The 67,774-nt window shown below is 48.2% G+C and overlaps 9 protein-coding genes, 2 non-coding genes and 1 pseudogene across 14 annotated transcripts in view; 7 read left to right on the plus strand and 5 right to left on the minus strand.

The window, feature by feature from the left end:
* Positions 1 to 5,599: 5,599 nt before the first annotated feature.
* Positions 5,600 to 6,448, plus strand: LOC120653755 (fucosyltransferase 6-like). Its single transcript, XM_039931431.1, has one exon. The coding sequence runs from the start codon at positions 5,651 to 5,653 to the stop codon at positions 6,446 to 6,448; it is 798 nt and encodes a 265-aa protein (XP_039787365.1). The 5' UTR covers positions 5,600 to 5,650.
* Positions 6,449 to 9,967: 3,519 nt separating this feature from the next.
* Positions 9,968 to 21,575, plus strand: LOC120653851 (galactoside 2-alpha-L-fucosyltransferase-like). 4 transcript variants are annotated; one of them, XM_039931536.1, is made up of 3 exons: positions 12,613 to 18,960; positions 19,059 to 19,158; positions 19,846 to 21,575. In XM_039931536.1, the coding sequence occupies exon 3, from the start codon at positions 19,848 to 19,850 to the stop codon at positions 21,360 to 21,362; it is 1,515 nt and encodes a 504-aa protein (XP_039787470.1). In that variant the 5' UTR covers positions 12,613 to 18,960; positions 19,059 to 19,158; positions 19,846 to 19,847; the 3' UTR covers positions 21,363 to 21,575. The 4 variants fall into 4 exon arrangements, with proteins under 4 accessions (XP_039787468.1, XP_039787471.1, XP_039787470.1 ...); XM_039931534.1 differs by lacking the exons at positions 12,613 to 18,960; positions 19,059 to 19,158 and adding an exon at positions 9,968 to 10,801; XM_039931537.1 differs by lacking the exons at positions 12,613 to 18,960; positions 19,059 to 19,158 and adding an exon at positions 12,082 to 12,589.
* Positions 21,576 to 22,693: 1,118 nt separating this feature from the next.
* Positions 22,694 to 24,940, plus strand: LOC120653853 (fucosyltransferase 2-like). The gene is made up of 2 exons (XM_039931538.1): positions 22,694 to 23,061; positions 23,233 to 24,940. Exons 1-2 carry the CDS (start codon positions 22,770 to 22,772, stop codon positions 24,717 to 24,719), a joined length of 1,779 nt encoding a protein of 592 aa, XP_039787472.1. The 5' UTR covers positions 22,694 to 22,769; the 3' UTR covers positions 24,720 to 24,940.
* Positions 24,941 to 26,956: 2,016 nt separating this feature from the next.
* On the plus strand, positions 26,957 to 29,856 carry LOC120653854 (galactoside 2-alpha-L-fucosyltransferase-like). The gene is made up of 2 exons (XM_039931539.1): positions 26,957 to 27,290; positions 27,991 to 29,856. Exons 1-2 carry the CDS (start codon positions 27,020 to 27,022, stop codon positions 29,445 to 29,447), a joined length of 1,728 nt encoding a protein of 575 aa, XP_039787473.1. The 5' UTR covers positions 26,957 to 27,019; the 3' UTR covers positions 29,448 to 29,856.
* LOC120653855 (photosystem I chlorophyll a/b-binding protein 5, chloroplastic-like) lies at positions 29,702 to 31,898 on the minus strand. The gene is made up of 6 exons (XM_039931540.1): positions 31,514 to 31,898; positions 31,290 to 31,422; positions 30,523 to 30,635; positions 30,255 to 30,359; positions 30,087 to 30,175; positions 29,702 to 29,989 (listed from the first exon to the last, which is right to left on the minus strand). Exons 1-6 carry the CDS (start codon positions 31,726 to 31,728, stop codon positions 29,856 to 29,858), a joined length of 789 nt encoding a protein of 262 aa, XP_039787474.1. The 5' UTR covers positions 31,729 to 31,898; the 3' UTR covers positions 29,702 to 29,855.
* LOC120657798 lies at positions 30,935 to 31,076 on the plus strand. The gene has a single exon (XR_005668334.1). It is a non-coding gene; the product is annotated as a U4 spliceosomal RNA (small nuclear RNA).
* Positions 31,899 to 33,184: 1,286 nt separating the features above from the next.
* Positions 33,185 to 34,308, minus strand: LOC120653856 (ethylene-responsive transcription factor ERF109-like). Its single transcript, XM_039931542.1, has one exon. The coding sequence runs from the start codon at positions 34,152 to 34,154 to the stop codon at positions 33,363 to 33,365; it is 792 nt and encodes a 263-aa protein (XP_039787476.1). The 5' UTR covers positions 34,155 to 34,308; the 3' UTR covers positions 33,185 to 33,362.
* A 2,238-nt stretch (positions 34,309 to 36,546) lies between these two features.
* LOC120653857 (alpha-amylase-like) lies at positions 36,547 to 38,867 on the minus strand. The gene is made up of 4 exons (XM_039931543.1): positions 38,198 to 38,867; positions 37,979 to 38,111; positions 37,090 to 37,901; positions 36,547 to 37,002 (listed from the first exon to the last, which is right to left on the minus strand). The coding sequence occupies exons 1-4, from the start codon at positions 38,282 to 38,284 to the stop codon at positions 36,751 to 36,753; spliced, it is 1,284 nt and encodes a 427-aa protein (XP_039787477.1). The 5' UTR covers positions 38,285 to 38,867; the 3' UTR covers positions 36,547 to 36,750.
* A 593-nt stretch (positions 38,868 to 39,460) lies between these two features.
* On the minus strand, positions 39,461 to 39,533 carry TRNAA-CGC. The gene has a single exon. It is a non-coding gene; the product is annotated as a tRNA-Ala (tRNA).
* Positions 39,534 to 42,770: 3,237 nt separating this feature from the next.
* Positions 42,771 to 44,159, plus strand: LOC120653858 (annotated as a pseudogene).
* A 1,124-nt stretch (positions 44,160 to 45,283) lies between these two features.
* Positions 45,284 to 48,019, plus strand: LOC120653756 (protein FAR1-RELATED SEQUENCE 5-like). Its single transcript, XM_039931432.1, has 6 exons — positions 45,284 to 45,538; positions 45,593 to 46,496; positions 46,835 to 46,983; positions 47,077 to 47,392; positions 47,462 to 47,677; positions 47,775 to 48,019. The coding sequence occupies exons 1-6, from the start codon at positions 45,284 to 45,286 to the stop codon at positions 48,017 to 48,019; spliced, it is 2,085 nt and encodes a 694-aa protein (XP_039787366.1).
* Positions 48,020 to 63,506: 15,487 nt separating this feature from the next.
* The window catches only part of LOC120653859 (ferredoxin--nitrite reductase, chloroplastic-like), a 4,535-nt gene continuing 267 nt past the window's right edge, over positions 63,507 to 67,774 (minus strand). The window contains exons 1-3 of the mRNA XM_039931544.1: positions 67,545 to 67,774; positions 64,936 to 65,290; positions 63,507 to 64,830 (exon numbers count right to left, since the gene is read on the minus strand). The exon at positions 67,545 to 67,774 is cut by the window's right edge and continues 267 nt beyond it. Coding sequence (XP_039787478.1) covers positions 63,825 to 64,830; positions 64,936 to 65,290; positions 67,545 to 67,774 — 1,591 coding nt within the window. The 3' untranslated portion in view covers positions 63,507 to 63,824. The remainder of the gene's footprint in view (positions 64,831 to 64,935; positions 65,291 to 67,544) is intronic.

Raw genomic sequence — 67,774 nt, forward strand, 5'->3', positions numbered from 1 at the left:
TTGTATTGTAATCTCTAGACTCACCTTCGAGTGAGGTATGTTGTTTCGATCCGAAATCCAGTGGTGTTATCGGGATTTTACCCGACAGACTGTCAAATTACTCCGTTGAAGTGCGTGTAGATGATGGTTAGGGCACTTTAACTGGATTAATTTTGGCGGTTCTGCCACATCCTCCCTTCTCCTCTCTTCCCAGGCGGGCTCAACACGGCGGCGTGCTGGACGGCGGCAGGTGCGACGAGTTGGAGTGGCGAGGCGGGGCAGGACGGTGCGAGGCCGGCCTTGGCAGGACCACGCGCACGCAAGGCCGCCGCCGCTCCTGCCGGCCGCCACTCCTCGCGACCGCCACCCTCAAGCTCCGTCGTCCCTCCTAGAGCTGCGTGTCGTTTCGCGCGGCGCCGGCGAGGCGGTCCATGGTGGCGCGGGCGGAGCGGAGCTGATAGAGGTTCTTACCGTTGAAACCAAAGATGGCATGCATAGATGAGCCTGATTCCTGCTCAACCTTGAAATGATAATCTAGTGACATCTTTTGTATCCTCGTCATTAGGCAAACATCATAGTTCACTGCAAAATTTCCCTGGAAAGGCCACATCAGGAACATCCTGGAAGCAGAATGAACAACACTTCTCACTTCAAATTATCGAGTATCGACACAACCACATTACCGGTTGGCAGAGGAAATTGCGTCCAAATATTAGCACTAATCAAACTCCCACCGTGTTTGTACCAGAGCAATCTACGGGTTATGCACGAGAAGCGGTACAGTTCTTAAAAGGAAGTCAGGTTCAGGTTGGAATCTGCATCAAAAATTGCAACAAAATCACACTCCTGGGCATAGCTATGTTCCATGCTCTTCATCAGGGCTCCTGCTTTGTATCCTTTCCTACTCTCTCGAATTTCATATTTTATATTGATTTTCTTGCTGGCCCAATCCTTGCATTCAAGCTCCACAAGTTCCTGCACTTGATAAAAAAATGATAAAAACAAATAAAGCGGTCAATTCAGCACAAACAAATGGAGCTTAAAATAAGCTAAAGAATGAAAAATGGAGCTCTCTGGAGTTTCTTGGGAATATGAAATTATTTGGTAGAGTCATCTTGTAAATTGATTTTGATCCGCATCTACTAATTGTTTGACCATGCCTGTCAATCAAGCCCTACTTGATTGGAATAACAATATCTTGCACTTGAATTGAACTATGTGAAGTTTCTCCATAAAAATGATTGGCTTTTCAGATAGCAGCCTTTACTATTAAAAGTCATACTAGAAAATTGTTACACTTTCTGATAGCATGACACAATGGCACGCACACTCTTGTAATTCAAGCCACTAAGGCTACCACCAAGCAGTCCAAGCTATACTCTGCAGCTGGCTATACAAAATTTGTTAGCTCAATTAAAAACTGATAGAGATGGACCATATTTTAATTGATCATAATTTCCTCAATGCCAGGTGCAGGGGAAATGGTTTGATGCAGAATTAGATGCACAATCACATGTGTTCGAGAAAAAGATGAACAATCACAATTTGGTTTCGTAGCGTGCAACAGAACAAAACCAAATGATTAAGCAGTGCTCAGCATATTTTTTAATCTCGTGTTCTTCTGAAGCTGATTCGGTGTAAATTTATCATGAGAACTGCTTGCTAGGTACTACCTGTTTGACATGGGCATCACATAAACCGAAGAACTACATCTTGATCCAAAAACTCTTCATATGGTCATGCAAAGATAAAAAATAAACATCTTATCTTGCAGAAGAATAGGTTACCTTAATGAACGGATCGGTGGAATCATCCAAGACTTGGATTATAATACGGTCTGGTGGCCATGTGAGGGCACATGCTGCTCCGATAGAGAGCTTGTAGACCTGCAAAAGAATGGTGTACGCTCCACGTTCATTGTCACATGTTGTAAATGACCAAGCACACCACCTGAGTATAAAATTTGGCACGAAACATAGCTACTTAACGTTCTGAATTCCACCAATTAGACAGATTTGTGGATTAAAAAAAAGACAGAATGGGTGACCTGTCAGATGTTGATCGTTAGCTGCAGCTTAAGATATTGTCCGGGCTTACCTGGGGCACGGCTGAAAAGCAAACGATTAAGACAATGTGCTCTGCATTTTGTGACGCTAGCGATGTGGTATTGTGGTCCCCAAATCATGTACCAACTAGCAGCAAGCATATTGTTGATTGAATTCTACATCTAACAAAACCCCAAGTTCGTACTAACCTACAAATTTAGCGTGCTATAAACACGAGTCATCAGAGACCGACCCACTCCCCAGTTTTCCCCACCAGGAGAAAAACAAACAACACAAAACAGCTTACTCGGAGAACTCTAATGGTAAAAGCAATTGAACCTATACTACATACTATTTACCCGCAAGAGTAGGAAAATTAAGAGCTAGAATCGAAGCAATGCGCTGCTTAGTGTCGCATTTGAAAGTGAAACCTCCTAACGCAAGCCGGTGATTTTTTTCCCGAGCAATATCGGGGGGAGATCCCCACCTACCATTAACTTGAAACATTCATAGTTACAAAAAGGTTCCTGGCATCCCAGGAAGAGAGTTACATGAGAGGGAATTAGGAGACAGAGGGTACAGGAGAGGAAACTTCAAAACAGAATTACAAACTGGTCTAGCCACGTTCGCCACTCACGGATACATGGCAGGGTTTTCTTGTATCTGCTCATCCAACTGTCTATGTCCCTAACGACGCGGTTGATAACATCCTGAGAACTCGAGTCCGCTTGATCGAAGATAGCAGCGTTCCTGGACTTCCACAAGTGCTAGAGGATCAAGAGGACGATGTCAAGCCGCACATTGTTAGGAAGAGGAGTACTGACTCCTATATCCCAAGGGCGTTGCACAAGGCTACCAGGCACAGAGAAACCCAGTCTAGCCCAAACATCGCGCGCCCTGTGGCATTCAGAGAAGATGTGAGCATCGGTTTCCATCACACAGCTGCGTCGAGTCGTCGGCGTAAAAATCTCATCCATTGCCTTGAGCATGACGGGCAAACTTTCCTGGCCCATGACGCCAAAAGCTTAATCCTCCATGATTTCTACAAAGACCTGCTGGGCCGCTCCTGCTCGGTGGAATGGCGTTTCTGCCTATCTGAACTTTATCCGGCAACAGCCGTTGCCGGTATGGATCTCTCGCGTCCTTTCACCTCTGATGAGATTTCTTCTGCTCTGTTCTCCATGGACATGAACGCTAGTCCGGGGCCTGATGGCTTCGGTCCGTCATTCTATAGGCACTTCTGGCCGGCCCTACGGAATGATCTCACCCAACTGTTCACTCAATTTTATGATGGCTGCATTGACCTAGATGGTCTGAATAGGGCATACTTGGTGCTCATACCAAAGAAAGCCGGAGTCCGCACTGCTGACGCGTTCAGACCGATCTCTCTCCAAAATTGCCCGATGAAGCTCTTCACCAAAGTCATGGCGAACCGGCTTCGTGCTGCCATCCCTGCCATTGTTGACGCTGATCAGACAGGTTTTGTCCATGGCCATAGCATTGCCGAGAACTTCATATATGCTGCAGACCTTCTGAGCTGCTGCCATAAGCGAGGGGGTCCCTACTGCAGTGATCAAGCTCGACTTCAAAAAGGCTTTCGACTCGGTGAACTGGAGCAGCCTTGACGCCATCTTGCTGGCTAGGGGGTTTGATGCTCGGTGGCGTGGCTAGATAGCCAATGTTCTCTCCTCTGGGAAGACAGCTGTCATGCTTAATGGTGTGCCTGGACGCTGGATTACTTGCCGGAGAGGCCTACGACAGGGAGATCCCATTAGCCCTTACTTATTCATCATCGTCGCTGATGTTCTGCAAAGATTGATCAGACGAGCTTCAGTTCGTGGCAATCTCTGCCACCCTGTTGTTCCCTCTCTCACATGTCCGGTGCTCCAATACGCCGACGACACTCTTATTGTCACCAAAGGAGACGTGGCCTCAATGCGTACCCTTAGGTCGATTCTTGAAGACTTCTCTGCTGCTACCGGCCTCACCATCAACTTTCACAAATCAACCTTTGTCCCGATGCATGTGGCTCCGGACGTTGCCATGGACATGGCCACCACTTTGGGTTGCACAGCGTCTACTTTCCCCCAGACCTACCTTGGCTTGCCACTTTCTCCCCACAAACTCAGAGTGGCCGATTATAAACCATTACTTGACAGCTTTGACCGCTATCTCAGTGGTTGGAAAGCCAAACTCCTGAGCACCGGTGGGAGGCTTGTTCTTGTTAATGCAGTTCTTGGGGGGCTTACTGTCTACTTCATGTCGTCCCATCTTCTGCCAAAAACGGTGATCGATAGACTGGACGCTCGTCGTCAGGCCTTTCTCTGGACTGGTGATGACAAATGCAATGGTTCACAGTGCCTCCTGAAATGGGAGGATGTCTGCACTAGCAAAGACTGGCGGCTTGGGTGTCACGAATCTTGAGGACCAAAACCATTGTCTTCTCATGAAGTTCGTTCACAAGCTTCACGACCCTACTCCGCTCCCCTGGAAGACATGGTTCCTTCACCACACCGCGAGCATGGATGACTCGTTCTTATGCAGGCTGATCAATGCTGAACTGCATCGCTACCGCTCTCTCACCTCTGTGCGAATTGGGGACGGGCAGCTTACCTCATTTTGGCAGGACAAATGGATTCTCGGCACTACGCTGGCCCAAGCTTTCCCGGCCCTCTACTCGCACAGCACCCGTACCTCAGACACGGTTGGAGCTGTGCTCACCAGGGGCCTCGTCCCTTACCTCAGACCTCGGTTGACGCGGGTGGCTCGTGAAGAGCTCAACATTCTTCAGAACTGCGTTCAGGTTTCTCCCCTCTCGGACAGGACCGATCAACGTTTCTTGGACGATCTTGCCCACTCCCCTTTCACTACACAAGGAGCTTACCGATCACTACATGTCAATGATGAACAACACCCGGATGCTGCTAGGATCTGGGCCACGAGACTACCTGGTAAAGTTAAATTTTTTGGTTGGTTGCTTCTGCTTGGGCGCCTAAACACCAGGGCAAACCTTCTCCACAAAAACATTCGCCGTCGCGACGAGACAAACTGTGAGCTTTGCCAAGGAGTCCTAGAAACGGATGAACACATCTTCGTCCATTGCAGCCGGGCCGCTGCGGTTTGGTCTAGGTTGGGGATCAGTCTCACGCCGAGCGCGCATAAAACGCCTTGGTTCATTGGCTGTTCTTTGCCGCTCCTTGATCCAGCTCGCGCAGGCGCTGCGCTCGTCCTCCTCTGGTAGCTTTGGAAGGCTCGGAACGCAAAAATCTTTGACCAACTGGACCTCCCACCTGCCGAAATCATTCGCAGAGCTGCGAAGGACCTTGATGTCTGGTGTTTCCGCTACAAACGCACATCTCATCATGTCCGTGCTTAGAGGGATTACTTCTTATCACGCTGCTAAGTTGTTACCCCTTTCTCTCCTCCCTCTGTAAATCCCCTCCGGTATGCCGGGGAAGTATGTTGTAAACATCCTTCGATCAATGGAAGCAGGTGGGGAATTTCCCCCCGATTTTGTTCCAAAAAAAATCCAGTCCTTCACCGACGCCGCCTTCTGCGAGGCCGACCAGCGCGTGCTCGCCAAGTTCAACTGGGTGGTGGTCAAGTCCGACGTGTACTTCGCCACCATGTTCTTCCTCATGCCGGCCTACGAGCGCGAGCTCGCGCGGATGTTCCCGGAGAAGGAGGCCGTGTTCCACCACCTCGCCCGCTACCTCTTCCACCCGTCCGACGACGTGTGGGGCATCGTGCGCAGGTACTACGGGGCCTACCTCGCCAGGGCCGACGAGCGCGTCGGCCTCCAGGTGCGCGTGTTCCCGGAGATGCCCGTGCCGTTCGAGAACATGTACGGCCAGATCCTCCGGTGCTCGGAGCAGGAGGCCGGCTTGCTGCCGAAGGTTGCGTGCAAGGACGGCGCGGCGGCGAACCACTCCTCGGCCGTGGCGTCGTCGGGGAGCAAGAAGAACAAGCTCACCTCTATTCTGGTTACGTCGCTCTTCCCCGACTACTACGAGCGCATCCGCGGCGTGTACTACGCGAACCCGACGGAGACCGGAGAGTTCGTGGAGGTCCACCAGCCGAGCCACGAGAGGGAGCAGCGCACGGAGGCGCGCGCTCACAACCAGAGGGCGCTGGCGGAGATGTACCTGCTGAGCTTCTGCGATCGCATCGTGACCACCGCGGTGTCGACGTTCGGGTACATCGCGCACGGGCTCGCCGGCGTGCGGCCCTGGGTGCTGCTCCGGCCACCGTCGCCCGAAGCGCCTGTTGATCCGGCGTGTGTCCGATCGAGGACGGTGGAGCCCTGTCTTCAGGCGCTGCCGCGACGAATGTGCGGTGTGGCGGAGGGGTCGGACATTGGAGCTCTGGTGCCTTACGCCCGGCACTGTGAGGACGAGCAAAAAGGTCTCAAGTTGTTCCCTTAGCGTTTAAGTCAGCTTGTGTATATAACTGCATAATTGATCGAAATACGGCCGTGTTTAGTTGGTCCTGAAAATTTTTTATGAAAACTTTTTGACTATTTGACCACTAATTAGGGGTATTAAATAAAGTCTAATTAAAAAACTACCTCCATAATTATGGTATTGTAGCAGTTACTATAACTAATGAGGCATTTTGACCGTCTGATTAGGGAATGATTAGTTGTGGTTATTGTAGCATCACTGTAGCCAATTATGGTGGGATTTGGCCCATTAGATTCGTCTCGAAAAATTACACACATTCGTAAATAAGTTTCGTAAATAAACTTTGTTTAGTACTCCATGTATACATTCATCTTTTTTAAAAAAAATCACACGGCCATCCAAACACAGCGTATGTGTTGTGCACATGCAGACATGATGAATTGATCAGTGTCTGGTTTCAGGGAAACGATGATATTTGGTCTGGACCTTTGCTTTCTAGAAAACATCGCAGACGTCGCCACCACCAATTCACCATGCGCGCGCGCGCACGGACGCGTCCGTGAGACTGTAGCATGGAATAATTAGCTGCGATAAAAATATTCAAAAAAACGTTGCCGTAATATATCTCAATCTTGCCTCGAGTGGAAATATCCCCAAGAGAATCTAAAGGTTCCAAATCACTCTATAAGCCCAGTTTTTTTTTTTGAAAAAGTCCAAGCCCTGCTTTTATAGAAAGCATATAAAATTTCCCGATACAGCGAAACCAGTATAGAAAAAGGCTGGGGTTTACCAGCTACAATGCCGAACACAACTAAAGAGGAAAACAAGAGCCCCCAACCTGCCAGCTAAACGTGGGAGAAGCAAAAACAAGACAGCTAAACGATGAGAATCAAAGCAGCCTAGGAACACCCAATTGTGAAATGGATCGTTTAACCCCATAGGCACTCTCTCCCAACCCAGAATTTCTTTGGAGCATGTCCACGTAAAACGGGCTGGCAAGCAGCGGAAAAGAATATGGTCAACCGTTTCCAAACCCCCACAGATGTGACAGTGCGGATCACGCCACTTCTTCCGCTTGAGTACGCAGTCAGTTTGCAGTCTTTCTTGAATAGTCAGCCAAAGGAAAATTTTGAGCTTCATAGGTATAATCCAAGTTCCTAACAAGGAGGATTTTGGTATGTTTGGTATGGTGCTGGATCGAAGACATCAATTCAGATGTGAATGCTTTGGCACAAAGAGTCTAACAAATGGACATACACAGATCCAAGTAGTATATCTATGGCCATGTGCTGAAAGGAAGATTGGTAATCCTTTTCTAAAAAAAAATGTGCTGAATGGAAGACATAAATCCAGATGCGAATGCTTTGGCACAAAGAATCTAACTAATGAATCTACAATCGGCGCTGCTAGCGCCCGGACGTCCGATGGGGAAATTTTCTATCGGACGGAAATTTTCTATCGGACGCTCCGTCGGTGCGTCGCAACATCGAAAAATAATATTTGAAATATAGAAATAAGCATTTGCAACATAGCTAATCACCATTTGCAACATCAAAAAATATATTGAAAAATTTTATTAGCCATCAGTTGGGGATGAGGAAAAAACATGCCGCAACATATGTTTCATATTGTATGAAATATTCAAATCTCTCGTTGAAGATGCAACATCCAAATAAAATATTTGCAACATATGTGTAAACTATATGCAACATCACAATACCTAGATCTGTTTTTACAACATCCACATAAAATACTTGCAACATTCTTTTTGAACATTCGAAACACTTGAAACATACACTTGCAACATGCACGCCGTCAAGTTACTCCGTGTCGTCTTCTACCTCTGGACCTCCGTGCCCACACTTGCACCATGGTCGTTGCCTGCACGAGCTCCGCCCGCGAGAAATTTGCAATTTTGCCATTGTCGAAAATGGGCTTCGCTGGAATGCCATCAAACTTTTGAGTTTCGCTAGAATACCATTATGAAACGATGTAGGTTCGCCACAATGCCTTTTCCCTTGTTTCCAGTTCATTTTACGATTTCTCTCCTCTTTAGCCACGTGACCTGACCATTGTGCCCTTGAAGCACAAGTCTTATCCGCTCGGCCTCCACTCTCTCACGCTCGCACGCCATGGCCGACGGGCAAGCGCCACCGCACACGCAACACCACCATCCGCAAGCCTCGCGCGCCGCGCCGGCACCAGGAGATGCCTTTCTACCCCTGAGCTCCCGTACGTCTTCTCCTCAGTCTCCGTTCTCGCTGGCTTCTCCTTCTATGCCTCCGGCGGCCGCGAGCGCGGGCGGCCGCCGGACGCCAGCGACGGCGACGGGCGAGGTAGTGGGCCGGGGCTCCGGCGCGAGGAGGCCGGTGACAGCGCCTACGACCTGGCGATGTCGAACATCCGGCCGGAGCAGAGAGAAGGGGATGAGCAGCAGAGGGAAGAGAGGGAATAAAGAACGAGAGGGGATGAGCACCAAAGATTAAATGACACTGCATAATTTCTTGGTTGTTAGTTTGCTTTGCTTTGAAGGAGAAGAATTCATGTGTTGTCAATTAATCGAGGGACAACGGACGTGCGGCATGCGGATCAGTTGCCTCCACCTAGATTGTGCAGATCCTCAATCAAAATTGAAGCAGACCTCTGCAGCACCTGGAACGGGTTGCTGCAACTGCAAGGAGGCTTGGCTGCCAATTTTGGTCGGGATTAGGAGGGGGCAGCGTGCCCCTCACCATGGCGGCGGGCGACGGCGGCCTGCAGACGGAGGGAGAACGAGGTCCAAGGGTATATTGGTCAGATCATGTGGCCAAATTATTCATAAAACATGAAATGAATTGGTAAACGGTGAAAAGGCATTTCAGCGAGTGGACACGGTTTCATAATGACAAAACAGCGAAACTCAAATATATGATGCATTCTGGCGAAGCCTAATTTCGACAATGGCGAAATCGCAAATTTCTCTCCGCCCGCGCATGTGCCAGCCGCGCGTGCTCCAACGAGTCCAACCGCACCCCGCCGCGCCGCTCCCCACACGCTCCCGCTTGCGCGCCGGCGAGCTGCTGCCGCCGCAGCTCCTCCACCTTCACCTGCGCCGTCGCCTGGGGTAGAGGAGGACACTGGGATAAGCAGAGGGAGGAGCGAGGGGGGAGGAGCGCATGGAATGGGGAAGGATCGACGAGCGGAGCGGCATGGATGATCGATTTGTGCGGGATGGAGCATGGGCGCTGGGGGATGGAAGCAGGGCCGACGGAGGAAGCGGAGTCGCCACCCGTGTGTGAGTCCGAGGGAGTTCGAGGAAGGGAAGGGATCATGGCCTGATGGCAGATTCGGGAAATGATAGGATGGGCGGTGGGCCTGGTGCAGCGCAGGGATTGCATTATCGTTCGATAATCAACGATTATCGACTCATAATCGAAGCTGATTTTAGCGATAATCGCGATTATCATGATAATCGAAGCCAATATCAACGATAATCTGTATTGATTATCGCTACCGGGCTCCACTGATAAATACCTTACCGTTGGTAAGGTATTCCCTGGTGCAGCGTCCGATTGTCCGGACGGCCGGGGCCTAGCATTACCGATCTACAATTAGTTTAATTCCTAAAATGGATTTATACAAGTTAAAAGTATTTTAAATCTCTGTGGGATTTATACTTGAACTTGTAGCGGGGTTAAACAGTTCTTTTATTTTTCTGCTCATATCTAAGATATACTTATCGCATTTATGGAAAATACCTTCCAACATACAGGCATGCGATGCGAGTTGAAGATTTGTTTCCATGTTTGCCATGTGAACTCGATAATCCCGTGTTCGAAATCAAACTGGAGTACAATGCAATGGGACATGAACCCATCTTGGGCCCGTCCAGTCCGTTTGCAGGCCGTGCTGTGGAAGTCCTCCGAAGTCCAAACCTTCTCCCCACGCGGTGGCTGCCGTACTCCTTTGACCACTCCGCCACGAACACGAGAGAGCGAGAGCGAGCGAGCAGATAACCGCACAGCACACGGCCCCGGCCCGAGCGAGCGACATCGAAGAGAGACAGGGAGCATATATGAGACGTCTACGGTAGCTAGCTGCTGATGGTGATGGGGAGGCCGAGCCAAAGCCACGGGAGCGGGGGCGACGAGGAGCGGCTGCCCCTGCGCGGCGGGCTGGAGACGGAGCGGGCGCCGCCGCCCCACCACGCCGCGGAGCAGCTCAAGGAGGCGAGGCGCGGGGGCGGCAGGCTCTGGCGCGCGCCCGTGCGCGCCGGCCTGGTGCTCTGCCTGCTGACGGTGCCGGCCGTTCTGCTCCTGCTGCGGTGGCAGGCCGACTCCTCGCCGCAGTGGGTCTTTGACTTCGAGGCGCCCGAGGAAGACGACGACCGCCAAGGTATGTTCTTGCTTCGCTTCTACACATGAACTGTGGCCAATTCGTAATGAGTAATGACTAGTAATCTAGTGTGAGCTCGTACAAAATTTCGTGATCTTTGGCCGATTTCTTTGTCCACGGACCGGATGTGGAACGGCCGAACGGCCACGCAGAATTCGCAATCATGCGCTTTTGCGATTCCAAAGGGACGGCACGGCACTAGCAAGCACGATACGTCATCGTCTTCACCTGCCACCACCGATGAGCGGCCATGGACAGGAAACCGGAGCTGGAATGGTTCGAAGCTTTGAGGCTTTCTTGGGGGAATCGTCGGTTGCAGGGGTGTGTGCAGGGATTGGATCGGACCAGCAAAGCAGATTCCTTTGCCACCTCCGGCTACTCTATTTTATTCGGAGTAGTTTTTGTCCACCGGAGAGCTTGGTCCGTTGGTCGCATCCATTAGTCATTCATTCATAGTACTAGTTTATGGTAGTTGACAGAAAAATTAAAATTTTAGCTTTGAAATGATACGCAAAAGTAGAGATTATGATATTTTAGAAAAAAACAAATGCAGAGATTATGATTAGCCAATAGCCATCGGCCAGGCGAACCCAATGCGATGCCCACAGAAAATCCAAACAGGGACGGCCGGACCGGCCTGCATGCGGCAACCTCCATGCAGGAGTACTTGGCAGCAGGCCGGTGGATCATAGTGGGGTGGCGCCCACCGCCATGGAACGGAATGAGGCTCGTGGTGGATGCCAGATCAAACAAAACTGACGTTTTCTTTGCTTTCCTATCCTGAGTTCCTGACCTAGGCAAAAAGACGCCCGACCGAGGGGGTGACCAGAGAAAACCGGCCCATTGGTTCGGCTGCAAAATTCAGATGTTTCCTTTTTTTCAAAAAAATAAAACACTTGTTCTGCGTGGATGAAATATGTTTCGCTAAAATTTACCGTGTCAAAAGTAGCTCACCAATTCCTCTTTTAGTAGGTAATCAAGTTTTTTTTCAAAAAATGTACAGAGAGCAGAGGCGCGCTTTCCTTGTTCCTTCACCCTCGTGGCCTCGCCCTGGTGGCCTGGTCCAATGTGTTTTTGCAACTAGTTGCACTCTAGCAGCCATGCTCGTTTGGTTCACGTTAGTATTTTAGCATGTTATGAATAGTGATATTTTGACCGCTAATTATGGTGTTAAACAAAGACAGTTTACAAAACCAACTCCAGAACCTCCGCGCCAGTGACCTTGAAGAATCTAATAAGGTCTTTGACCGCGCAATTAGAGGATGATTACTGTAACATCACTGTAGCCAATCATCGATTAATTACCGTCATTAGATTTGTCGCGAAAAGTTACACCCATCCTTAAAAAAAAATTATAAATAAATTTTATTTAGTACTTTATACATACGAGATTCTCTTTTCGGAAAATGTACGCGCTATTTTTGTAGAATGTCAAACAAAGCCCATCCGCCGGTTCAACTTGCTCCCAAGCTGATGATGGCATGTCACAAAAAGCCAAAAAGCCTGAGCCGAGAGCGATGCTCGCCTGCCGGCACGCGGGCGCGCATAGGAAAAGAAGAGCCGCCGGCGAGCTCATGTGACTGAGGCAGGGGCGTGGCGATGGGGACGGGCCACGGGGAGACGAAGAGGGCGGCGGCGGAGGGGCTCTGGCACGCCGCGGCACGCGCCGCGCTGACGGTGTGCTTCCTCGGTTTCCTGCCCGTCATGCTCCTGCAGCGGTGGCCGGCCGGCGCCTCGCCGGAGTGGAGTGGCTCCGCCAGGTCGAGCGCCCCGCGGAAGACGACCAAGGTGTGTCGCGCGTGGTGCGTGTCGCCGTGTGCATCTGCCTGTTGGTGTGAACACAAAGGTGATCACAGTCTAAATTGTGAGCCACCATTTTTGACCCTCATTTAATGAGGGGCTTGATTGGAGCCCCTCCTAGAACACACCAGGGGAGTCCCCCCCAGTGTGTAGTGCTCAACAATATAAGGGGATGAAACCCCTGGGCAGAGACACGTCCTTGAGACTGCCCTAAGCCTCTGCCCCTAAGAAACCCAATCCACAGAGCACTAAAGCATTGGGAAGAGACTTCCTACAGCTCTAACCGGCTAGAAGAAGAAGGAGAACAAGAACAGAGGAAGAAGAAGAAGAAGATGGGAGTTCAAGATCAAAGTATTAACCCTAATCCGAGCCCCCTAATGTGGTTCTCTCTTAGGCTAGAAGATCCTATACATCTAACAATGGCACCAGAGCCATCTAGACCTAAGTTTGAACCCACTAAGTGAAGAATTTTATGTTAAAAGGCACGTGTTCATGTTTACTTTGCCTCTGTTAAGCCAAAATAAGCCCGAAATAATGTCAATTCGAGCTAGGGTTATCAATTAAGCATCAAGAAGAAGGGGAATTGAAGCAATTAAGTACTAATCCTAAGAAATTTCCCCAAATTCCCAAATCGGGAACCCTAGCTACAGTGAAAATCCCCAATTTTCCCCAATCCTAAGAACCCTAACCCTAGATCTAAAGGAAGAAGGGGCGGTGGACATACCTAAGGGCCGTCCTGGCCATTGCTGGCCTCGGTGTCGCCGCTGCCGGCGCCTCAGTGCGGGCGCACGCCCGGGACTTGGCCACGTGAGGTTCCCTTGTCCCCGCCGCAACGGCGTACTGCCGGCCTCCTCCGAGTGCCGTGCACCGCCGGAAGACCGGTCAGTGGCCGGATCTTGGCCCCCTCGCCGTCGCCGCCGCGGATCTGGGGATCTCGTGCGCGGGGGAGGTGGGGCCTTAGGGCACCGCGAGCCATGCTCGACGGAGCTGCGCGCCGGCCACGGCCGCGCGCACCTCCGGCGAGCAAAGCTCGGCGGCGCCGCTGCCTCTCTCCGCGCCGGCGAGCGCTCCGCGCCGCCGTCGCTCTCCGCTCGCCGCTGCCGCTGTCGGGTGAGGAGAGAGAGAGGGAGGAGAGAAATGAGGGTAGGGTTCGCGGGGGGCGCGGCCGACGCCGTTTTTATACGGCAGGAGCGATGCGAGGGCCGTCGGATCTGATCCGACGGCGCGCGCCTGTCGGCCGCTGCCCGGGCCGTGGCAGGCCGGCGGGGCGTGCCTCTTTCTGGCCCAGGCCCAGGTTGTTGGGCCTGGGTCCCGGGTGGAGAGGCGGTTCGGCCAAATGGGCCGGGCCGAAAGATAATGGGCCGAAAAAAAGAATAATGGGCCAAATTTATTTGTTATTTTCTGGAAAATTAAGATATGGGTATTGGGCTGCATAGTGCCGGGCCTAAAATACTTATGGGCTGAAATAATGTTGGTTTAAGTTATAAATATTGTTTTATCTTTAAGCATTACAATTATGGATATTATCTCATGTTTAAAGTTTAAAGATATATCTTTTGGCAAACAATAACAAGGATTATGATTAGACTTGTTAAGTAATGAAATTTTCTCATGATTATTTAAATTTTGTGATGATTACTTTATGGCTATTACTTGAAGTTATTATTTTATGTGTTACAAGTAATTCATTTTTAGTAAGGCCAAAATTAAATAAAATTATGGTAAATTTATGTATTTATGAATGATTGAGTTTTTTTGCCTAAATAATATTGTTTTGGGCCAAACCTTATGGAAATTTTTTCCATTAATGATTAAGTATTTTTCCTTATGTTTATGATTAAGTATTCTCATTATGTTTTAATGCTTCACTTTATTTCTAAGACATTTTATGTTTATGTTTTGCCTTAGTACAATTTATGCTACCACTGAAAATCATGAAATATTCTCCATTTAAATTGGAATTATTTTTTCAGTGAAGCTTTAAATTCAGTTTAAGTCTATTTGAAATATTTATGATCCAATTATGATGATGAATTATTTTCATTATGAAATTAAGTTATCTGCCACATACTTATGTGCCACTTGAATTGAGGCTTAATTATGAAGCATCGTATGACCCATAAATATTATCAATTATGTGAGCATATTATACTCACAAAATTGATATGCCCATAAGTGAATCATAAAGTTGACCCATTTTGGGAAAAAAAAAACTCAGTTAATGATATCTTTCAATGGCCAATTTTCTAAGAAATTAAATAACGGGCCATATTTGTTTGATGCCATTAACACTTTTGTTTACATTTGGAAAATGTGCATTCCATTAATGACACCACTAAGGAATTATTTATTATAATGATTGGAATGCACAAATTCCAATAATTAAGTGGCTTTAACTTATAATTGTCTCAGATTGGAATTAATCCAATGGGATATTTTGATTCAAGATCAGAATTTTAATGGTGATTCGTGGTTGTATTATAACCAAAGTTGTTTACAATCATGGATTATCATGATTTAATTCATTAATAAAGTATATTATTCATAAGCCATGGGTACTAAGTGAGTATAATTTTGGACATAAATCTTAATAGCTGGCTTTTGAATATTTTCTTAGTTGAGCCACAAATAACGTTGATAAGAATGTCAGGGAAATACTAAGTTTTCTCTGATAAGTGAGAATTTGCTCAAAAGAGTATTGGCATAACGTAACCAATTATATGACTTGTGACTACACATGTCATTCTTATCCTGAAGATTATGATTAATTTTGTGACTCATGACTATATTCTGACCAAAGTTGTTTATGGTCATGTGTCGCTAAGGTTGGTTGAGTAACTAAGTTGCCAGCTCTTGAGCAATATTGGGCATAATTATAAACTAAGTTTTATCAGATTAAGCTAATGCTGAATGATATGAATAATGAGAAATTATGTCAATGCATATGGGTCATTTTCAATAAAATTTCCGCTGCAAAAGAAATAATACTCTGATTAAGTGTAGCATACATTCATCATTCTAGCCAAAGCTGATTGATGAGTGTGTGACTACAAAATTTTGTTATTCCGGTTCATCTTCTGGCCAAAGCTGATTTTGAATCGGAGTAATGAAAAGAGTTCATATCTAAAACTAAGTGTGGCTTGTGATTATCATTCTGGCCAAAGCTGATTGATAAATACATGTCCACAATACTTTTGTTGATCTTAATCCACTTCTGGCCAAAGCTGATTTGGGTTATGATTCAACAAAAGAAGTTTTATGCACATAATATTAAGTGTGGCTTGTACCTATTCTTCTGGCCAAAGCTGATGAATAAGTACTAGTTCACAAAATTCTGTTGTTCTTTTCCATTTCTGGCCAAAGCTGAATTGGACTGGTTCAATAGAAGAAGTTTGTATTGATGCTTGCTAAACTATTCAATAAAGCATCACATGCCTCTAAAGATCAAAACTAATGAGTGGCACTAAGCAATTAAATGAGAGTAATCATGCCTCATGGAAAGTACATCCGTTTATGAATGCAAAATCAAACTTATGAATTATCCCTATTGATGATAAGTATTAATTAAGTCATAAGTTTCTAAGATTATTTGAGATACCACTATCAAATGTGAAGTGGTTTTATCTGCACCTCATTAGTTCTTAAGATCATAACTAAGATGGCACATACAAGTGTTATAAGAGGTGCAGTTCCCATTAGAAAAGTTCAATACCAAGGATATTGATGATAAATTAATGTTTTTATTGATCATCAATATCTAATGGGAAAATATTAAGATAAATCACTTATGGATAAATATAAGAATCAGGGGGAGTAATCCCCAAAATAAGTTATGTTAAAGAGCATATTTGACATTAATGGTGAGTTGTTTCCCTTATTATGTATCAATGAGGATAAGATAATATGATGTGCATCAAGCCATGTTTAAGCTCAAAGAAAATGAGACAAGAATAAGGGAATAAAGTGAGTCTCCAAGTAAGAAAAATTCTAAATTTTAAAGAATTGTATTTATGAAAAAAGAAAGATAATTAGATTCTATTAGTATGAAATTATGTTTATTTCCAATGTATACATTTATGTTACTCTTATATGTTGGAATAAGGATAAACAAACAAATAAATAAAGGTTCTTCGAAATATGGTACTATTGCATAGACCACATTTCGAGGGGGAGAGTGGAACCTTCATTAAGAAAATATTTTCCACCTCTTTATGTCAGGTAAGAATTAAATATTGAGAAAAATATTAAGATAAGTTTATCATGTGTCAGTTTCTTATGTGTCATTTAATTGACAATATTATTCTTATTATGAGCTATATGCTAGCCTTAGAACTAAATATTATTTCAGTATCATATCTCACCACTAATGTCACTAAGTTGAGAATTAGATGGGAGCTTTAAAGCAAGAAAAAATAATATTAAAGAAAATAAGCTAAGTTCTTTTATGAATACTTGCTTTAGCTCCTTGTGGTGCTTTTAAGCCCACATGAAGATCTTTGATCAATCCCACTTAAAGTGAAAGGAATATATATAAGGAAAAGGGATTGATTATGTTATATAAGATATAAAGAATTGATGATATTTGTTGCTCATCATTTGAAAAACTATTGAAGTCCATAAGTGATACATAAGTACAATGAGAAATAAGTTATTTAATTAAGTTTTAAACAATAGGGATATTGTGTACATAAAATCCAGATTTTCTTTTTATCTGGATACTAAGATTGTCTTGGTGATACTCTTAAGTTTTGAACAATAATGTTCACCAAGATAAAGGTCCAGGAAATGGGTTGATTCCCATTAAGGGCAATAAATTTGCTTATGTTATGGCAGACGTAAGCATTATGTGTTTCATTAAGTTTTGAGTTGCCCTAAATATTCTTAAAAGGACCGGGATATCTGGGAAATAAGTCCAGGACTGGACCCCTGGAAAATCATTTAGAACACTTCGCCTTACTGGCATAAGTGTAAAAGGTGTTATGTTACATGCCCACAAATAAGGAGTCTAATATTTTGGACAATTATGTTACAAGAAGTGTTGATACTGAGAAATTCCACATAAAGTATTATCAACACTCTTGTGGGAGAAGTCGTATGTGGAAGGCTTCAACCAATATTTTTCATAAAGGCATCATTAAAGATGCAAGTTAAATTGTGGCATGTTTTGAATTATACACCATTAAATATGGATTTGTGTCCCTGATCCATATCATTTTAAAGATAAGAAATTGCTTTAAGCAATTTATCCCGGAAATTATTAAATGAAAGAGTGCAATTTTGAATCGAGTAACATGTCGAAAGGTATTCCCAGACCTAAGACATTGTGAAAGATTGAATCCAGAATCAAATATGAATATTCAAGGCCTACATAAACTATGTTTAAGACTAAGTGGTGCTTGACAAATTAAATATGTCATAAGTGTTGAGCATCAAATAAGTTCTAAGATTATGGTGCTCAATATGTAAGCATTAAGTGATGTGACATAAGTCCTAAAGATTGAGCATCATGTTCAGAGGCTTGCCTAATACATTGCCGGCATAAAAGATAAATGGCAGCCTATTAACTAAGGGACAAGATATGATTCTGGAAATATGTTGGTTTTTCTTCCTCTTTTAAAAGGTGCATGCACATAAGAATAAATGTGTGAGGACAAAATATATATATTTAATACATATAAATGAAAACCAACTGCACTCAGGGACTATTATAACCCCATCTCCCCATAAGTCTAAGAGGAATCACTTTGATATTGTATGGGAACCATGGTCACTTAGTCCTGTGGTACTTAATTGACTGCAGTGATTGATTGATCTGGTGTACCATCTTTTGAGAAGTGAGTCCGTAAGTTTTACATAAGCATAAGGAATAAGTTTTGGAGCTCCTAAGTTAAAGAAGTTCATTTGATATGAGGTGGCGTACTATAGCAACTGGGTTCAATGGTATTTATGATTCACCATTGTAATCCTTTTGTCTTGGTGCGTCATTTCGTTAAAAAGTGGACTTATGAGTTTAGCCTGATGATCAAGGGGGAGAATGTTGGTGTGAACACAAAGGTGATCACAGTCTAAACTGTGAGCCACCATTTTTGACCCTCATTTAATGAGGGGCTTGATTGGAGCCCCTCATAGAACACACCAGGGGAGTCCCCCCCAGTGTGTAGTGCTCAACAATATAAGGGGATGAAACCCCTGGGCAGAGACACGTCCTTGAGACTGCCCTAAGCCTCTGTCCCTAAGAAACCCAATCCACAGAGCACTAAAGCATTGGGAAGAGACTTCCTACAGCTCTAACCGGCTAGAAGAAGAAGGAGAACAAGAACAGAGGAAGAAGAAGAAGAAGATGGGAGTTCAAGATCAAGGTATTAACCCTAATCCGAGCCCCCTAATGTGGTTCTCTCTTAGGCTAGAAGATCCTATACATCTAACACTGCCTTGTTTGTCCCCGTATTCGTTGGAGCACACGACGGTTGTGTGAGCTTCACGCCTTCACCTGACGGTTGTCCTAGAATTCCTAGGATATGATTTTTGGGATGGAGGGAGTAGTCCTTTGTCAGGAGGTTAGTTGTTGTCCTGATGAATCTTAGTACACTTTTCTTTGTACTTAACCTTAGATACTTCCCTGCTTCATTGTGAGAAAATTTGGAGTAAATCCTTCATTATGGGAAATACATTGATCTGCAATGTAGGCAAACAGAGGAAATGTTACACTTGGTGTTACAGTACAAACAAGACCATGTACAAGTGTATGCATGTCTAGCTTATGATGTTAGAATGTGTATGATACTGCCTCCTGCACAGGGAACAGCAAGGAACTGCTTCCTTCGCATGGTCTAATCTCTTGAATTACAGAAAGGGCAGGCCTGTGATGAATGATCTCCAAGTGGATGCATCATTTCTTTCAATTTGCAACCAAATTTAATAGGGAAAAGATCAGACAACCTACCTACATTCAAATTAGTAGATGCATACATTTAATATGGAGTTTTTATGGATTAACCGTAATTGAACGCTTCAGCGTTGTTCGTTGAATAGCCACTCTTTCTGTTGGTTCTTCCTGGCATTGTGTTTGTCTACAGCCAGCTTTCTTGTAACCTTTCCTTTTAGTGATCCATGGTACCAACTACTTCTAGTATTCCATAGCTCCTCTGGCTTTGGCGGTCCTCATGTGCCAACATCATGTTTTGTTATATGTTAGTGGATTGCAAGCTGCAGTGACTGACTCAAAACCTTTTCATCTTCTTCAGATATGCAAGATGATGTATCTGATGATATATCTCCGTCCCCACATATTGAGTATGATAGACTTCTGGGTGGCCTTCTGATTGAGGGATTTGACGAAAAAACTTGTAGAAGTAGGTATCAGTTTGCACGCTATCATAAGTCACCAAGCATACCTTCACTGTACCTCATAGAGAGGTTAAGGAAACAAGAAGTGTTGCAGAAAAAGTGTGGTCCAGGCACCAAAGCATATAAGGAAGCATCAAAGCAGCTGAGCTCCGGTCATACCATCAATACGACAGATTGCAACTATCTGATACTGATTATTCACGCCGGCTTGGGGAATCAGATGCTTGAGATTGCTTCAGCATTCCTATATGCGCTACTTACAAACCGGATTTTGCTTGTGGACCGTTACAAGGAGATTGATGACCTTTTCTGCGAACCCTTCCCTGGAACCTCATGGTTAGTCCCTTCAGATTTCCCTCTGAACTATGGCGAGTTTACTCAGAGTAGTCCAGAGAGCTATGGCAACATGCTGCAGAATAAAGTTGCCGGTGGAAATACAGATCGATCTTTGACTGGTACTCGACCTCACTATGTGTATCTCTACCTCAATGGTGACTATGGTTTCCATGATAAACTTTTCTTCTGCGAAGATGACCAGCAGTTCCTGCAAGGTATTCCATGGCTGATCATAAGAACAGACATGTACTTTGTGCCGTCCCTGTTTCTAATTCCAGGTTTCCAAGATGAACTCAGCAGGCTATTTCCAGAGAAAGACACTGTTTTCCATCACTTGGCACGCTATCTTTTTCATCCAACAAACAATATTTGGTATTCTGTTACAAAATACTACCGGTCCTACATGGCCAAAGCGGCAAAAAGAGTGGGAATTCAGATCAGAATATATGAAACCAAGGGCATCTTGCAAAGAAATGGCCCATTCCCGCACATTTTAAATCAGATCCTTTCATGTGCACAGAATGAGAAGCTCCTGCCAGAAATTGGCATGATGGAGGGAGCAGCAGCTGAAACTCAGAATAAGGGAGCAGCAGCTGAGACTCAGAATAACCAAACAATCGCCGTTCTAACTACTTCTTTGAGCTCTTGGTACAGAGATCAGATCCAGAAGAAGTACAAAGAACACCCAACAGTTGATGACACTACTGTCAAAGTGTACCAGCCAAGCCACGAGGAGTACCAGAGGTCAAGGAATAGGAAGCACAACATGAAGGCACTTGCCGAGATCTATCTGCTGAGCATGAACGATGAGCTAATCACCAGTGGCTTTTCCACGTTCGGGTACGCAGCTCAGGGGCTCGCTGGCCTGAAGCCATGGATCATGTTCAGGTCGGAGAACCACGTGGCGCCAGACCCACCGTGCGGCCGTGCCATGTCCATTGAGCCGTGCTTCCACCAGGCTCCCTTCTACGACTGTAAGGCAAAGAGGGACGGTGACCTGGGCAAGGTGGTGCCTTACGTGAGGCATTGCGAGGACGTGAGCTGGGGTCTGAAGATTGTAAATGAAACTCAGTTGTAGCTGTAGTTTTTGTCAGGACTCAAGACAGATTTTTCTTGCTAACTAGGGCAGAATTCTTTTTTGTTGTTGTTGCAAAAGAAACTATACGGTTTTATTCTTCCCCTCCTGTATTTGATCCAGCTGTAGATAAGTTGATAAACAGGTCCATTAATCTGTTCGCTCTGTGATTCCAAAGAAAAAGAATGAAAAAGAAATATACTTACTGTCTGATCATTGCTCACCTGGTCATTATCTTGGCCAAGTCTTGGCTTCCTTTTCCGTGACTGCCATGAACAAAACACCTCGTGCATTTCCCTTGTGAATTGTGATTTTTCTGTGTCTAACTTCATATAATCAAGGGCGCTTGCTGCCGTTAAACTGGGAAACGAGTTGGAGAGAACAGAAGTCAACAACACTGCAATGCGGTTGGCACACAAAACTACACAAGACGAAGTGCATCAAGGGTCTCACATCTGCATTGGCCGTCGCCTATTTTAGCACTTTGTGGAGAAGACGCCCTCCTATACATATAGCATGTCCGCACGAAGCTGTGGCTCAAATCAGCAGGGGGGAGACGGCCATCCGAGGCACGGCGGCCATGGCGTTGCGCTGTAGGATTTGGAAGTTCACCGTGCGCTCGGGGAACCCAACCCTCGGTCCTGTGGAAAAGTATCAAGCGTCCGTGACCGCGATTTTTCGGCGGAAAAGTATCCTGGAAATTTTGGGGATTAGCAAGTAATGGGCCCTTTATGCGTTCTTGACGAAGGAACCATTGGGCCTGAGAATATGCCGTTCTGGCCTGCTTACTGTTTGATTAGCAAGTATTGTGGGCGTCTGGCAGCTTTGAGTGTCGGTGAGACATTTTGTTGAAGAATCGAAGCTTCGCAGTAAACTTTGCTTTCTCCCAGTCCCAGAGCGAGTTCATTTTTTTTTATGGAACCAGAGCGCGTTCATTCATCTGGGCACCCTGTGCGGAGCATGCCGACTCTGCTGTGCTGTAAAAAAATGTTTAGGTTTCAGTTCGTTTACCAAGCTTTCCACAATGGCCAATCTCCATGAGTCAAAGAGGTCACCTCGAGATACCCACCAGCTGCGCTACTCGATCTAAAGTGTCATGTTAGTCAACTGGTTAGTGTATGACGAGCTAGGGAGATACTCTCTTCTGCAGTAATTAATCAAGCGTGTCATGTTAATAGTGGCAGCAGTACGCGCTGCACCCAGGAGTACAGCTTACAATTATTAGGAAATCCAATACCCTGCATCGATCGACAAAAATAATTACTCCTACCAATCTACTGCTAGAAACGAAGCAGTGTGTCCATTCCAAGGCAAAAACGACGTGCAATTTTCAACTCCTCCTAGCTCGTGAATTCGCTTGCATCTTAAGCTAGGCACACCCAACCCCGGCCGTCGAGCTAGACGGCAGAAATGCAGCAGCGCAAGCCCAAGGTCTGCGCCGCCGAGGGCGCTGCGGCGGACATCCCAGTGTCACAGGGCGGGATGGCGTGCGACGGCTGGCCGGAGGCCGAGGGAGCTCGGCCGGAGCACTGGCCCCTGCCGCGCAAGAAGAGGCTGACCCTGGACAGGAAGCGGTGGAACACGGTGCTCAACGTCGTGCTCGTCGCCTTCGTCATGGCCGTGCCGCCGTTCGTCGTCGTCTACGGGGGCGGCGTCGCTCCCGCGGACTGGATCGCCGCCGCCAAGGCCCGGCTGCACCGAGGTGAGTTCGACCATGTCGCTGTTGCTTTGCTCTCATGGTAAACGCAGTTTAAGGTTGGTTGATCTGGGCCACTTTAGTTACTGTTCTGTATGCGCAGCGCACAGCGCTTCTCTTGTCATCACACGCGACCCCCCGTGCCCATCATCAACCTGACAATTTGCTCCGCTGCAGATTCCGGCGATGGGTCCTTCCCGTACGCGAGGAGCCCGCCTGACAAGCTCCTCGGCGGCCTCTTGCCTGACGGACTCGACGAGAGGTCGTGCCGCAGCAGGTACGAGTCCTCCATGTACCGCCGGAACCCGGGACGGCGACCTTCTCCGCACCTCATCGCGAAGCTGCGGAAGCACGAAGAGCTCCAGAGGCGGTGCGGGCCGAACACGAACGCGTACAACCTCGCCATCGAGCAACTCCGGACCGGCAAGAGCGTCGGCTCGCCGGAGTGCAAGTACGTCGTCTCCATCTCGTACCGCGGCCTCGGCAACCGCATCCTCGCGGCGGCGTCGGCGTTCCTCTACGCGGCGCTCACCGGCCGCGTCCTCCTCGTCGACCCGAGCAACCAGATGGACGAGCTCTTCTGCGAGCCGTTCCCCGGCACGACGTGGCTGCTGCCGCGGGACTTTCCCCTGGCGAGCTACACCAACTTCAGCATCGACACCGCCGAGAGCTACGGCAACATGCTGAGGAACAAGGTGCTCAGTGCAGACGCGCCGGCGACGCCGGCGGCGGAACTGCCGGCGTTCGCGTACCTCCACCTCGACCACGACTACGGCCACGAGGACAAGATGTTCTTCTGCGACGACGACCAGCGGCTGCTGTCGAACGTCCAGTGGCTGGTCATGAGGACGGACCTGTACACCGTGCCGGGTCTGTTCCTGGTCACGGCGTTCCAGGAGGAGCTCGACACGCTCTTCCCGGAGCGCGACGCCGTGTTCCACCACCTGGTGCGCTACCTGTTCCACCCGACCAACCACGTCTGGGGCCTCGTCGCGCGCTACTACCGCGCGTACCTCGCGCGGGCGGACCTCCGGGTCGGCATCCAGGTGCGCAACTTCGACCCCAGGCACGCGCAGTCGCCGCACGTCCTCCACCAGATCACATCGTGCGTGTGGAGGGAGAAGCTGCTCCCGGAGCTTCTCGCCACGGAGGAGCACGCCGCGCCGGCGCCGGCGCAGGGCGCCAGGTCCACGGCCGTCCTGATGACCTCCCTCCGGTCATGGTACTACGAGAACATCAAGGGGATGTACTGGGACCGCGCGACGGCGACCGGCGAGGCCGTGAGCGTGCACCAGCCGAGCCACGAGGGGCAGCAGCAGTTCGGCAAGAGGTCGCACGACGGCAAGGCCTGGGCGGAGATGTACCTGCTGAGCCTGTGCGACGTGCTGGTGACCAGCGGGTGGTCGACGTTCGGGTACGTGGCGCAGGGGCTCGGCGGCGTCAGGCCGTGGGTGCTGCACAAGCAGCCGGATAACCTCACGTCGGCGCCGGACCCGCCGTGCTTCCGGGACGTGTCCATGGAGCCGTGCTTCCACGCGCCGCACGTCTACGACTGCAAGATGAAGCGCGGGATGGACACCGGGGAGGTGCTGCCGCACGTCAGGCACTGCCAGGACGTGAGCTGGGGGTTGAAGCTTGTTGATCCAAGGCTCTACAAGGCTTGAAATTTCAGAGCAGGTTTTAGGTGCGTCTGGTAGCTGAAAGATTCCGTTTGCTTTGGTTTGGTCAAGAAAAATTCAAGGGATGAAGGATACCAATCATCTTTGTATGCAAAGAGGAATGGAGCCGTCTTTTAAGGGGAAAAAAGGATGAATTATACGGTCTTTTAAAGGGAAAAGAAGAGAGACGAGGTGTGTCTTCTTTAGAAACGTAGAGTGCACATGAAGCTGGCTGCCATGGTGCTTCTCACGGTGAATGGCGAACCGGTATCATCACGCTGGAACGCACGGCTGCCACGGAAGCAATTTTACCTTTTGTCGACATGGAATTATCTCGTCTTTCGAAGTGATTAGGGGCGCCAGCGAGATCTCTGTGACCTGTCGACATGTGGAGACAAGGCGATGAATCATCTGGGCCTTGTTTAATGCACGCAGTAAAATTTTTGAAAGACAACTTTTTCACATTTAAAGTATTAAATATAGACTAATCACAAAACTAATTACAGAACTCATTTGTAAACTATGAAACGAATTTATTAGGACTAATTAATCTATCATTAGCACATATTTGCTGAGAAGTTACTGTAGCAATTTAGTGGATAATCATAGTCTAATTAAGGTCGTTAGATTCGCCTTGTAATTTACAAACAAACTATGTAATTAGTTTCATATTTCGTCTCGATTTAACACTCCATACATGTGTCGCATATATTTAATGTGATAGTTTTGGAATTTTGAATTTTATAACTAAACCAGACCCCGGTGTCGGTTCGAAATCGAAGGAGACAGGTTTTCTGCCGTTCTGCAAGATCACTATGTATCTGCACACTCTCTGGAATTGAGACCACGGTGAGTGGTGTCCATGGACAGTTGGACAAACGCCCGGGAGTCCCATTCCAATGCTCCCAAAAGCGGAAGACCAACCCACCACCCGAGCCTCATGACCCGGCCGGCCGCACACACGGCCACACGATGACACGATCCGGTGATCCGCGTATCCGGCGCCCCCGCCCAGCCGGCCCGGAACCAGAAGTCCAGAACCACTCCCCGTCCCCGCACCGGCAAGGCCACACGGCAGGCGGCACCGTCCGTCCGACTTTTGAACTTTTTTGGGGGTCTCGCGTTTCGCCCGTACTAGCACGTTCAACGTCTACGCTTTGGCTGTAGCGCGTGCGGAAACGCGCTCCGAAGGCAAATCGTCCGGCGAATTTCTTGGCATCTTTTCCACCGCCGACGCCGCCGCATCTGGTGAAAGCGAAACAAACGGGGGCGCAAAAGCCCCACGAGGCCACGACGTCGCCTCGTCCCGGCTCTGGCGCCACGCCGAGGCGCTCCAGTTCCGCCGACAGCGCCGGGCCGACGACGCCCCCACTCCGCCGTCGTGCCATCACGTCCTCGCTCGTCGTCCCTGTTCCGACCCCACCTTCCTCACCTCAAACGCATCGAAACCCCCCTGTGCGGCTCGGTCCCCGCACGTGCCGCGCCCTGCTCGCCGGCATAGTGGCATCCCACGTACACCATGGACAGTTGGACAACGCCCGGGAGTCCCATTCCAATGCTCCCAAAAGCGGAAGACCAACCCACCACCCGAGCCTCATGACCCGGCCGGCCCGCACACACGGCCACACGATGACACGATCCGTGATCCGCGTATCCGGCGCCCCCGCTCAGCAGGCCAGGAACCAGAAGTCCAGAACCACTCCCCGTCCCCGCACCGGCAAGGCCACACGGCAGACGGCACCGTCCGTCCGACTTTTGAACTTTTTTTGGGGGTCTCGCGTTTCGCCCGTACTAGCACGTTCAACGTCTACGCTTTGGCTGTAGCGCGTGCGGAAACGCGCTCCGAAGGCAAATCGTCCGGCGAATTTCTTGGCATCTTTTCCACCGCCGACGCCGCCGCATCTGGTGAAAGCGAAACAAACGGGGGCGCAAAAGCCCCACGAGGCCACGACGTCTCCTCGTCCCGGCTCTGGCGCCACGCCGAGGCGCTCCAGTTCCGCCGACAGCGCCGGGCCGACGACGCCCCCACTCCGCCGTCGTGCCATCACGTCCTCGCTCGTCGTCCCTGTTCCGACCCCACCCTTCCTCACCTCAAACGCATCGAAACCCCCCCTGTGCGGCTCGGTCCCCCGCACGTGCCGCGCCCTGCTCGCCGGCATAGTGGCATCCCACGTACACGCACGCCCTCCCTCTCTATTTCAGCCGCGCGGGTCCGCTCCGCACCCGAACCGCGCCCTCCGTGCCGCGGCCGGAAGTCCAGAACCGAAGAACCCCCCGGGTCGACTCGGCTCGGGGCGCCGCGCCGCATGGACATCAAGGAGCGGATCCGCCGCTCGCCGCCGCCGCCGACGCCGCCGGCGGCGCCCGCGCCAGGGCACCCGCGCGGGACGAAGGGCCGGGTCGCGGTGCTGCCCCTGTCGGTGGCGGCGCTCGTGGCGTGCGGGGTCCTGCTGCTGCTGCTGCTCTCGGGCGGCTCCGCGGCGAGGAGGGGCGGCCAGTTCCTCGACGCCGATCCTGCCACCGCCAGGCCCTCCGGCGACGGCCGTGGCGGCCTGCACCAGGCCCGCCCGCGCGATGGTACGCCAGAAACTAAACTACATGTGCGTGGTCATCGGTTTGACCGTTTGCATCCGGTGTTTGGCTTCCTTCTGAATTCCCGAGTATATAACTTTGTATGGGCAGCGACGTGACATCTTGTATGGCAGACGTCACGTATTTATTGAATGTTTAGGCGCCATGACCTGTCCATACTCCTTCGTATGCTTCGAGGGTGAAAAAGTTTTCACAAGTTACCAAGCCTTTTGTTTCCTACAACAGTTTGAAGCAATTTTAGCTTATCGATCCTTGGGGAGGGATCGTCACTGTCACTGAAAATGTCTTCTCACTTCTCAACTCTCATGGCAGAATTTTTAGGCGCAGCGCGCGTCAAGTCTTACTCTGCTTTACGCCTGCAACGTAAACACCATTGCATATCAGTGTATGCGTGGAGTTCTGCATGCTGGTGATGTTTATTCAACGCCTGGCTGGTGTATACCTACTCTATTGTGCTACCCCATTTTCAGCATTTACTAGAAAATATTGAGTAGCATCTGAAATTCTACAACTTTTTTTTTACTGGAATGGTAATTGGAGAGAACTGTAGCTGTTTTCTGATAACCTCCACTATCTCGCATGTGTATCTTCAAATAATGATTTAAATTTCCATTTGTCTTGAAAAGATGGAAATTGAATTATCTACCTGAATTCTTGTTCTAAACTATTTACTGGCGGTTTTCAGGTGGCCATGTAACTATGGAGTCTTCCAAAGTTCAAAGGGACAAACTCATTGGTGGCTTGTTAGCTCCTGGTTTTGAGGAACAGTCATGTCTAAGTAGATACCAATCAGCATTATACCGTAAAGAATCGCCCCATTTACTATCAGCATACCTTCTGGAAAGACTAAGAGAACATGAGGTTCTTCAGAAGAAATGTGGCCCACATACAGAGTCGTACAAGAAAGCTATTGAGCAGCTGAAATCTGGTCAGGATATTGAGGTTGGAGATTGCAACTATTTGGTATGGGTATCTTATAGTGGCCTTGGGAACAGGATCTTAACTATTACCTCAGCATTTCTCTATGCCATCCTTACAAACAGAGTTTTACTTGTGGATGGGGATAAAGGCACTGCAGATCTTTTCTGTGAACCATTCCCTGAAACTTCGTGGTTATTACCGTCGGATTTCCCTATTAATCAATTTAAGAACCTCAATATTGGCTCCCCTGAGAGTTACGGGAAAATGCTGAAAACTGCAAATATTCACTCTGATGGTTCTTTTAAGGGTCCCAAACCTACCTTTATTTATCTTCACCTGGCTCATGATTATGATGACTATGATAAGCTTTTTTTCTGTGAACATAGTCAGCAACATCTTCAGAGGATCCCATGGCTGATCTTAAGATCTGATAATTACTTTGTACCTTCACTTTTTCTGATCCCAGCATACCAAGAGGAACTCATGAGGCTGTTTCCTCAGAAAGACGCTGTTTTCCATCACTTGGGACGTTACTTGTTCCACCCTACCAACGTTGTCTGGGGCTTGATTACAAGGTACTTTGATTCTTATCTTGCCAGAGCTGACGAGAAGTTGGGTATCCAGATCAGAGTCTTTGATACTGAAACCGGTCCATTTCAGCATGTCTTGGATCAGGTCCTTTCTTGTACACTGAAGGAAAATTTACTACCAGAGGTTAATGCACAGCAGCCAATTGTCTCAACCAGGAAAGTCAAGTCGAAAGTGGTTCTGATTACTTCTTTGAACTCTGGATACTACGAAAGAATCAGGACCATGTATTGGGAACATCCAACATCGAATGGTGAGATCATTAGCTTTCACCAGCCAAGTCACGAGGAGCATCAGGATTCTGATAAGAAAATGCATAACATGAAAGCATGGGCAGAGATTTATCTGTTAAGCTTGTCTGATGTTATGGTAACAAGTGCATGGTCAACTTTTGGGTATGTTGCTCAGGGTCTGAGTGGTCTGAAAACGTGGCTTATGTTCAAACCTGAAAACCACACTGTGCCTAATCCACCTTGCCGTCAAGTTATGTCCATGGAACCGTGCTTTCATGCTCCACCTTTCTATGATTGCAAAGCTAGGAGGGGAGCTGATACAGGAAAGCTTGTTCCGCATGTAAGACATTGTGAAGATATGAGCTGGGGGCTCAAGCTAGTTGATACGGATGAATGGTAGATAACTATGTGGTTTTTTCTTCTTCATTTCATATATGTACAGTACAAGCGAGTGCTTTCTGGAATGCAATTTTTTCTCGAACGTCTCGTATGTAATTTTCACGTATAGGTTCAACTTGTATCTATATTGGAGGTGAGATTTTTCCTCGTTTAGTTTAGTTAGAAATGGCACAGCATGCTGCTAGTTGTCGAGTACAAACATAGTGCATGTGGTCGACTACGATCAATTGCAAGAATCACAGTTTGTGAGCTATTGAAGTTCCATATTTAGCGTTCATCATGAATCATGATTGAAACATTTGCAAAGAGAAGAGCTAAAAGAATGCAGTTCCTGTTGGGAAACATTGTTATCTTTTTGTGCCATAGCACTGTACAGCAAAAACAAACGTTTGCATTGGGGGCAGAATTCTCAGGAAGAGATTGCGTGAATGATATTTTTGTTGAATGGGTCGGAAAGATGTGTCAAAAGGTTGTCGATGGGGCCAACATGAGTTACTGATGCTTGCACAATGAAGCCTAGCATGGCTACCATTGCCAACCTCCCTGTGACAGTAATAAATCACGTTAGCAAACTGTAAGTAAGTACTATATTGTTGGCTTATTTTCGCTAGCAAATTCAACTTAGAGGAAGTGAAGGTACCATTCTTGATTTCTTTCAGCTTCTCTTCATGTGCATTCTCTATATCTTTTGCGAGTCCTAACGGATTAAACAGTGGACCTCCTGGGTAGCTGTCGAAATACGAGTGAAGATTGTAATGAGCGTAGCGAAAGCAAAGTCTTGTCAGGTAAATAATGCTCCGGCACTTACCCTGGCTGTGAGCCCACGAGTGCAGCCTCTAGGCCTATGAAGGTTCCTTCCTCTGCTTGTGATCCCGGATTGATGAAATCCATGTACCTCTTGGTTTCAGCGAATCTGCCGGGGATCAGAGTTACACATAGGAAACAATTCAGTCTTGTTTTCCGTGAAGCCAGATCGGAGTGTTTGCCATTTTAAACTTCTGGAGCCATTGGAACTTTCTTTAACCACTGACGAAAGTTTTTAGGTTGTATATGCTTGCTGAATTAGAGTTACCCACCCCATCAGGAGAAGCTGAACGAAGAAGAGTGACGTGGTGTTGGCGAAGTCAAATTTGGCTGCACCTGCCTCGAACCACACTGGTAGATCCCGGATCCCTGATACGCGAAGCAACTGCAGACAGCAATAGAACACGTCAGGATGGAGCCCTTTTGTTCTGCAGATCGTTAGAGCCCATGTGAATCTTGCCTGGACTACTAGGCCCATGATCGATTAGGGCGTGAAATAGGCAGGGAAGGCCAAACTTGGCATTTGGCAACTCTATACTACTTTGATTTGATTTCTGGTCGAGCCCGGCAGACACACAAGTACTTAGGTTGGTTAGCTATTTAGTTAGTGCCACACCGCCTGGATTAGCAGACGCGCGTCTCCAGGGGTGTATAAAGCCAGGCTGTGGGCGATCGTGGCAACCCATCTTTGCGCTTGGGGCAATGACGCAGCTAGTGAGGTTATACCGAGGCGCGTCAATTGCTGGTTGAAAACTATTTCCAAACCCCCTCTGTGGCCCGGCCACAGAGAATTTCTGGAAGGGCTCCCTCTAACCAGGGTAAAGCCCTACAATTCCCAATTTCAAATTTTATTCACATTCGATTAGATTCAGATTCAGGAAAAATACTACGCGCTGCTTGTCAGTTTTTATATATTATAATGCTGTGCTCTCAAAATGTATTAAAATCTTCCCTCAAGAAAATTATTAAAATCCCTATCTCGCTCCCTCTAATTGCTGAGGCGAGTAATAAGAAAACGAGATCGGCAAGGGTAACTTACGTCGGTTACAAGGATGCCGGCGACCCCTGCCATGGCGAACCGGCAGTGCACGAGCTCGGCCTGCACGTACCACTTCAAGGCAGCCGGTTCCTCCCCGAGCCCCAGGGGATCGAAGCCGAAGTCACCCGGTAGCCTGCAATTCAGAGATGCTACTACTACTATCATCTGGCAAACACCATCGCCTGCAAAAAGCCAGCGTCCGATCAGAGTTTCAGATAACCGACGTGCCGTCGAGGTGAGCAGGCGGGTCCAGCCCGGGCAACCAGGTCGCGCGCTGGGCGCTGGCTCGGACGACGACCCGAGCTCTCGGCGACCGCACGCGGTGTGCTGATGGCACGGAGAGCGCGCGCCGGCTCCAACCAGTGAGCGCCCTTGAGGAGGCTGTGCAGGTGTGCAGGGCTCCCCAATGGCTGTTAGCTGCTGTTACAATGGACGCCATGGCTGCCACCGGGGATGTTGCTCGCCGGCTGAACTAACTAATGGCCTGCGATGTCCCTTCCTCTTGCTTGCTTGCTTGCTGTTGTCTTTTGGGGGACTTTGGTGGATGTACGGAAGAAGCTCTCTCAGTCTCAGGCTCTCAGCTCTGGATATGGAATTAGAGGTGTTCATTGCTTGGGTACCGGGTGGATGGAAAAGCTCTCAGAAGGACCAAAACTGTTTGCGCGGGGTGACGAGATCTTGGGCCACATGAATCTGTGGGAGGCCGAGGCCAGGACCTGCTCTCCTGGATCTTTTTCTTCGATTGGGCCTCCAGTTGGGCCGTGCTCGTCTGCAAAGGTCATTGGGCCTCCAGCAGTGCCTTTGGATTTTTTTCTTCACTTTATTTAATTTCGACAACAAAAAATAATTTCGAGAAAGGAGATTTTTTCACCCGTTCGCAAGTTTTTCCCCTTCCGAAGTTACGAAAGTTTACCGACACGTATATCCGAGTTGATACGAATTTTAAACTAGTGAATACAATCGTGCAAGCACCACCGGCCATCTACTTGCACGAATGATTCGAGCGAAGCACATGGGATCCTGAGTTCCTGACTCTTGAAGAAAATGTTTCTATTTTTCAATCAAAAGTTCTAATAATAGAAAAATAAGAAGAATCAAATTAATTTAAAAGTCCAGAGACGTCGAGGGGAATCTCCTGCTTGTGATGATCCACATAAGATCAATCGCTCAAACCTACTTGATATCTTGGCCGGACGCCGACCAGCTTTCGCGGAGCGCGAGACGTGCCTTCCGTTCCGCGTACCGACGTACGCGCACGGCGCACGTAGAACAAAAGGAAGAATCTACCTTATTTTTTGGCTGTATGTTGTACCTGCAACAATACTACTACTCCGAATACAATCTGCAGTCTGTTGCCAGCTCTGGGCGGTGCTGCGCGTACCTTACAGAGAACGGATGACAGATCGGAGTTGCTTGTCCGCACGCATCACTGCACAGCGCATTCCTTCCTCCCCTTTCTTTTCTTTTTTCTTCTTCTTTTCTTCAGTGCCGCCCGTGGTCAAAGGGAACGACGGTGAACGAGTGAGACCAACGGCAGCTTCTGTTTTGATCCACGGATTAGCATCCTCACGTCGGTCGTGTGGTCAAAACCCCAAAAGGCTGTGTAAAACCGTATGAAAGCGATGGGTGGCGAACAGTTCGACCAAGCATTACAGGCAGGCAGCTGACTAGCTGAGTGACCTGCTTGCTGCCATTATCAGCTAAGCAACAAAGAACTCACTTTACGTGTGTCTCCATGTCAAAAGATCTCGCGAAAGGTGTACTTCTTCTTTTTTTTTATGTGCATGCCATAATTTTAACTCGATTTATTGTGCAAATATTAAAATATCCAAATAAATTTGTTAAAAATTAGACTCAAATATTACTAATTATATACCATAAATATTAATTTAATATATATTTAATCAACGTTGTTTCTCGAAAACCGAAAACGAGGGATGGAGATTAGGATCTAGCGACACTGGTTCTTTCTATAAACTTCAGCTCGTATTTTAATCGCAACGAAATGGATATCAAGGAATCTCGCGAGAGTGAAAACAAAAAGAAGAATTGACGAATGACGACGCTGCTGGCTCATGGCATGGACGACCAGAAGCTGCCGTCGTCCATCATCATAATCTCGTTCAACCCGTCCCAGATGTCCTGCTCCTTCGCGGCGGACCTTGCGCTCTGCTGCCCGGCCGGCGCCGGCGCCACGTGCACCGGCGACGCCGCGTTGGACCCGCAGTTCTCGTGGAGGCTCTCGGGCAGCGGCTGCGGCGGCAGGCGGTGGTACGTCGAGGTCGGCGCCCAGGAAGATGCCGGCGCCGGGGCCGCGGCAGCAGCTGCAGCCTGGGCGGCTGGGAAGTTGAGCTTGGCGCGCTGGCCCCGGAACTCGACCGCGGCGATGTCGTAGGCGCGCGCGGCGTCCTCGGCGGTGTCGAAGGTGCCGAGCCACTTGCGCGCGGCGCGGTGCGGGTCGCGGATCTCCGCCGCCCACTTGCCCCACGGCCGCCGCCGCACGCCACGGTACTTGCTCACCCTCATCCTCCTCCTCCCTCGCTTGCCCACGCCTCCGGTGACCGCCCGGCTCGCCGAGCACTCTCCCCCGTCCTCGCTGTCGCTGCTCGACCCGGTCCCCGCCGCGGCGAGGGGCTCGCAGCCGCCGGCGCACCCGTCCGCGCCGCACCCGGCGCACGCCTCGGCAGGAGCGGGGGCCGCAGCAGCCACCGCCAGCGCCGGCGCCGGCGCTCCCGCCTCCTCCGGGAGCAGCGCGGGCACGGCGTTGTCCCCGGACACGACGGAGATGAGCGCGCGGAGGAGGAGCGAGTTCTCCTGCTCGGCGTTCGGGAGGTGGAACCCCCCGCGCTCCAGCCTCGGCGCCATGGCGGGAGCCGGGTGGCGGCGGCTGTGGCTCTGCCCCTGCGACGACGTGGCGCCCGGTTGGTGTCGCGGGGGAAGTGGCGACGCGCTGGGTGGTCAATCTCTGTCTTTGTCTCGTGATGATTCGCCTCCTGATGTGTTCAGGGTGCCGTTCGCCGTGGCCCGTGGATTTATATACCGTGAGAGCACAGGACGACGTCATGGCATGACCGCGAGCCACCGGCACGAGGCGCACGCGGAGTCCCAGCGGCGGGGATTGCCGCACGTTCCGGTCGGTCATGGGGTGGGAACGGAGGCGAAGAATTAATTAAGATACGGATTACCAGCAGAGGAGCGAGCGCCCTGCCACAAAGTGGCGCGCTTTAATCTTTTTTTTTCTCTCTTTTAATTTGGGGAAATTGTATCTTAATCTGGTGGCGAGGTTCACACACCACTATCACATTGTGTAATCTGGCGTTCTTATCTTATGATTAGCGCAGATCATGAGCTCGATCGGCACACGTTCATTTCGTGCTGCCGCACCGCAGCTTTGCATTGTGTTCAGATGAAGCACTGCCATTGAAGCCATTTCGATCTTTGATTAGCAGCATGCCGATCTCCGGATGCTAGTGGTCGCTCTTAGTTAATCCGGGTCAGCGTTTTTTGTTACTCAAATCACTCGCAGGGCTGAAAGTCTGAACCAAGATGAAACCATCGCATGAATTCGTTCGAACAAAATCAAATTTACATGCTTGCTTCGTCGTATGAAGAAAGAAATTCGGTAGAAAAAACTGTAGGCTTATTACTAGTACTCCCCGTATCCGGCAGTGTGGACTGAGACCGAGTCATTTCTCTTCCTGTTCCTGCCTAGCCTGTTTCCACAGCCGGTGCGCCGCTTGGGGTTGGGGTTGGCCTGGCCCCCCTAGCGGACCGAACGCTGAAAACCCATATGCACATGTGGGGAGGAGAGGGTCTTGACCAGGCGTTGAACTGAATAAACTGCTCCACAATAGAGAAGTCAGAGCGGGCCCGCGGTGGCGCACCGGCATGTCCGGAGAGGTCGGCCGGCCCACTCGGCCAGGCCCACCCCACCAACTACTACTACTACAGCTATGCATGGCATGCGAGGCCGGCGCTGCGCGTCGCGTCCTCCTCGTCGGCTCGTCGCGACGTCGCCGTGGTTGAAGTCGGTGGGCGCAAAAAAAGATCAGGTTTGGATCGGCGCAGACGCACGGCGTGCCGTTCCTGTCAGGTCGGCCAGCGGGTGGGCCTGCCTTATCAACTTGTCACGTCGACCGGGGCTCGTCCAAAGCTACACGAGTTCGTGTCCGTTGACAATGTAGCGCTGTCAGTCGCCTACTCGCCCGTCTCTGAATTTCTAAATTTTCTCGGCCTAGTATCTCTGAATTTGGCCCCAAAACGAAATTGTAAGCTTCCTCGTAAACAAATACTCTCTCTGTTCCAAAAAACTAGTCAGACATTCAAATTTTGTTCCAAAAAATGTCATCCCACCATTTGGGCAATCATATGGGCCCACAATGGATAGGAAATCCATCCACGCAGCATGTGATTTCCTTAATTGAGTGATTACGACGCCAAAAAATTACTGATGGCGGCAGCTAACCTCCTGCATCAGCCATGTAGATTTCCTTAATTGAATTATTACAACGCGGGATCTCCTCCAACCGGTAGGGGCTGCATGGTCATTCTACTGTCTCACTAATCTGTCTGAAATTTTCTAGGGTGACTAGTTGATTGGGACGGAGGGAGTACTCAGCAAAAGGGGCACCGGTTATAGACATCTACGGAGTACGAGCTATATCCGAATTTTATAAAATACTCCCTTCATTCTAAATTATAAGTCGTTTTGATTTTTATAAATTCATAAACTTTTTTAGATGCATAGTAAAGTCTATGAATCTAGAAAAAACTAAAACGACTAATAATTTGGAACGGAGGGAGTACTTTGCTATTTCTAGAGTTGAGCATCTCGATTGAATGTGCTCCAAAAATCATGTCCATCGAAGGAGCTCAACAAACGAATTTTGATTACACCAATTAGACTCAGGAATCACATAAAATAGCTGTAATTATGATGCTGGATCCTTTTCAAGACATAAAATGTTTGAGACAAGATAATTAGTTTACCAAATAATTAATTAAAAGCGGCCATAACATAATTATAAATCCAGGATAAATTCACTGCAATTAGAAATTCAAGTACAAAGACCTAAGCACCACTGAATTTTATTTCATCACCTTCCATACATGCTACTTTAAGAGTAACAAACGGGAACAAAAAAGAAAAAAGAAAAAAAAAAGGTGGGCAAGAGGAGCCAGCACCCAGGTGTCATGAAGCAATCGTGAAAAACTATGTGGTAGGTACCGTTGCTGGATACTAGACTGTAGACACGTATAGTAAGAACCATGCACCATTTCATATCTAGTGAAAAAAATTAGTACATGTCATTATTACTCAATTATATAAATATGTATGCCTCTCATCCTTTCATTAGTACTTGATCATCTCGCATATAGGTGGCAGTTATCCCGTATTAGGTAAGAAAAACTTGCAGGTCAAAACTGCAAAAGTTCTTCGTGCCAGAGACACAGATTTGGCTCAGATTTTCTCCCAAACAGCGTAGCCATCGCCGTGCGCCGAGACCTGGAAGCCTTCGGGGATTAGGTGCTCACAATCGAATCTCGATCCGATCTTCACGACGACCTTGCCGTCGATCTCAGCGAGGTAGAGGTCGGCGTCGGCCTCGATGATGTGCAGCTCGCTGTCCGGCTGGATCCCGTGGCGGTCCCTGATGGACACCAGGTGTGCGATCTCGTTCTTGAGGCCCCAGTCGAAGAAGTGATCGTAGAACTGGAGAGGAAATCCAAAAAATTCTTCAGTGATCACGATCATGCGCGTGTCAGTTTAGAGCTTAGAACATAGGGTAATATAACTCACGATCATTGGGGTGCCGGGGTGCGTGAGGATGTAGGCGTAGCCCTGCATGACCTTGTCGGCGGGGAACGGCCACATGTGCTGCGTCGAGCCGGTGTCGTGGTTGTCGATGAAGGTCACGGCCTTGGCCGGCCACCACCCGATCATGCCGGGCGCCTTGCCGTCGGCGCCGCGGAGCCGCCACAGCTCGCCGTCGACGGCGACGTTGAGGATGCCCTTGGTGGTGAAGTCGAACGTCGTGGCCGGGCTGGACCTGCCCACGCGGTCCACCCAGTTCACCAGCTCCTGCCGGTGCGCGTTCTGGTCGTAGAAAGGCTTGCCGTCGCCGCCGTACGCCAGCGAGGTCCATATCTCCGCGACGGCGAAGCTGGGCTCGGTGTTGTCGATGTAGATCTTGGCGACGTCGGCGGAGTAGCCCTTGGCGAAGTCGAGGCGCCAGGCGTCGAAGCCGATGTCCGTCTTGAGCCAGTTGAGCCAGCCGATGAGCTCCTGCTGGACGCGCGTGTTGAGGTGGTCGATGTCCGGGGCGCCGCCGAAGTCCGCGCCGGTGTCGGGGTTACCCGTGCCGTCGGAGTAGGTCCGGTCGTCGCTGCAGATCATGTGCGGGCCCCAGTCGAGGCGGGAGTCGGGCGTGCCGCCCTCGAACATGCAGTAGATGCCGCGGCTGTCTTGGTGCTCCGCCGTGCGGTGGTTGATGACGATGTCGGCGATGACCTTGACGCCCTTGTCGTGGAACGCCTCGATCAGGGACTTCAGCTGCGCCTCGTTGCCGTACTTGGACGCGTCGAGATCGTACAGGCGCCCCGGCAGGTAGCCTGTGGACGTAACAACGTAGATCGTACTTGGTGATGCAGGTGGGAGCTGCAGAGTAAAACAGAGCTAAGGAAAGCACCTTGCTCGGCCAGAGAGTGCGACGCTGGAGGGAGCCAGACGTGGGTGATGCCGGCCTCGGCTATGTCTTCCACCTTGCCCATGAGGAAGTTGTACCATCCTCCGTTCTGCTTCCATGACTCCCAGTTGAAGCCCTGACGGAAGGTAGCAAGAATTCAGGCTCAGTCCAGACTATTGCAAATCCGATAGGAGTGAGAGTGACGAGTGACAACGATCTTACCTGAAACAGAACTTGCCCGGCCGCCGAGTTGGACGACAGGCCAAGAAGGGCGATGAAAAGAGCCAGTAAGAACCCCTTGTTCGCCATGTTTTCTAGCTCTGCAGGTGTGTATCGGAAATGGAGGAGATGGCTCGATGGAGCTTGCCGGTGCGTCTGGCCAGGTATTTATAGGTGACCATGCCGGAGCCCCAGCGATCAACTTGCAGCCGTCCTGCGGCGGCGTGCCTGAGCTCGAGCGGTGCTTCAGGACAGCGCATTAATGCCGGCCGGACGACGACGGAATTTGTCATCGGCCGGTGAGCCCGTAGGCGACCTAACGGCCGATGACGGAGCCCTCTCCGAAAAGGCAGCACCGGTCAATACGTATTTCAGTTACTGCTGCGGCGGCCTGCAGATAACGTGAGCGATCTTCAAGCGTCTACGCGGCGGAGCTGCCTCCACGCCATTGGCGGGGAAAGAAGATGATGGCGTCTGCCGTCTGCTGCTTGCCTGCTTGGTGTGAGTTCCGACGACGACGCTGATCGAAATCGACTGCGAATTGCAAAAGAAATCTGCACGAATGTTCAAAACAGAAGAAGCAATCGACATGTAGTACTGTGCAAGCTGCAGTTCTCCATCACTTGCGGTAGGATCTACACGTTCGTTTCAGGATATGGTGCGTCTCTCGAAGCGGATAACTCTAGGAGATGAGCTTCGAGCCCGAGAATTTTCCAGCCGGCAGTCTGAACCACTCGAGGGCTACTGTACCCTACCATACCCGGATCAAAAGCAATTCGTGGAGTTTATCCAGAGCTGTATTCGTTCGAGAACCATAAGTGATCCACGTCGATTTCTTGGCGAGGATAACGTAGGGCACAGCAAAAATTGGCCGATTTAATTCGGTTGGTACTCCAAGGAGAAAAGGAAATATGGAGGGGCATTGCCCTGCAGTTGCAACTCTCCGCGTCCTTTTCGAATCCAAAGGACCTTTTTCCTGGCCATTGCTCGAGCCTGTCATAAGCACTCCCCATGCCTGCAAGGCTGCAAGGACTAATTGTCTGATAAGTTGTTAGATGCCATTTCAGGTTTTAGAAATCTGAAGTGAACCGGACCAACTCAAGTTCTCAACTGAATGCGCACAAGAGTTTTGGATCGCACACTCATCAGGGAATGTTTGATACCCTGAACACCTGAACACAGTTCAAAAAAAAAAAAAACTCATGCAACTGCCAAAAAAAAAAAAAAAGAATCATGTACCATATAAAACACAAACGAGAAAAAACATGGAGACGCGGGGAATCGAACCCCGTGCCTCTCGCATGCGAAGCGAGCGCTCTACCATATGAGCTACGTCCCCTGCGATGTTATGGCATTGGATTGTAAATTATATATCTACTTTTTGAGGAGATATCTTTCTTTTACTTGCATCTCCTTTTATCCACTGGACAGATCTAGCCAATTCCACGCCATCCCAGCAATCTACGTTATCAGCTTCTTCAAGTGTTAATCGAAAAAAAAACTTATCCAAGTGTTGTTGAAATCTATTTCAACAGGGTGGAACCAATAATACAAATCTTAGTAGTTCAAGCACTTAAAGCTGAAACAAATACTAACCGTATCATCTATCAGCTTCTTTATGCTATAAGGTATAGATAGCCAAATATGCAGCACGGCACTACACAGCATGACACGACTCTAGCATGACACGATCTGGCACGACATGAGAGGCACGAAGGCTTAGTCGTATCATGCTGACATACATGCCGGCCACTCGGCTCACACACAACACTATAGGCAGTTAGCCGTGCCGTACCGGCTCGACCCCGAAACTTCATGGCAGAGGCCATGGTAGCAGCGTTTAAGGCAATAGGGGTGGGAAGGAGGAAGCAAGCACGGACGGCGAGGGCACGGGAAGGCGGCAGTTTAGGGACGGCTCTGTGCACGGGCAGGCCACGGCGGCGGCGCGGATGACACTGTGGAAGTCGTGCAGACAATGCTGGGAGGCCAATACAGCAGCCCGGATGGGCACAGTGGCGGCAGCGGTGACGGCTTGGACGGTGACGGACGTCGGTTACGGTGCAGACAAGGAGGTGCGTGTGATGGTCGAAGAAAAAGAAAGGAGGAGGGGTTGCCGACCGGTGGGTAGGAAGGGATGGATAGGGGATTAGGGTTTAAGGGAGAAGGTGGTGAATATATTTATGTGAGTTTGTTGATAGGCCGAATCGTACTAGCTCATTAGTTATGTCGTGTTCGGATCGGCATGGACACTAAGCCTATGCCGGACCGTGTTCATGCTGTGTTTTTAGTGTCGTGACCTGTGCGGCCTATTTAGCGATAGAAAAAAAATAAGTTACAAGTAATAGCTTACATGTCATTACGACTGGTTTCCAGTTTGAGATTACGAATGTGGTTTGCAACGACGCAGACCATTCTCTTAGATGCCATGGCATACAAGCTTCACCACACTAACAACAACAACAACAACAACAACAAAAACAACAACAACAACAACAACAACAACAACAACAACAACAAAGCTTATTGTCCCAAGCGAGTTGGGGTAGGCTGGAGATGAAACCCAAAAGACACAAAGGTCATGATTCAGGCACGTTGATAGCTAGTCTCCAAGCGCTCCTATCCAAAGCTAACTCCTCGGAGATATCCCAATCTTTAAGGTCTCTCTTAACCGACTCGTCCCAAGTCAGTTTAGGTCTGCCTCTACCCCTCTTTAACTTATCAACACGCTTTAGCACCCCACTACGCACCGGCGCCTCCGGAGGCCTCCGTTGGACATGTCCAAACCATCTCAACCGATGTTGGGTAATTTTCTTCTCATCAATTGGTGCCACCCCTACCCTTTTCCGAATAGCTTCGTTCCGAACTCTATCCCTCCTTATGTGTCCGCAAAACCACCATAACATCCGCATCTCTGCTACACTCAGATGTTGGACATGTCGCCTTTTTGTAGGCCAACATTCAGCACCGTATAACATCGCCGGGCGAATCGCTGTCCTATATAACTTATCTTTTAGCTTTTGTGGCACCCTCCTGTCACAGAGGACACCAGAAGCTTGACGCCATTTCAACCAACCAGCTGAGATTCTATGTCTAACATCTTCATCAATGTCGCCATCCTTTTGTAGCATCGAACCTAAATACCGAAAAGTGTCCTTATGGGCCACCACTTGTCCATCAAGACTAACGTCACCACCCTCATGTCTAGATGCGCTGAAATCGCACATCATGTACTTGGTCTTGGTTCTACTAAGTCTGAACCCTTTTGACTTTAATGTGCGTCTCCACAGCTCTAACTTCCAATTTACCCCTGCTCTACTCTCGTCCACTAGCACCACATCATCAGTAAAGAGCATACACCAAGGGATACCACCTTATATGTCTCTTGTGACCTCATCCATCACCAAAGAAAATAAATAAGGACTCAATGCCGACCCCTGATGAAGGCCTATGTTAATAGGAAAGTCAGTGGTGTCGCCACCACATGTCCGGACAAACGTCATCGCATTCTTGTACATATCCTTGATGAGGGTCATGTACTTAGTTGGGACTTTGTGCTTCTCCAAGGCCCACCACATGATATTTATCGATACTTTGTCATACGCCTTCTTGAGGTCAATAAAGACCATGTGCAAGTCCTTCTTCTGCTCCCTATATCTCTCCATCAATTGCCGTATTAGGAAAATCGCCTCCATGGTTGACCTTCCAGTCATGAGCCCAAACTGGTTTTGGGTCACACTTGTCACACTTCTTAGGCGGTGCTCGATAACCCTCTCTCAGAGCTTCATCGTATGGCTTATCAGCTTAATCCCACGGTAGTTAGTACAACTTTGAACATCTCCCTTGTTTTTGAAGATCGGTACTAATATACTTCTTCTTCATTCTTCAAGCATCTTATTTAACCGAAAAATAAAGTTAAAAAGCTTAGTTAACCATACTATCGCTCTGTCACCTAGGCATCTCCACACCTCAATGGGGATACCATCAGGGACCATCGCTTTACCGCCCTTCATCCTCTTCAAAGCCTCCCCGATCTCTGTCTCCTGAAATCTCCTCACAAAACATCTGTTGGTATCGTCAAAAGAGTCATCTAGGTCAAAGGTAATGCCCTCATTCTCCCCATTAAATTCCCGTGGCTCTACGACCAATAAGTTAATAACTGAATCGACCCGGCCAATCCTTTGTCCAAAAGCAATGTCGAAGCGCATCCAAAAGGACGTGCAAGTGGAGCACCGGCCTTAACCTGCTCGCCTATAAATAACGACCAGTCACACTGGATGCTCCCACACATCTCGATCTATTTCAAGGTTACTTGCAGCGCAAACCAATAGGGTACACCATGGCTCGCACAGGCTTGTGCGTCTGCTTCCTCGCGTTTCAGGGATTGTCCTCCAACTTAGCACTGAGCCAAGTGCTGTTTCAGGTAAGAGCAGCAAGATTGACATCGTCGGCAAGCAAAATACACCACAAGGTTTTCTGTCACTTGAGTGGTGATTGGACTCTGTCACTTTGTGATCACTATGTGCCCGCATGGTTGCATCGGGGCTTCAACTGGGAATCCTGGAAGCAGAACGGGGGATGGTACAACTTCCTGATGGGCAAGGTGGACGACATCGCCGCCGCCGGCATCACGCACGTCTGGCTCCCACCGGTGTCGCACTCCCTTGCCGAGCAAGGTCCTCACCCTGATTCCACTCCCATCCTATCACTGCACTATGATAGTGTAGCTTGCGTGTGCTAACCTGTGACTGCTCACCATCTCATTCCCGTGGCTGCGTGCACAGGCTACCTGCCGGGGCACCTGTACGATCTCGACGCGTCCAAGTACGGCAACGAGGCGCAGCTCAAGTCGCTGATCGAGGCATTCCATGGCAAGGGCGTCAAGGTCATCGCCGACATCGTCATCAACCACCGCACCGCGGAGCACCAGGACGGCCGCGGCATCTACAGCATGTTCGAGGGCGGCACGCCAGACTCCCGCCTCGACTGGGTCCCGCACATAATCTACAGCGACGACCGGACCTACTCCGACGGCACGGGCAACCCCGACACCGGCGAGGACATCGGCGGTGCGCCGGACATCGACCACCTCAACACGCGCATCCAGCAGGAGCTCATCGGCTGGCTCAACTAGCTCAAGATGGACATCGGCTTCAACGCCTGGCGCCTCGACTTCGCCAAGGGCTACTCCGCCGACGTCGCCAAGATTTACATCGACAACACCGAGCCCAGCCTTGCCGTCGTGGAGATTTGGACCTCGCTGGCGTACGGCGGTGACGGCAAGCCTTACTACGACCAGAACGCGCACCGGCAGGAGCTGGTGAACTGGGTGGACCGCGTGGGCTGGTCCGGCCCGGCCACGACATTCGACTTCACCACCAAGGGCATCCTCAACGTCACCGTCGACGGCGAGCTGTGGCGGCTCCGCGGCGCCGACGGCAAGGCTCCCGACATGATCGAGTGGTGGCCAGTCAAGGCCGTGACCTTCATCGACAACCACGACACCGGCTCGACGCAGCACATGTGGCCGTTCCCCGCCGACAAGGTCATTCAGGGCTACGCTTACATCCTCACGCACCCCGGCACCCCCAATGATCGTGAGTCATCGCCTCTCTGTCATTCTAAGCTCTCTAAGTTGCCGTGCATGGCCGCGATGAACTGAAGAAAATTTGTGATTTCTTCCCTAGTTCTACGATCACTTCTTTGACTGGGGCCTCAAGAACGAGATCGCACACCTGGTGTCCATCAAGGACTGCCACGGGATCCAGCCGGACAGCGAGCTGCGCATCATCGATGCTGACGCCGACCTCTACCTCGCTGAGATCGACGGCAAGGTCATCGTGAAGATCGGATCAAGGTTCGATTGTGGGAACCTCATCCCAGCAGGTTTCCAGGTTGTGGCGCACGGTGATGGCTACGCCGTCTGGGAGAAATTCTGAGCCAGATTTGTGCCTCCGTACGCCCGGCAAACAGAGCCTTAGCGGATTTGACCTGCATTTTTCTTAGTTTATACTAGGATTTGAGCTCAATTTCTGAAAACTGTCTATGTGGTAAAGATTAACTCATCCATAAACAAATGGACCCGGCTATCCTACGGCCGGCCATAAAACTAGCATCGGTACGGCCTTCCTATTTTTTGGAAAAAACTACTAATCGTAACATATGTACTTTCCTAATCAGGCCTGCTCACGTGGTCCCAGCGACCCGCAGCAAGTTGGGGGGGGGGGATTCACGTGGTCCCAGCAGCACGCGGCTAGTTTTGGCGGCAAAAGAATGCCTGGTCCCCACACCATCCACCCCCGTCTCCCGCCGAAATAAAAAGCTTTCTTGCGGCCCCCGTTTCCTTGACGAAACCCCAGCCCCCGTCCTTCCAGGCGCCGCCTCCCCCTGACGAGACGACGGCAACATGGCAAATTTGCTCAAAAAACAGATGGCGAAAAGGAGATTGATTCAATAGAAAAAGCAGAGAAAAAAGCATCAGACAAAAAAAGGTACGTATGCACGCAAACTGCTATGTCTAGTGTGCTCCATAGATCTGAATAGATCTGCATATATCTGAATAGGAGAACAGATTTCATACTAAGCTGCTTAGATCTGTACACAAATTTACTTGAGCATCTCAATAGGGGTGTGGCAAAGTTGGTTCTAAGATGCGTAGATCTCTATAGACACAAGCTTACTTGAGCATTCCAATAGAACAGAGCTGGTAGTAGGCTAGGCTGCGTGGATATGTATGTACTCAAATTTACTTGACCAGAAAGAAGTCGGTTTGATGCCAAATCTGCTTAATGATAAGACTATCTTGCCTGACCTTTTGTTGAGCTTTTGTTCCAGTACTGCAAAAACAAAAAGAAAATGGCATAAGCATGTTAGCTTACATATTGGGAAAAAAAGGAGGAAAATAAAAGTAACGAAGCATGATTGAAATGTTAGCAAACTGGAAATAGGAAAAAACATTTTCACCCATCTACACATGGTTGCCAACTTGTTAGCTTTTTCATACAGATGCGAAAATGTTTTTTAGGGAAAAAATGCTGGTACAAAGTATTGTATTCTGCTTATTTGCTTAATGAAATGAGGCTTGCAGGCACCATGGATTTGAACAAGCCTCCCCCAGAATTTGATTATGATTTCTTAGATGGAGTTGAATCAAATCCTTCCTATTGCACACAAGCAACCCCAGCTATTTCAAGTTTACAGGTCCAAACACATCAAACAGACCAGGATGTTGGGGGCACTCTGATTGCTGATGGTGAACACCAAGATGCTCATGGTTTTGCTGTCAATACTGAAGAAGCTATTGGTGATGGTGTTCTTGAGGAAATTGTAGAAGGAGTTGTGGAAGAGGTTTAGCTAACACCTCCAGTGCCATACACAGGTCAGACATTTATCTCTAAGCAGGAGGCAAGGGAGTTCTACAACTCATATGCAAAAAGAATTGGCTTTTCTACCCGTACAAGCACTACACGCCTTTCGAGCTTGTCAAGGGAGCAAAACAAGGTTCAATTTGTATGTAACAAAGAAGGACTTGGGAGGAAGGTCATAGAAGATCAAGTGACTGCTGTTTCTGATGATAGCAATTATGATGAAGAAGACTCGGAAGATGGTAATGATGGTTCAGTTAAGAAAAAAAAGTTTGACGGCGGCAAGAAGAGAAAGATGGAGAAGATGCAGTATACAGACTGCAAGGCAAGGATAGTTGTCAAGTTAATTGCTAATAGGTGGCATGTAATATACTTTGCACCAGACCACAACCATGATCTTGTTGTGAAGCCGTCACTGAAAAAATTCCTAAGGTCTCACAAAGGGATACCTAAAGAGGAAAAGGAATCCATTGCATTGCTGCACGGGTGCAACTTGAGCACTGGTCGGATAATGCAATTGATGAATGAGTTTTATGGTTCTGCGCAGCTAGTTCCATATGAGGGGAAAGATGTTGGCAACTTCCGCTCCACTATTAGAAGAATAGAAAAGTACAAGGATGTGCAGAAAATATTAGACTACTTTAGAGAGCTGGAACAAGAAGATCCAGAATTCTTCTACAAAATTAAGCTTGATGCTGACCACAGGGTGGAGTGCCTATTTTGGGTTGATAGTGCTGCAAGGCATGCCTATATTGAATCTTACAGTGATTTGGTGTCTTTTGATGCTACCTACGTGACTAACATGTATGATATGTCATTTGCTCCATTTATTGGTATCAATAAGCATGGGCATTCATTCATGTTGGGTTGTGCCTTCATAAGGGATGAGAAAACTCCTAGCTACATCTGGTTGTTTGAGACATTCCTAGAGACAATGAAAGGTAAATCGCCTGTGAGCATTATCACTGATCAGGATGCAACTATGAGGGCTGCAATCACGCAAGTTTTTCCCAACACAAATCACAGAAATTGCCGATGGCATATAATGGATAAGTTTTCTGGAACAATAGGGCATGTACTAGACAAGGATGAAGAACTAAGAGATGACTTCAAAGAATGCTTGAACTACACCGTTACTCCGGATGAGTTTGAAACAAAATGGGTGGAGATGATAAACAAATATCATTTGGGAGATGATGTGCATTTTCAGCACCTCTATGCGATCCAGAGCAGCTTTGTCCCAGCTTACTACATGCACTGTTTTTACCCCTTCCTGCAGTCAACTCAAAGAAGCGAGGGGTCAATGCTGTTCTAAAAAAGTATGTGAATCCCAACATGTCTGTTCTGCATTTTGTTAAACAATATCAAAAGATCCAGGATAAGTGCCTTGTTGCTCAGGATGGTCAAGACTTTAGGACAGATGACAAGGCAAGAAGGAGGTGGTCGAAATATTCTATCGAGAGGCATGCAACAAGTGTGTATACCAAAAATCTTTTCTACAAGTTCTCAAAGGAGTTGTAGAAAACTGCAGAGTATGATGTGAAATCTGAAGGTCAATTCCAGTATTGGTTAGTGCCAAACAACAATTTTGTTTATGGGTATGGCAAAAGGAACTACCTTGTGACAGCACTTGAGGAAGAGGAAAATTACTGCTGCGAGTGCAGCAAAGTTGATAGAGATGGAATGTTGTGTTGCCATATATTGAAAGTGATGACAAGATTGGGTGTGAAGGCTATTCCTCAGCGGTACATATTGAAAAGATGGACACAAGAAGCAGTCCCTGACAATGAGGGTGATGCGCCTAATGCCCATGTGCAAGCAGATTTCATAGCGCGTGGTATGCCATTGAACAACAAAAAGACTGTGTGGTTTACCAATCTCTCTACATCATTTGCAAAATTGGCAGTTGAGGGCTGTGTATCAAAGGAGGTGTATACTATTATGGACAATCACATAAAACAGATTCGAATTGAGGTTGATGAAGTTAAGAAAAGGAAGAAGAAAAACACGCAGAGGGGGCGCAAATGCCAAGCATCTAAACCTGAACCTGAAGCACTTAATAGTGTGCCTGCTGGTCCTGGTGCATCTGAAAATGCAAGTTTATTGGCTCCCATCCCAACTGGTAAGAAATAAAAAAGATGTTGTAATATTTCCCAAACCACCCAACCCAACCACGCACGCACCTAACCCCCCCTTGATGAAAAAAAAATTGCATGCAGATAACAGTAGTAGTGCCCCTGAGGACAATCCTGCTGAATTGGCTGGTCCAGTTGCAATACCAGAAAGTGTGAGTAACCCCCCGAGGTCAAAAGTGAAAGGGCGCAAGAAGGAGAAAAGACTGAAGAAGGGGATGCATGTAGAATCGAAGAGGCAGAACAAGTGCGGGATCTGCAGGTTGACTGGTCACAATGCTGCAAAGTGTAGCAGTAAAAAGGAAATAGAGGATGGAAAGTTAGGGGCCTAGGGTGGGGTCTATGGTCTACATATAGCTGTGATATCTTACAAACTGTAACTTAGTCAATACAGGGTGTTGGAAAAAAAGAGAGTGGAATTGCCTATTGCATAGAATGAAAATGCTTGTGCGGTGCTTAAATGTTGCCTATTGCAGAGAATAGAAATGCTTGTACGATTCTTATATTATACCTATTGAGACGAACAGAAAAAGTTGGGAACATGCAGCTAGATTTTGTGTTAATTTGCGTTTTGCTTTGTAATGAAATGCCACTGAGAATATGAAAACACTGCTAGATCTTTGTTTGATGGAGAACAAACAGCTACGTTTTTTGTGTAGAATAGCCTGATGCTTTGTACTAAAATGATTATGAGAATGTGAGAAACCACGTACCTATGCCAAGTTTAAGATGTCTTCCCAGTCCGTGTCATTTTCATCATAGCTGAGCCACTTGTGTGTTGACATCTTCCTTATATTCATGATATCTTTCTTTTGTAAAAGGGGGACTATGCGCCCATCCCAATACTCAGCATTCATGAGTATGTGGAAGCCACAGTCGTGGCTGTGTGTAAAAAAAATGAGGAAACAGATTTATTAGTAGCATACATGTGTGACAGATTACTTAAAACGAAGAGGGTGAGGGGGGTAGGGTGGTTGCTTACTTGTTTCTCTACTGTGGGACTGCAATATTGACAAGTTCGTACTTCTCAATTGTGCCATCATAATATGTTCTCCACAGGGTCTTTATGCAATTGACGATCTAATTGCAGCAGTCAGCAAGCTTTTTATCTTCCAAGGTTCTCATAGAATCTAGTACTTCAAATCTATTATTGCACAGATTCAGCATAATCAGAAAGTAGTGCCCTGAGTGTTCATTAGCCTCAACCAGCTTCTGTAGGACTGGGAATAGAATCTAAAAAAAAAAGAAATTTTTGTTCACCATTATGTTAAGTTGACGGTGTGAGGGGAGTGAGGGGAGGGGGGAGAACACATGCATCTTTGCATGAGTCAGACACACTATTACATACCATTTTCCTGTGATGTAGGTGGTTTGTCTCCTTACTAAATACATGTTTGATCGCTGCCATTCCAGTTTGATTTTGTTGCAGCAACGTCTGCATGCACATGTGATGGATCAGACTTGGAAAAATGCCTCCCGAGAAAAAGGCTAAAGAATGCCTTAGTTGGGATACTAAATTACATGGAGGGGACTCACTGAAACATAGAGTGGGAGTACACGTCTCGAGGCTGCCCTTGTCTTCTTGCCGTTAATGACATAGATGCCAACCTCGGCGACTGTGTTATTCAACATCCCTGTGGGTTTTACAGACTCCACAAGATGCCCGAGTGTAGCGTACGTGAAATGGTAATTGATTATGATTACACTGAAAAAAAAGAGATAGTCAAAAACACAAAAATGATGTGGTGTAAAAAACCATGTTTTGTTTTGATGAAAAATGAAAAAAGAGAGCATGTGAGTAAGTCGTAGAAGTTTACATACTTGCTGCTCCTCGACCTGGTGGCCATTCCTGTGAACTTGTAGACAACATCATATACTTTGCAGATCTCCTTTGAGCATTTGAATGACATTCTCCTTGGTGCAATTTCAACATACGGAGATTGCAGAGCTGCAGCCGTTTTGAATGCTCTTCTTGGTGCAAGTGTATACTCGGGTGTGATGGAAGAATCACCCTCTAGTGATGCGCCGGTTGGTATCCCTCTCGCCTGAGGAGTAGGCTCTGCATTCATGGTCACTATTGTTGCTGCTTGATGCTTGCTGCTTGATGCTTCATTACCATTCTTGCTTGCGGGGAGTCCTGTAGTTGGTGTGGTTGATGTTGTGCCAACTTTGAGCTTTTCCTTCGCTTGTTCATGCTTCTGAATCGTTTCTGCTTCCCACCTTTCAAACACCTCAATGGGTAAGCCGTCCAGAGACCATGCAGAACCTTGATCTGTGTGTGGCAATTCTATAATGTCAGATGAAAACAACACTTACTATAAAAAAATGCTATTGCATCATTGTTGCTTGGTGGGATGAGTTGGTTCGTCTGATGAGGTCAATTAGTTTGCCTATTTAATGTAACATTACTACCTAACATGATAGAAAGGTGGGATGTAAAGAAATTAAGTGACAAAGGTGGATAGTGCATACCAGGTGGGCCGAGGTCAATTGTTGGTGGTGTTGTCTCTGCTGCTTGCTTTAGCAGTGTTCTGCGTGTTGCTTCTGCTGGTGGCATGGGCTCTTCAATTGACTTCATTATATCAAATGAAGGGGGAGGGAAATCCCAAGAGCGCACCTTAGCACCGCTTGCTGTCTGTAGCTGAACATTAGCTGGGGCTGTAGCTATTTCTCTGTCCGCCTGCTTGCTTGCTGCTGCATTTGTGTTTGCTGGCTTGTTGGGACTGATTGCTGGTTGCACTGCATATTTGGCTGGAGCACTATCCCTAATGCTGCAGTTTATGTTGCCATTGGTCTTGTCGACTTCATCTACCCTGGTTGGGGGCTCTGGCAGCTTTAACCTTGCATGTCTACTTTCAGGATTGCCTAATTTCTTCACTGTTGGAGTCTGTTGTGCTGGTATGTCTGGGGCTATGACTTCTAATGCAGCAAAGTCTTTATATTCACTAGATTGTATCCTTTTAAGCCTGCTGCTAAGTGGGACAAGATCTTCGCTGTCATCCATCGATGGTTCCTCACCAGCAGTGTCTCTATGGTCAGGGGCATCATCGGGTGCATCCTCAAGATCTGGGTCTAAGCTCTCATTGTCGCTACTCACATCTGGTTCATCCTCAAAATCCGTTCCAATACTTCCATTGTCGCTGCTTGTATCTGGTTCTTCATCATCTTCATAGTTGAGCTCATCTTCTTCGTAATCAGGATCTTTCTCGGTATCTTCTTCATCTTCATGATGATCGACTATCCTGTTCCGCTTGGACCTTCTCAAGCTTGGTCCAGCTGATTCTTCTTCATGATTCACTGCCCTTTTCCGCTTAGATCTTCTCAAGCTTGTTGTGGCTGAATCATCTGCAGCAGCCATTTCTTGGATGAATGTTCCTAGTGCCTCTGTGACACTGCTAAGAACTTTGCTTACAGCTTCACACATTTTCCTTTTCTTCTGCAAAAAAAGTGGACAGTAAATACGGTTAATATGGAAAATTGCTTAATGCATAAAGTTAAAAATCATTTGCAGGTGCATTGATTTGCTTGCTGGGTGACATTAGAATTGCTTGGGGGTGTGGCTGATTGCTCATGCTGCAAAAAAAAATAAAAATAAACAAGGGGGGCGGGGCTTGCTGCGCATACCTCTGGGGGCAACTGTCTTGGTGCTTTTTGTAACACCCGGTTTATAAAAGAACATAAACCGAGCAATCATATACGTGCCAGGATCAAGTCACACGTATATACAACAGAATGAATAGTATATCATAGCACATATCACGTAAAAAGACATAATAAATCGAAATACGAATGTTATTTATTACATTAATGACAAAATGTCTGATACAGCGGAAGCGAAGTACAAAATACGATAAAGACTCTCCGAAGCTGAAGCAGGGTGCCACAGGGACGTCGACTGGGAGACGAACGCCTAGAAATCCTCGTAGTCCTGGTAGCGCTGAGCGAACTCCCTCGTGTCGGCAGGAACTGAGCAGCAGTAGCGTATCTAAGAGGAAAAAGTAGAGAAGAGGCAAGAGTGAGTACACAACTTGTACTCAACAAGTATAACACAAACTATGAGGCTCTAAGGTTGGCTGACTCAACTGCATTAGCTTTTAAGTGTTGGCAGAATTTTATTAAAGCTATTTACTACGAGTTGATGAATTACCATTAACCCAGTTACATAGTAATTAATCAGAATTAATTCAGAAACTACTGAGTGCCAAACCAAACCAAACCAAGGTAACCCCAAGAGGCACCTCCCTCGTCGGAAGGAGACAACCCCACTAATCAAAAGGAGAATCTGGGCCCGCTCATAACCGTGAGCACGGCTAGTATACCAGTTTTACACTCTGCAGAGGTTGCACATCTTTACCCACAAGTCGTGAGCTACGCTAGGGGTTTATCACACTTCCTTAGGTGAGATGACTAGCGACTCACTACGAGGCCGTTACAAAGAATCTCGTTGGTAAGGCGTAACCGCGAGAGTTAGGTCAGCGACGATGGGGCCCTCCTCACGGGGGTACAAGCATAGGTACGCAAACCAAGCACAGACCAGCCGGAGGAGCAGGGACCATTGAAGCTTACTACTCTTGCCCCGCAGGTAAGTTACTCCAAACCAAAAAGACCCAATTAGTAAGCCAAGTCTATCCCATTCTAGCCTTGTGGTAGCGCTGTTATCCCAGGTTGTCGCTCTATGAACCGGTCCTTATGGAGAGTGGCCAACCAAGCACTAAGCACCGTGCTGGCCCCCTAAACATGTTTATACAAAAACCATCTTTTAACGAGACGTGAGCCACTCATCCACACAGAGGGCCACTCTCAGAATTAAGTTCAAGTAAACCATTAATCAATTTAATTAAAAAGGACCAGAATGTGTTATAGCGCAGCAACCTAGCACAACTAACCAAAGTGCAACCCAAAGGATATATATAAAGGATATAAAGTGGCTAGGAATGTCCTTATAGGCATACAATATTAAAATGCAGTATGAAATTGTATTTAAAGGTGATAGGTGTTGTTCATGTTATACTTGCCTTCCTCATACTGCTCCTACTGCTGCTCAAAGTGCTCAGAAGACGGCTGCTCCGGGTACTGGTACTGGGGCTCCTCAGATGGATCAACGTCTACTCACGAACACATGGCCAAAACAATGCACAATAATAAGCATACAAGCAAACAAATGCTAACACTAAGGAATAGTACATCAATACATAAAAACATCACAATAAACTAGTCTAAAACTATTCTACACGTCACAACGATCGCGTGGACATAAAGAATGCCTAAAACGGAGCTAAAACACATAACCTAGGCTAAAAACAAGGTTCAGGGGCTTATTTGTAATAAAAACAGGGTTCCAGGGACTTTTTCTGCTAAAACCGAGGGCCTAGACGTAATTAACCATTAAATCTGAGGGCTAGCGTGCAAAAGACTAGGTGCTGGACGGCGGGTTTGATATTTAAAAAGCTCAGGGGCTTAAGTGAATAAAATAGGGCCAAACCGTAATTAGTTTTCTATACAGCTGGACCGCGGGTTGCTATTAACAAAAGACAGGGGCTCTTATGCAAAAAGGACAGGCGAACCGGTATCCACACACGTGGACCGTCATATCTCGATCTATTGGCTCAGATTCGTTGGCTTCCAGATCTAATCGCGTGCGTCTGAAACAAATCGGACGGTCCTGGGGCTTTGGGCGCGCGGGGCGGCGGCGCGCTACCGCCGGCGACTCTGTTCGCGGCGGCGCGTGGCCGGAGATGGCCGTCCCGGCGCTCTAGGGAGCCAAAAGGGTTGCGGTCTGGTGCTAAGGAACGATCGTGACTCGCGTAATTCACTGGGGCCAAGAGCGGGGCACGGAGAGGCGCTGCGCGTCGGGGGCGACTGCGGCGGCGGTTCGGCACGATGAAGCTTGCCGGCGCGTGGTGTTTCCAAGGCTCCAGGGCTACAGCCTAAACCAAACTAGCGCCAAAAGGTCCGGGGAAGGCTGCAGGTGCTCACCGGGCTTGGATTTGGTCGGAAACGCAACGGAGTGTGCTCGACGTCGAGGTCCGACGGCGGCGAGGAACGGAGCTCGTGGCCGGGGTCGATGCAGGGGTACTCCGGCCGTTCTGATCCCACGGCTTGACTCGGGGTGGTACTGCGGAGATGCACAAGGGTCAGGGAGGTCCGGGGATCGCCGGGGATGAGCAATTGGCCAGAGATCGGAGTTTACCGGGGTTGGGGAGCTCGGCGCGATTCCGGTGATGCAGTCCAGGAATTGGAGCGTGGCCGGCTTAGAAAGTCTCCCAGGGCCGAGGCGGAGCGTCTGCGGCGGTCGGCAGGGCTTGGGGTGCGGTGGCGTGGCCGGCGCACGGCGGCGCGGGTGCTCTGCGCTGCGGAGCGAGGGGAGGCGGTGGCTAGGGTTGCGGGGTGGCGGCTAGGGCGTGGATGACGGGGTACGGGGGAGGCCAGGGCCTACTTATAGGGCGGCGGCCATCCTAGGCGTGCGCGCCCGGGTTTGGAAGGCCGGCGTGGACTTCGCCGGAGATCGCGGGCGGCGGTTGTGCGGGGGGGGGAGACGAAGTAGCTGACGGGCGGGCCCGGGGCGCAGCGAGAGAGGGAGGGACGATGCGGCGCGGGCTGACTGGGGTGCGGGTGCTGGCTGGTGGGGTCAGGCGCGGGGAGAGCTCGTGCGGGCGCTGACGCCTTGGGCCCGGTGGCAGGGAGCGCGCGCGGGCGCTCGGGCTGAGCGGGGCATCGCGCGGAGCGGGCGTGGGCCGTGCGCTGCTGGTAGCGGGAGCTGGGCCTAGCGCTGGGTCGAGTGAGCGGGAGTTTGTGCGGGCCGCGAGGAGAGAGAAAGGGCTGGGCCTAGCGGGTTATTTGGGCCACGGGTTGGTCACTGGGCCGAGATGGTTTGGGGTTTGGGCTCCTTTTCTAATCCCTTTTCTTTTCTAAATCTAATCCTAATTCAAACTCAAGGCAAATGAATTCAAATTTAAATTTGAATTCACACAAGCACTCAACAATTAAAACAATGCTCCAGCATGATGCAACAACAAAAATTAAACCTATGATAAATTTTAATTACTTATAGAACAAAAATTTAGGTTAAATGCAAGACTAACACAATAATCCTTAGAAAATTAATTAAAGCCAATTAAATTTATTATCAAAAGCTGAAAATTAAATTAGGGTGTTACACTTTTGATGTTAAAAATCTACTGATACCGTCCATCTGTAAGGCGAATCCTGCCCCAACGGAGTGACATGATTCGTTTAGCTGAAAAGAAAGTTTATCATGTGTTAGAGGGGTGTCAGGGAGGGGGGGAGGGGGCGGACAAAAAAGAGATAGAATTGAGAATCCATATGACAGTTTTTTCCTACCTTCAGTCTGCCAAAACTTCCATCACGGTTTGTGTCCAACTTGATGACCTGGTCCAACAGATTCCTCGTCCATGCAGCGATCCTTGGTCTATAAGTTGGGATTTATAAATTCGGAACATCTAGCGAGTCCGCATACAAAATCTGCAGGAAAATGAACAAAATGGATCAACTAAGTGCAAAATAATATCAAATATCAAAACTGCATGTAAAAAAATGCCTCCAAATGAATCTAAAAAACCCCTTCACATAATTAAAACATACCACGAGTAGAAGAACATAACCCTTCACATCATTTTGCTTGTTTATTTTCATAGCTGCAGCCTTAAGCTGATCAACCACAAACTGACACCAGTTGAAGCCCTTGACAGTTGAAAGGTGAACTAAAGCTGGGTAGCATCTGGGGCTGATTCCCAAGCTGGTGGGTGGGCACAGGAATGTTGAGATAGCAATCATCAGAAAGGACCTCAAAAAATCTTCGTTTGCAGCCTTGTTTTGTTTCACCATTTCTACTACTTGCTCGATCTTGGGTGCTGACCCTTGGATAATGCTATATTTGCTTTGAATGAAATTTATTGCATCAACATCAAGCTCATATCTCACTTTGTCACCCTTGTTTGGCAACCCAAAAATATCAGCCACCGAATCTGCTGTGACTGGAATTCTGCCTTGACCTGGGAGAACTAGCTTTGAAGATTCAGCATCGAAACAGTGCACCATCAGCCAATTGGTGAATCTTGCTGGGATTGTGGAGCATTGAATCTGCAGCAGCCCATCAAAATTCATATCACGAATCATCTTGCGCTGTTGTTCAGTCAAGTCTGCATATAACTTGACGAGTCTTGCAGGGGACGCCCTGTTTCTTCGAGGCTACACACATTTAAATGAAAAACACTTTGAAAAATGAAAAAGGTTGCCTAATCTGATTTATGAATTTGCCTAGATCAAAATAGTATTATTATCTAGATCAGAAAGATATTGTTGCTAGATTTGAAAAAATAATTAATCTAGCAAATATTTGAATGAAAAATTTGCCTAATCTGATGAATGAATTTGCCTAGATCCAGATAGTATTATTACCTACAACAAAAGAGTATTGTTGCCTAGATATGAAAAACATTTAATCTAGCAATATTTGAATGAAAAGTTGCTTAATCTAATGAATGTATTTACCTAGATCAGAATAATATTATTGCCTAAACAAAAATGTGAAGCAGAACATATTAGTAAAAAAAAGTGACGAGGGTGTGAAGCAGATATGTGACATACATCTTCGGATGATGTAGCCCGGCCTTGCTGCTCTTTCTGTGCTCTTGGCATTGTAATTTCTGTTTGCAAATACTCAGTGCTTGCTAGTTGTTGGGTGCCATGTTCAAGCTTAGAATAGTGTCCCAACAAAAAAAGATAGAGAAAATGAAAAAGAAAATGTAATCTATCAATTTTTTTAGCTGAATACTACTTTCCAATTCTAAGAGATATTGTTAGCTGAATGCAGAGCAGAAATGGGATTTTGGATTTATCTAAGTACATCTTGGGATTGAAAAAATTGCAAAAAGGATGCTGAAGTAAATATTGGCTGATTAGCACATTCTTGATGCAGAAAAAAAACATAATATCCCCTACCTCTATACACATCCCCAACAAAAGGTAGTACCAAACAAATAAGCCGATCACACTGATTTTACCTGACAAAAAAACCCAACTAAACACCCTAGAACATGCACTGTAACCCCTCCCTTAAAAAATCACTATAAAAAAATGTAGCAGTTGCACTGGCATTATAGGAGGGCAGTTGGACTCACCTTTTGTGAGCTTAATTCTATAGCAGAGATCCTTCCACTGTATCCCAGCCTAAAAAATGAGGAAAATCCACATGAATATGTGAAATCTGAGGGGGGATGAATCTCAAAAACCAGCAGAGTTCCCTTCCTGGTCTTCTAGGCACTGCAGCAGTGAGAGGGGGCATTGGCCGGGGGGGGGGATTGGTGCGCGGCGCAAATGCTGCTAGTGGGAGCGCGGATTTAGGTGGCGGGCTAGGGTTAGGAATGCAGCGCAGCGGTCGGGGGGAGCTGAATGAGGATTTGGCGAAGGTTTGGGTGGTGCGTGGTGTGCTGATGGAGGTCGATTTTGGACATGGCGAGATGCTGGGGTGGTGGATGGGAATTTGCAGCAGCAGCAACAGTGGAGAGAAAAATGAGAACACAAGGGCTGGGAGACAATGGATGGGATGCTCACCTGCGTGCCTCCTCCCGCCGATTCGAAAATCGATGGTGTGTCCCCCTGGATCCCCTAGACCCCCCGCCGGCTCGGGATTGATAGCTTCGAAGAACAAAGGGCAAAAAAAATGAAGAAAAATGTGGTAAAAAATGCTACAGATCAGAGATGCGAAAAGTCGCTAAGGAGAGATGCTCCCCCTGATTCTAATCAGTCTCCCTCCCCCCTGCAGATTCCCATTTGCTTGGCATGATAATCTCCACCAAAAACAACCACGCAACCCCCCTCGCCTCATCGTGGAAATCGAAAATGATGCGACGATAGCTAAGTAACAGGATGGAACTGACCTGAAATTAGTCTTCACTTGCGAATCCTGCTGATTCCCCGCTGGGGATCCGAACTTGCTCTGCGATGGATGGGTGAATCGAGCGGTTGTTCGAGAGGATAGAGGAGATAGAGAGGAAACCTAGAGAGAGAATGAGAAGACGAAATGACCGGTGCGAGACCCAATGTTTTGAATAAAATTCCTCGCCGGGTTGTATAAGGTGGGGCCAGCCTGTCAGGGGCGCGTGCGGCACGTGCGACGCGTGATCGTTGGATGGCGACTGGATGGTGGATTGAACCGGCCGTACGAGCGGACGAAAAAACAGCCGGCCATTATGAAGTCATTACCTAAACAAATTGAGGATGAATGGCATACATTTAGTACGGTTTTATGAATAATGACCCAATATGAATATTTGTTTTATGAATAATGACCCACTATAATTTTTCTTGTTATGAGTGATGCGTGACTGGGAATCATGATGGAACCCACTGGGATTTGTTCTTGACCTTTCGATGAGAGTGGGGGATAACTGGATTTGAAGGAGGATCAACGTTGTGCTGCCCAACTACAACACCACAAGGGTTGTGCCTTAGCGACAGTTACACCGCCTCCGATTTATGCTATTCTTGATGTGTCAAGAACAATCTTGAACTTGCAAGCAAATTGAAGAACAAGTGGATAAAGAACAACACACAGATCTTGCCTAAGAGATAAATCTAGTACATACGAAGTTGAGGTTCTGAATCAAGTAATCGGGTGGTCTCGCTCGACACACGCATATACAAGGAAGTAGCAAATGCTAAACTTATATCAAAACAAAACCTGCCCTCAAATGACAGCTGCAGGTGGTTTACATAGGAGGGGGAGCAGCCAAGAGGCGTGGAGGGGTGTAAACCCTAACTTAGAAAGGGCCCCTAGTGGGCTGAACTAGATACAATGGCTTCAGCCCAAGATTGGAAGACCGATTGTCATTTTGGCGATTCTGCTTAGCTCCATTGGTTGTCATGATGTTGGACCCATATGAAAATAGACTTCAAGAGCTTTCCAACAAGTACTCATGGACTTCAAAACTATTCGGTGCTAAGAGTTATGGCCTTCCAAAGTTGACCCTGCCTGGAGGTTCGAACTGGTATGGTCCGATATGATCATCCACACTCGCTTTCTTGTCGTGTTTGCTCTCCCTCCAATCCAGTTCATGTCCCAAGTTACTAAGCATAAGAAAATCATCACATGAATTTAGTAGTACCCCATTCATAGAAAAACTTGTTTGGACAACAAGAAACGACTTTACCTGATAATTGAGTTGTCGTGCTCTAGCTCGAGTTAATGGTCCTTGCCATGTAGCAGGTGTGGTTGTATCAATGGAAGAGATGTCCTCATCACATAAAGTGCCTTCATGGTTTTCCTTTAGGTTTTTTCTGGAAACAAACAAAACTCCTCCAATCCATACGTATTGGAAGGGATGAGAATGTGAAATTAATTAATTTTTCACTCTACTGCACCTGTACTGAAGGAAATGGCTTTATCTACACAAAGACTTGATGTTCTACAGTGATGACTTTTGGTACCAACAAAGCATCTTACTATTACTAATTGAAGGCACCTTTGAAGCATTTACATGAAGCCACCTGGGATCCTAGGTGGACACTCTAAAAAAAATAGAGAAATCATATAAACTCTCACAAAAATCAGAAACATCCGGTCATCAATCCAACAACTCTAGTTATAATAACCATTGGATCTTTTATCTTTTCTAATAAATTACCCACCTCTGTCATTATGAAAATAGACTAAAGTAACCCCTAAATATGTATCTAAATTACCCACATCTACCATTATAAAAAATCAAAAGTAACCCCTAATCTTTGTGTAAATTATCCATCTATGCTATTATAAAAATAATACAAATATCCCCTTAAATTTGCATATAAATTATCCAGTTATGTTGTTATTATTACAAGTTAAATTACTCCTAAATCTGAATCTAAATTATATAATTATAATAAAATATTAAAGTGTGTCAATATAAAATTCTAAATTACTATTTCTATCATTGTTAATATATTATTTATATTATTATTTATATAAAAATAGTATCAACAATATATGTCACCATGTATTCATGTATGGAAGAGACAAGAATACAAATTTACAAACAAATAGTTCAAGTAAATGTATATCGAATACATATGGAGGTGTGCTCCAAAATGAAATTTATTGTAACTAGATAATGGTAAATATATATTTTAGAGTATATGTTAGAATATTTAATAGATGAAAAAGAACATTAGATGGATAATTATAATTATTGACCTCATTCTTATATTAACTCTAATTAGCCCGTGCGGTAGCACGGGTTGATAGACTAGTGTATCTTAATGCTGGGCAACTGGCTCAAGTCGCATTGTTGCATCGCACTTCAGGGTGCAGGCGGGGCGGGTTGCGGCTAGCCGCAAATCCGCAAAACTCGCCGCTAATATATTTTGCATTGCCTGGTGCTTTGAATATATTCACCAATGCCAGCAGAGTAAAAGACTTATCATAATTCTCAAGCTTGACTTTGCCAAAGCTTTTGACACTGTCGAGCACAATGCCATAATTCAAGTAATGAGTCATATGGGCTTCCCTGCAAAATGGATGGAATGGATTAATCTGATCTTCTCTTCTCTTCTGGTTACTCTTCCATACTTCTCAATGGGGTACCAGGAAAACAGTTCAAGTGTAAGAGAGGAGTCAGGCAAGGAGACCCCCTCTCTCCTCTTCTGTTTGTTATTGCTGCAGAATTACTTTAATTTATAATCAATGATGCTTATCAAAATGGACATCTTATTATGCCAATACCCCATGCCAGTAATGATTTCCCGGTGGTCCAATATGCTGATGACACAATATTGATCCTCAAAGCTGATTTAGCCGCAGTGCAACATCTCAAAAGCCTCCTGGATATCTTTGCTGAGTCTACTGGTTTGAAAGTTAATTACCACAAATCCTCCATTATTCCCATCAATGTTCAAGATGGGGATGTTAATGCTATAGCCTCAGCTCTTGGTTGTCAAGTTGCTTCAATGCCCTTCACTTATCTTGACCTGCCTATGGGAACCACAAAGCCTAGAATGGAGGATCTTACACCCTTGATGGACCGCGTGGAGAGGAAACTCTCAGCCTTTTCCTCCTATCTGTCATATTCTATTCGTCTACAAATGATTAACTCAGTCCTATCCCCCACTGTAACTTATGCCATGTCCTCTATAAAACTCCATGTGGGTGTCATCGAGAATATTGATAGAGCCCAAAAACAATGTCTTTGGCGTGGTAATGATGCCTCCAAAAAGGGTGGAAATTTAGCAGCTTGGCACATGGTCCAAAAACCGAAGCAAAAAGGTGGTTTAGGTGTGCTGAACTTAAGATTACAAAATGATGCTTTACTCTTAAAGCAACTCCACAAATTCTATAGCAAGAAAGACATCCCTTGGGTGTCTCTTATCTGGAATAGATACTATACTTCCAAGGTTCCACATGCTTCATCTGAAGTTGGCTCATTCTGGTGGAAAGACCTCTTAAGACTTAATGTCCTCTATAGGGGAATTGCTAAATGCACCATTGGAGATGGTTCCATAGTTGCTTTCTAGGGAGATCTTTGGTCCACTGCTATTCTTTCTGAAAATTTCCCAAGGCTCTTCTCTTTTGCTGTTAACCCGGACATTTCTGTCAAAGAAATTATTATGGCACAGGATTTGGAATCTATCTTCCATTTGCCTATTTCAGAACAAGCCTTCCAAGAACTTGGTGAGTTGCTGGATCTCCTGCTTTCGACTGATTTTGATCTGGACTCTAATGACAGTTGGACCTTTATGTGGGGAAATCAGCTGTTTCATCAAGTCGTTATTACAATTTGGTCTTCCAGCATTTTCCTGCCTCACCAATTTTTAAGAGATTGTGGCACTCCAAATGCACTCCAAGGCTAAAATTCTTTGCTTGGCTTCTCTTGGTTGACCGGCTGAATACAAGGAATATGCTGCTTCGACGTCACTACAATGTTCAGCCGAACTCTATGTGTGTTCTATGCTCCACACATGAGGAGGAGGATCTGAATCATCTATTCTTTACTTGTCCTTTTGCCCTGACCTGTTGGAACAAGCTTGGCATTTAGTGGGACGTGTCACTCAATACTCAGGAACGAGTACTGCACATGATTGGTTCAGCTGGAATTTCTTGCATCATGGAAATCTTTGTTTTTGCGGCGTGGGAAATCTGGAATATCAGGAACTCCAAGATTTTTGACAATGGTTCTGCTTCCTTTCGACTTTGGTTTAGGAAGTTCTCAGATCAAGTTCGTCTCCATCTCGTGAGAGTTAGAAAAGATAAGCGCATTAGTCTTATTCAATGGCTAGAGTCTATTACTTAGAGTTGTTGCTCTTTTTGTATATTTTTCCCCTCCTTTCTGTAAGTAAGCTCTGCGGTAACCTTTTGAGTTTATTTTTATAAAATTGTTGTGGAAAACTCCCCCACAGTCTTTCCCTCAATATATATATATATATATATATATATATATATATATATATATATATATATATTGCGGGTTCGAGGATGTCCGCAAGGTTTAACACGCGCGCAACAAACGGTTAGCGGGCCTCGTGGCAGAAAATTTAACCCGCGTATCCGCATCGAAGGCAGCTAGCTTGCTTGCCCGCAGCCCCGGACACGCAACTCCATTTGATTCACCCTGCTCACCAATGCAACGCTCCCTTGCACGCCGGCCGCGAGCTCTGACTGCCGCCGACACACTCCCCTAACTCGCCACCACCTCGCTCCCAGCGCCGCCGCTACGGGCCGCGAGCTCCGGCCGCCGCGCTCCACCAGCTCGTCAAGCGCCGCCCGCAAGCTCCACCGGCCGGCGCTCCCCATGCCGCGCGTTGCGGCTGTCCCCTCACCGCGCCGCTACCACAACTGCCCCGGTGCCACGCGCGGCTGCCTCGATGCTGCCGCTGCCGGCCTCGCTCCCCCGCAATGTGCGCCGCGTGGCATGCCGCCGTTGCCCCTGCGCGTGGGAGAGAGGTGGAGGGCTGCGTGAGAGAGTGCTGGAGGGAGAAAGAAGGTTGGAGAAGGACGGACGGGGTCGATTGCGGTGGGGATGTCAACGATGGCGGCGGCGGCGACTGCTAGGTCCTCGCGAGCTCTGTCGTGGACTCATGGGTTCTTGCGGGTTCGTTGTTTTGTCCGCGGCTTGTAGCCGCCAGTCCAATAGCAATCCACTAATGTTTTGCAGCTGGATCTCATAAACCACAAATGATAACTTTGTGGGGCGGGTTTGCGGGCTCGTAGAAAAACCCGCCCTGCCTGCAACGCGAATCGCACTAGAAAGCATCTTTCATCAGCACTTAAGGTTCAATTCTCTTTACAGAAATGCAAACTGACACCTAAGTCTGGAGGTGCCACGGTGGATGATGGCTTTGCTGATGTTTAAACAGGGCAATGTGCAGCGGCAGCAGGATCAGTGACACATAGGCAGCAGCCAGCAGGTGATTCTTAGGGCCTCTTTGGCATAGCTTTAGCTTCACCTCAAATAGTTTCTGAAGCCGTTTTTCTGGTGAAGCAGCTTCTCTGATGAAGCAGAAGTTGTTCTGAAAAAACGTTTGGCAAACCAGCTTATTCTTATTCTTCATGAATGGATTGAAGCTATCTGACTTGTTTGTTCATATGAATTGTATCATTGTGCTCATTTTATAATTGTAGTTCATATAAATTAAAATAAATAAATAAATAAATAGAAATATTGGTTAACTAATAATTGTTGCCCTAATATATTAATGGAGTGGTTTTTACAAAAGGAGTCATAAACCATACAGCGAAGCACGCATGCTCATGATGATCTAATAAAGATTGGGAAGTTGGAGGGCAAATGGAATACCACTCACGTGGGCTGCAGGAGAAGCTCATCAAAGCCAAGATTTCTTAACTTCTCCACCGCAGTGTATTTTGGAAGGAGTTTCACGGTGTGCTTCATGGGAGAAGCTGCTGGGAATTTAACCCTTTGGCATAACTTCACGTGAAGTATACATGAAGCTCCTCAAGAAGCTATACTAAAGGAGGCCTTATTTATCGGCATTCTCTGTAACGTGAATAAGGGAACCTTAGCTTTTTGGCTACAACACCACAAAAAACAAATCGTGCCATGGAACAAGGCAGCAGCGTCTACTACTTTACAAGAAAGAAGAAACGGCAAGTCGGCTCTGATTCTGAAGACGCCCGGTGTGGTCCTACTCTTCGCCCTCCTCCCTCTCCCTGGGCACGGCCCCGAACCTCTCCACCAGGAGGTCGGCCACGACGGGCACCAGGTCCTTGCAAGGCACGGCCTTCCTGTACACGTCCGCCAGGTGCGAGTCGCTGCCGACGCGGCCGCCGACGAAGATGTCCGCCGCCTCGCAGATGTTGCCGTCGCTGTCCTTGGTGAGGCAGCCCATGAAGCCGATGTCGGCCACCTGCACCTGGCCGCAGCTGTTGGGGCAGCCGGTCCAGTGCATGCGCACTGGCCGGGGCACGGCCACCCGCTTCTCCACCTCCCGCGTCACCTGCAGCGCCCGCGCCTTGGTCTCGATGATGGCCTGGCCGCAGAACTGGTTGCCCGTGCACGCCACCAGGCCCTTGAGCAGCAGCGACGGCCGCGGCGAAAGGCGCTCCCGCAGCAGCGGCTCCGCGAGCAGCGCGTCGATCCTCTCGTTCCTGACGTTGGGGAGCACGATGTTCTGCTCCACCGTGAGGCGGAGCTCGCCGGAGCCGTACTCGTCGGCGAGGCGCGCGAGCTCGAACATGTCCGCCGCCTGCAGCCGGCCGACGGGCACGTGCAGGCCCACGTACGAGAGGCCCTCCTGCTTCTGCGGGTGCACGCCGAGGTAGTCCCGGACAGCATCAGATCGATCAGCTGCTGAAGCATCATGAATCGGATACTCGAATTGAAGGAGGGAGGCCTTGCTTACGAGTTCGTCGATGAGCCACATCATGCGCGTCTTCTGGCGGTTGCCCCTGTTGCCGAGGTCCCTGTACGCCTCGAGGATAGCCTGGCAGACCGGGATGACGTCGTCGCCAGGGACCCAGGCGTCGAGCGGCAGCGCCTCGCCCCACCTCTTGGGGCTGATGAACCCGCCCACCAGGAGGTTGAAGCCGAACTTGCCGTCCTTGAGCGCCGGCATGTACGCCAGGTCGTTGATGTGCGGGTGCTCGTACAGGTCGTGCGTGCCGACCACGCACACGTTCCATTTCCTCGGCCTGCCATGCCATCACCAGAAGCAGCAGCTAGCCGTGTCACTGAGACTGAGGCGTGTCCAGGAGGATTGGCATCGCAATGCGAAGAAGAAGAAGAAGAGGACTCACAGGTTGGTGATGGTGGGGTTGCCCTGGGAGTTGCTGGTGATGTAGGAGGAGAGCAGGTTGGTGTAGGGGCGCGTGTCGACGATCTCGTCGGGGTCGACGCCGGCGAGCGGGTTGCCGACGGGGTTGCGCACGTTGTCCATGCCGCTCTGCAGGCTGGTGAGGCCGACGGCGCGGAGCCCCTCCAGGATGGCGGGCACGTCCGGGAGCGTCACCCCGCGGATCTGCCAGTTCTGCCGGGTCGTCACGTCCGCGCACCCGTCCGCGCCGTACGCCTCGATCACGCTCGCCAGGTACCGCGTCTGCTCGCTCGTCGTCACGCCGTTGGGCAGCTTCAGCCGCATCATGAACCGCCCGTCTGCAGCACACACAAGGCAACGCATGCATCAATCAAGCGAGCCAGCTTCCAATCGGAGAACACGTCTCTATCCTCATCTGTAGTGTAGGATGATGGTCCAGGGAAGAAAGGTTGGGAGAAACCAAGCCAACAACGGAATTGGAAACTCTATTCTTTTTTTATACTAAAAGTATAGTATATTCGGGCTCTATATAAGAAAGGTATAAATAAAGTTTTTGCTGCATATCTGACACAAAAGAACTTTAAGTTTGACGATTCTACCCAGAAACGGAATTGTTCCAAAAGAAAAAGGAAAGGAACGGAAGTACAGTACGAATCAGGAATCCACAAGTTAGCAGGTTTTGAACTAGTAGTAGACACGTTGTGTTGTTTAACAAGGAATGGCCCGCGAGGGAAAAAAATTAAGAAAACACTTCCGAAGCGTTGAGAGAGTTAGTACGTGTCATTTTGTTTGCACTAAGAAAACACTTCCCAAGCGTTGAGAGTTAGTACGTGTCATTTTGTTTGCACGATTGGGATACTTGACCTTTGGCCCTTCGTGTGTATTTTAGTACAGGCGTCCTATAAAAGAATATCACGGTATTACTGTTGCCCAAGAATTTTTCTATCGCCTACTCAAAAGTCCAAGCTGAGCCTTTTTCTTCGTAGGAAAAAAATCCAATGAAGTTCAAGTCTCCAAGATGGGTCTGAGACCCACTTGGGATTTTGGGTCACAAGGAAAGTTTTTACTTAGGCTCACATTTGCGAATGAGTAACCAATTCGGAAACATATTTTGGTAAATCCTAGGGGTGTAAATTGGTGAAGTATTTATGCCGCTTCTCCAAAATAAGATTCTATTTTAGAAAAATAGCACCTAAGATCACCAATTTACACCTCAGTAAATCCCCTAATACGCTTTATTCAACTGTGAAAGATTAAAAAAAAACTACCTGACGCTGTGACGCACCTGATAAACCATACACAGAGCCCCTTGGAAAGGAAAACATTATGCAGATGAAGCCCAAAAGGAACATGAGCACATGGTGATGGTCAGATGGAAGCATCGAACGTGCAGTGAAACTACAGAGCAGTCATAAACCATTATCCACCATAAGCGAGCAATCATCTACCGCGAAAAACAAGTAACTAGTAGTGCATCAAAACAGATTATACGTAAGCAAATGCTTGTGAATCGCCTGTAACCAAAGCACAACGGAATCAGATGTTGGGTGTTGGTGGGCGCTGCCACCACAGCTGCTGCGGTTGAGGCTATCTGCTTCGAGCTATTACGGTGCAGGGAGGAGCAGGCCACCCGGCTTCAGGATCCGATCATCCGATGCAGCTGGAAGCCAGCTTGTCTCCGCCAAGTTACTCCGGTGCCGCACTCCAACCTGACCCGGGCCTAGGTACTGGGCCGACGGTGTCTGCGCCTCCTGCTGAGGGAGCACCAGTTACGCTGCAAACGCTGGAGCCTTGCCCAGTCTACGACTTGGAGGGCGACACAATAGTGGCAGTGAACCCAACACCGGAGGACATTGTCCAACCCTATGCTGATCTTCAGATGGAGACCATGCCATGCGCCGAGGAACCGCGGACGCCCATCGTGTCTAGCTGCGTCGCAGCGGAGGTAGTTGCGAGCCATGAGCGTCGGCTCAAGACTTTCGTCGAGGAGGTTAGGCGTCCTATCCGCTCACCTCTCGCACAGAAGCCCGCCAAGACAAGGAAGGATCCCTTCCCTCCTCCACATGGCCATCCCGGGTTGCCGAAGCGCAGCAAGCGCTTGGGAAACCATCCTTTGGCCAGCGTACCTTCCTCCAAGCGTGCGGAGGTGATGCTGATGCGCTGCTTCAATGTCGTCCCGGAGGTGGCCACGCCAAACTCAGACTCCAAGAAGGCCTACTCACAGCTGTAGAAGGAGAAGTTCGACGACGACCATTTCGAGGCTGTGAGAGACCTTCTACCAGCGCTTCGCAACTCCTCGATCATGGGCTTCACTCTTGAGTGATGTGCCTGTGATCACCACTTGGGTTGTATTAAGCGCGAGTAGTCTGTTGAGGGTTGGCCCTATAGGGCTTTTGCTTCTTAGCACTAGGTTAGTGCTTAATGTGTTCCGTGAGCTTTTTGCTTTGCGGGTTGTAAACCAACTTTTATTCTCTTCTTAATACAATGATGCGCAGTTCTCCTGCGTATTCGAGAGAGAAAAAAGCACAACGGAATGCATTGCCGGCGACGGCAAGTAAGCGATGTGCATTGCGGTGCAGAGAGGGGACGTACACTGGTGCTTGCGGCGGTGGAAGAGGCCGAGCCACTTGAGGCGGACGTCGACGTCGTCCTTGGTGAGCTTGGCGGCGTCGATCTCCTCCATGGGGATCTTGGAGAGGTCCTTGATGCCGTCCTCCATGAACAGCCCCATGGGCTCCTTCTCCAGCTTCACCTTCTCCTGCGGGTTCAGCCCCGTGCGGTACTTCTCCTTGAGCACCCAGTACCCTCCCGCCCGCTCCTCG

This window comes from Panicum virgatum, chromosome 1N, assembly GCF_016808335.1.
Source record: "Panicum virgatum strain AP13 chromosome 1N, P.virgatum_v5, whole genome shotgun sequence".
Lineage (NCBI taxonomy): Eukaryota > Viridiplantae > Streptophyta > Magnoliopsida > Poales > Poaceae > Panicum > Panicum virgatum.

What these genes read in the sequence shown, in the direction of transcription:
- LOC120653853 (XM_039931538.1), top strand. Translation starts at nt 22,770, where the DNA reads ATGCAGCAGCGCAAGCCCAAGGTCTGCGCCGCCGAGGGCGCTGCGGCG. An exon ending in CAAGGCCCGGCTGCACCGAG is followed by an intron (nt 23,062 to 23,232) that starts GTGAGTTCGACC and finishes GCTCCGCTGCAG; the next exon opens with ATTCCGGCGATGGGTCCTTC.
- LOC120653851 (XM_039931534.1), top strand. Translation starts at nt 10,510, where the DNA reads ATGGTGATGGGGAGGCCGAGCCAAAGCCACGGGAGCGGGGGCGACGAG. An exon ending in GGAAGACGACGACCGCCAAG is followed by an intron (nt 10,802 to 19,845) that starts GTATGTTCTTGC and finishes CATCTTCTTCAG; the next exon opens with ATATGCAAGATGATGTATCT.
- LOC120653854 (XM_039931539.1), top strand. Translation starts at nt 27,020, where the DNA reads ATGGACATCAAGGAGCGGATCCGCCGCTCGCCGCCGCCGCCGACGCCG. An exon ending in CCAGGCCCGCCCGCGCGATG is followed by an intron (nt 27,291 to 27,990) that starts GTACGCCAGAAA and finishes GGCGGTTTTCAG; the next exon opens with GTGGCCATGTAACTATGGAG.
- LOC120653755 (XM_039931431.1), top strand. Translation starts at nt 5,651, where the DNA reads ATGTTCTTCCTCATGCCGGCCTACGAGCGCGAGCTCGCGCGGATGTTC.
- LOC120653855 (XM_039931540.1), bottom strand. Translation starts at nt 31,728, where the DNA reads ATGGCGTCCATTGTAACAGCAGCTAACAGCCATTGGGGAGCCCTGCAC. An exon ending in CCGGCATCCTTGTAACCGAC is followed by an intron (nt 30,636 to 31,289) that starts GTAAGTTACCCT and finishes TGCTGTCTGCAG; the next exon opens with TTGCTTCGCGTATCAGGGAT. An exon ending in GCTGAAAGAAATCAAGAATG is followed by an intron (nt 29,990 to 30,086) that starts GTACCTTCACTT and finishes TTACTGTCACAG; the next exon opens with GGAGGTTGGCAATGGTAGCC.
- LOC120653856 (XM_039931542.1), bottom strand. Translation starts at nt 34,154, where the DNA reads ATGGCGCCGAGGCTGGAGCGCGGGGGGTTCCACCTCCCGAACGCCGAG.
- LOC120653756 (XM_039931432.1), top strand. Translation starts at nt 45,284, where the DNA reads ATGGATTTGAACAAGCCTCCCCCAGAATTTGATTATGATTTCTTAGAT. An exon ending in TAGAAGGAGTTGTGGAAGAG is followed by an intron (nt 45,539 to 45,592) that starts GTTTAGCTAACA and finishes ATCTCTAAGCAG; the next exon opens with GAGGCAAGGGAGTTCTACAA. An exon ending in ATTCCTAGAGACAATGAAAG is followed by an intron (nt 46,497 to 46,834) that starts GTAAATCGCCTG and finishes CCCTTCCTGCAG; the next exon opens with TCAACTCAAAGAAGCGAGGG.
- LOC120653857 (XM_039931543.1), bottom strand. Translation starts at nt 38,284, where the DNA reads ATGGCGAACAAGGGGTTCTTACTGGCTCTTTTCATCGCCCTTCTTGGC. An exon ending in CCGGGCAAGTTCTGTTTCAG is followed by an intron (nt 38,112 to 38,197) that starts GTAAGATCGTTG and finishes ACCTTCCGTCAG; the next exon opens with GGCTTCAACTGGGAGTCATG. An exon ending in GCACTCTCTGGCCGAGCAAG is followed by an intron (nt 37,902 to 37,978) that starts GTGCTTTCCTTA and finishes TTACGTCCACAG; the next exon opens with GCTACCTGCCGGGGCGCCTG.